This window comes from Hevea brasiliensis, chromosome 3 (assembly GCF_030052815.1).
Source record: "Hevea brasiliensis isolate MT/VB/25A 57/8 chromosome 3, ASM3005281v1, whole genome shotgun sequence".
Classification (NCBI taxonomy): Eukaryota; Viridiplantae; Streptophyta; class Magnoliopsida; order Malpighiales; family Euphorbiaceae; genus Hevea; species Hevea brasiliensis.
Genome location: NC_079495.1, coordinates 1310324 through 1381226, shown reverse-complemented (window position 1 = coordinate 1381226; position 70903 = coordinate 1310324). Strand labels below are relative to the sequence as shown.

Sequence of the window (70903 nt, the reverse complement as noted above, 5' to 3'; positions counted from 1 at the left end):
TAGAATGATGTACTCTTATGATCCATGGCCTGAACACAGAAGGCATCTTGTCCTACATTTTTAGTTCATAGTATTATTTGTTGTTACTGAACCTTTATTTTACTGGGCATGTTGTACACATTTTGGCTGTTCTCGCTAAGTGGGTTGAAGGTGAGATGACAAATGCTCATTATAGGTGATGTGGAAAAAAAGGAACAAGGGTAAAGAAAAGGAGCAAATCCTTCGGGAAAAAGAACTAATTCTCAAATTGTATTGTTCTTGATTAATCATAGTCCAAAGCTACTGAATAATAGAAAAATTAGCTCTATTTATAGATCTTACAACTCTAATTAAATTAGGATTAGGAAGCCCTAATTTATATCTAATTAAGAATACTAAACCAATTAAACTCCCTAAATAAAATAATCCTTAAATATAATAATAATATTAATAGACTTCCTAAATAAGTGAAATACTAATTTCCTTATTTTACATTAAGATCTTCATCTTCCCATATTGCATAAATAGGGCATTAGCAAGTGGATAGTTGTTTGTCTATTTACAGTTTCAGCATATTTAGCTTCTGGACTTCAAATGAAGTATGTGGTGTGACCTTGACATATTTTAGTTGATGAGCAAGTTCTTATTTCCTTGCTACTTTTCTAGAGAGACCTTCTTTAGCTTCTCCTCCTTCATTTCTTACCATCAAGCCCCTTATTGAAAGCTAGCTTAACACCCCGATGTGCTATTGCTAGTTGTTCTTTTGTCATTTCGAGTTTCCACTTATATTTATGTTTTCTTGGGATTTTTATATACATATATATTGTAGAATCGTGCTTTCTCTAATAGTGCAATGATCATTAGTCCAAATATTGGGTGGTGTATTTTCATGCAGTTTCTTGGTTCCTTGATGACAAATAGCAGAATTAATTAGTTTTATCTTCCAATAAGAGAAGTATAAAATTCTCTTAATTGAGTGTTCTCTCTCTCTCTCTCTCTCTCTCTCTCTCTCTCTCTTTTTAAATCACCATTGTGTTAGCCATGGCCCAGGGCTAGTCCAGCAATTAGTAAATGGATGGCATATTTGCTTGTTTAGATTAGGATGTGTAAAATGGCTGGAAGAAGTGCACATGTTTATCATAGGTATTTTTTTGGTCTTACTTGCATAAAGTGTGAAGTAGACCCCATTAGTGCAGCTGTCATAATACAGGATATCAAAGATTCAAATAAACTCAACCAATAAAGGGAAAGCAATTGAAGTGAAGATTCTTGAACCTTCACATGCAATGGCACCACTGTCCATCACTATTTCCAGAATTTTGATACCATCTACTTGTTATGTATTTCTTATTTTGTAAAAAAAAAAAATTAAACATTCTGCAAGTCAATCAAAATGGGTAAGGTTAAAAATATTTATGGAGTGAGGAAGGGAAGTGTTAGAATGATGAGATTCATTATGGGAAAGTTGCAAACTGGTCTCTTACCATCTTTTAGTGGATGAGAGAAGGTCACTTTGTGGTGGTTGCAACAGAAGGTTGGGAACCAAAAAGGTGTCATAGTTGAATTGGATTTTCTTAATAATCCTGAGTTCTTGAGGTAAAGCAAGCTGAGGAAGAATTTGGATTCCCATAAAGATGCTCTTGCAATTCCTTGTCAACTGGATGAGTCGCAGAGCGTCCTCGGATTAAGAAGCTTTGGTGGTTTCTAGGTATCTTTGATGTTCTTTTCATTTTATTCCAAGTTTCTCCTGCTGCTTCTTTTCTTATGGTTTATGAACGTTTTGGTAGTTTCAATTCTATGAATTTGGTTTTATTTGTACATAATTTATTAGCTTTAGTAAGATAATATGCAATATCATTAGCTTTAGACTTAATTATAACTTCAGTAGCTTAAACTCAGTAATCATTACTATGTAGAAATTTCTTCCAAGCAAATTAAGATGTGGCTTGCTAGTTCATTCTCATTGAAAGAAGCCAATGAATTTGAAGTAGCTATGTAGGGTGAGTGTATTTTGCTTATAGCGGTGTTTCTTAATTTTCATATTAATTACCAGGTTGAGAAACAAGTAGCTAAGACTTTGTGCTCTTGGATTGGCTTGCAAATCCCCTCAAGACTGGGCTCCATCTTTTGCCTTCTGAGGTCTCTTTGCATGAATGTGAAGATCTGTTAAACTTGAGATCAATCACACCAGCTTTTTTATTATATAAAGAAATAACAGGAATAAGTAATAAACTTTAATAAACTTTGATTCAGTCTATAATAATTATTTAAATAATATATAAAAATAATTATTTAAATAGTTATGTCACTGAAGTAATTTAATGTCTAGCTAGTGTTGCTAACAATGATGTGGTTAGCAGTTAAATTTTTATGATTAAATATTTAATGTATGTCTCATATTATAAAAAATAAAATTATAAAAATATTTCTCTTTTCTTTAAAAAATAAAAATATAATGATATTCTGAATATTAAAACAATTTATTTAGAGTTTAGAAAGGATAGTCTACAACTTAATGAAACAATAATTAACTATATTCCTCTTTTTTTTTTTTAAAGTTTAGCTATTTAATTTTTTTTGAATATATAACTAATAATAGGAAAAAAGTTTTTGCACATTTTTCTTCTTTTATAAAATTTAATCAATTAATGGTTTGTTTTTTTACAAATATATTATAAATATGTATTTCTATTTAAAAAACGTGGCTGCTAATTTTCTGTGTTTATTTTGATTTTATCGCCTAGAATGTGCAGAGAGTCTTAGAATTCTGCCTCACTTTGCCATTGATGTTAAGGTTAATAAGCAGACAAACAAGAATGTACTCTTATTCATTTTCCAAGCTTCTGTATTATTATTATTATTATTATTATTATTAAAATAACGCATAGAAAACTAATTTATAAAAAAATAAATAAAGTGATCTTTTAATATTTTCAGTCCTTTCTTTCCTCCCATACTTTCATTTCTAAAATAAAAATTCAACAAATTTGAAACTTCTGCTATGATCAACAAATTTGTTCCATTTCTCTTCTTTCTTATTGACCTTGTCTTAAACTGCTCTCTCTTACAATCTCGTTTTCCTAAACGTCGCTCTCCTTTGTCCTCTATGAACACTCCTCCTCAAGCCAATACTGACCCACCTCAGTCTACCTCCTCAACAAAAACGGTATGTGGCTCTTGAGTGCTATGAATTTAACGGAAAAGGTTTTGATTGTCTTAGTTAGTTGATTAAAGATGTTATTTTTTGTTCAATCAATTTCTTTGTTATATTACTTTGATGATTTTGGAGTAATGGGTTCTTGGTTTTTGATGTGTAGGTGAGGGCCGTGATCAAGGGGAGGGTGCAAAGAGTGTTCTATAGGAACTGGACAGTGGAGAATGCCACCCAGTTGGGGTTGAAAGGTTGGGTTAGGAATAGGAGGGATGGTTCTGTGGAAGCACTCTTCGCTGGGGATTCTGATAAGGTGCAAGAGATGGAGAAGAGGTGCCGCCGTGGTCCACCTGCTGCTAAGGTTACTGCCTTCCAAGTGTTTCCTTGCGATGATGACCCTGGAACTGTGTTCCAGCGCAAACCAACCGTTTGATGTGTGAGGGATTGTTGAGTGTTTCTAGAGTACATGCTCTTTCAGTCAAAAAAAAAAAAAAAAAAAAGAAACTATGAATTTCATACCCCTATGAAAAGTTGAATATTTGTGTCTGAAGAAACACTTTTTTTAGTACTTTTATAAACAAGAAAAAGTTAAATATTTATATTTAAAAGGATACTATTTTTTAATATTTAATTTTCACACCAATATCAGTGTGTGTTGTTTGAGCTTTTTTTGTTAGACATTTCAACGACTAGAGAATAATGTTCTTGTCTGAGCCAGTACTTCAACTCAAATTAATCCTGGATATCTTAATGAAATCCGTCGCCAAATGCTGGTGGACAATTATTTAGGAGAAAGGAGATGCTTGTCACATTTGGACTTCCAGTCAACTTTTGAATGTCTGGTGTTGCTCATGCATTAGGATACTATTCACATTCCAAAATAGCATACTTTGTGCATCATAGTTGCTAGCCCCAAAAGTTAGAACATCTAGATTTCTCAAGATCATCATGGTATGTGTTTTTCCATGGAAAGGAAGAGATAGAAGGCCAAAGGCACATGGTAGTTAAAGCTTGTTTAGTTTAACCATTGAATATAATTGAAATTGATGGTTGTTGTTGTTAGCTTGTAGTTGATCATAGCTAACATGTTAAGTGTTTGACAAAACAAGGTAATGGTATTGTACTGAGGGGAGCAAAGTTTATCATTCCCATCATCCCTACCTCGCTAACAAATTGGATTGGGGTTGGTTATATCATTTTATTTTTTTATAATTTTGTAAATTATTTCTATATGATTATACACTGTAAACTATGAACTATCCAACTAAATAAGAAATATTGAGAATTTTGTTATTTCAAGCAACAGTTTTTCTCTTCTCTAGTTTTTTTCCTCGCTGTACCTCTTTGAATCATTGAGCCAAGTAGCTTCTTGAAAGCTTCCCCTACCTTTCGAGGTAGGGGAAGGAGATGGTCTTCTTCCTCATCTAGTTAAGGTCCACTCTACTTCATATGAATGGGAGTAAATAATGGTTTATGTGGTTGGTTTTGCAAGTTTTTGGGTAAAAGGGAGAGGATCCCTGCTTTAGATCTGCATTGTGGCCATGGTGTTTGGCTTGTTTGCTCTGCTTCTCATCTTTTGTGGTTGTGGAGCTTCATTTAGGTCTCAGGTATACTCTTTGAGATTAAGGATCTCTCTTGCACTTGGCTGTTAGCATCTCTAGGATATGCCTCTACACTACGGCTAGAAAGGTCATCTTGGAGGGTCAGTGACGGTCAATGACCTCTACAGCAGCATCTTTGGCTATGGTAGAGCCGACTTGCTCCATTTATGGAGATTATTGGGTTCGCAATTGTTGGTTGGAAAGTTAGGCTACGATTGGTATATTCCCTTTGCGTGACTGGCAATGAATCTGGCTTCGGTCTTGGTGCAGCTAAACTTTACATGGTGCACATTATTTTAATCATTTATGTTGTCATATGGTTTTACTCATCATATGGTTTTACTCATCATAATAATATTTTATTTTAAAAAAATATGAATTATAATTAAATATAAATTTTGTGAAATTCATAAATTGTTACATATAATTAATTTTGTGAAATTTATGGATGAAGAAATTTTTATTAAGGGATCGGGCCAATCATAATATATCAATAAAATTATTCACATGCTATATAATGTATAAAATATATAGTAAATGAAATAAGGCACAATATCAAACTATAAGAATTACTTATTGATTCAAAAATTATAACAAAATCTTTATAATAAATATAAATATTACAAAATTATAGTTTTGATTATTTTATGACTTTATAATAAAAATGATATTATTTTAAAAAATAAAATTCAGCCGGTATCAAAATATTGCATTAAATCTTTATATAAAATTCATTAATTCAAAGCAAAATATAAATATATGGCTATATTCTACTCATATAAAATTACAAAAATAATAATCATTAAGATTAAACAAACATAAAATTAAAGATTAATAAAATAATAAATTTAATACGTCATTAAAAAAAAAAAAAAAATATATATATATATATATATATATATATATATATAAGTTGATCAATTTGAAATTTGCATGAGATTTGATATAAAAATTTTTATCTACTTATACATATGTAAATAAATAATTTTTTAATTTAAATGATATAAGGAGAGAAAGCAAAATGAGAGAAAAAATAAAGAAAAAAAAATTATATCTACCCAATGAAGGGAAAAATAATTTTAATTTGTAAATATAAAAGTTTAAATAATTAATTTTAATTAGACTTTTGTACTTATTTATTTAATGATAATTAAATAATTTTAATATTTATATTTAAATCAAAATAGATAAATTATTAAAGATCAATAAGAAATTTAAGGGCCAATTAAAAAAAATACTACATTTATTTAATTTTTTATAAATATTGAAAGAAATTAATGAAAATTTTAAAAAATAATTAACAAAATATTAAATTTATACTATTAAAATATTTTCAAAAATGTTTGGGCATGGCCACCCTAGCACCCTTAGCTCTTGTTATATATTTTTTGTCCCAAACAAGTGATAATTTTTAAACAATCAATGTGGAAATGTAATTTTTTATGTTAAAAAATTGAATTTTTTAATAAATCTGAATATTATAAGAAAATATTATATCAATTTTAATAAATAATAATTATAAAAAATTAAAATATTTAAAAATATTTTAATAAATTTTATAATAAAAAAGATATCGTCAATTTTTGAAATAAATCGCCTATACATAGAAATGCCCACTTTTATAATTATCCTATTCTATTTTGAATAAAGCATTTCATAATTAAAAAAAAAATGCTTTATTTCATAATTTTAATGTAAATAACATTTAATTTTTTTTTATAAAATAATTATGTTAATAAAATGTATTAAATTAATAAAAAATAATGACATAAATATGAACAAATACTATATTAAATTAATAAACATAAATTAAATTATTTACTTTTAATAAAAATATAATATTATTGTTAATTTAAAATGATATTTATTATATTATTTATGAAAAATATTATGCAAAGCGTCACTATTTTTTATTAGTTTAATAATTTTTATTAAATAATTATTGTGTAAAGTATATAAAATAATATTAAAAAACCAAATTGGAGTTCTGACCCTTAACATTGAACCTTATTCATGCATACATCTTCTCCATTTGGCCTACAACATGCTGTTCTATTCAAAGCTGCAGAGTTAGAATTGAAAATATAACTCTAGTTTGGAGATGACTTTGATATTACTAAATTAAAGATCATTAGTTCGGTAGCAATCATTGAAAAATGTACATTAATCGAACGTTACTCACAAGATGTAAAATTGATTTTAAACAAAGTTGAATGACGAAAAATAATTTATATAATTGACTCCTGTTAATTTGAGATTAACGCTCATGCGGCTGCTACTTGCTAGCTTCTGCTATGTCTGGAAATGCATGAGCTGTTTTCTTGGATGAGAACTTAATGAATGGATTTAGGTTTGGGAAGAGAGAAAGATGGATAGGAAAGAGTTGAAGTAAAGAGGAGTAATTTTATCCCATTGTACGGAATCAAAGTGGTACTGAGGGAAGTGGGGATAGGGTTCTTACAAGTTGAGTGGGTGAAAATAAATGTCAAGGAAGCAACTAAATCAGTATCCCCACCTCCCATAACCATTCTATGATTTGTTCATCATGTGATCCCACAGTGATCTGACTGTTGAATGACATTTCTTCATTAAACAAACATTAATTCCCAATGTTCTCTCTAATATTGAGTTCCATGTCTCTAGTAGTATTGAAACTGTTGCTCTGCATCCCATTACATACAAAAAAAAAAAAAAAATGTTACCTGTATATTCAAATTAATTTTTTTTTTATAAAAAAATTTCAAATCATTAGATTTGCCCAAATTGAAATCAAAACTGAAATTGAATTGATATTAGAACCAGAGAAATTCAAATACATAGGATCACACTGCCCAGAAGAGACAACGAAGAGTGAGGGGCTCAGAGCAAGTGTGCAAGGCTGTCAAGACGAGTAATCTTATCTTTTTGTACGGAATCAAAGAGGTACCTAAGAGGACATGTTCTTACAAGATGAGAGGTGAAACGTCTGGGAAACAACGAAATGTTTACATAAACCACGCCACAGAGTCCCACCCCAATATCTTCATTCTATATGGGATCCCAATCCCAGTCCCACACCTTTAGACGAAACAACAAATAAATGAAAAAAGAACATTCATCCATAGATTGAGATGAAATGACATTATTGGAAAAGATATTTGTTACCCTTTATGTAATTATCTTTACCTAAATTAGCTGCTGTATAAATATAGTAATAAGCTTTATATTAGCCTATAATAAGGGAGTAGTTAGTGCTGTAAATGTATTGATTAGTGCAGTCTCTGTGTATAAATTATGTACATCACGTTTGAAGAATATATACAATTTTCTTTCCTATCATTTCTATCTTATTTGACATGGTATCAGAGCGCCGATCTTGGTACTCTGTATAAAATTGTTCACCTTCTTCCACTCGTTTTTCAATGTCAAAAGAAGTTTCAGACCAATCCAAATCAGACATTATGGATCCATCACATCCATATTACATCCACCATTCTGATCAACCAGGACACTTGTTGGTTCCAACTAAGTTAAACGGAACAAATTATCAATCCTGGTATAAAAGTATGACGCATGCTCTCATTGCCAAGAAAAAATTGGGTTTCATTGATGGATCTATCAAAATGCCATCATCCACTAATACCAACCGAATTTGAAAAATGGAACCAATGTAACAAAGATGATACTCTCATGGATATCTCATTCACCAAACTCGATATAGCATCCAGCCTCATGAATGCCGAGACAGCCAAACAAGTGTGGGATGATCTTCGGGATCAATTTTCTCAGAAGAATGCTGCTGCTATATTCCAAATCCAAAAAGCAATAGCACCAATCACTCAGGGTACAATGTCCGTGGCGACCTACTACATCAAAATCAAAGCTTTGTGGGATGAATTAGAGATTCATCGTACACCAGTGACTTGCAATCGCACCAATGATCACCAGACCGAAAGAGAGGAGGATAAATTGATGCAATTTCTCATGGGGCTCAATGATCCTTACAAGATTGTGAGATCCAACATATTGCTGATGAAACCATTACCCAACGTTCGTCAAGCATACTCCATGATCATTCAAGAAGAAACCCAGCAACAGATTGGTCCAAGCATCACTGAGAATTTCTCTGTAGCAGCTGCCGTTCAGAGTCGGTCAGTCACACAAAAAGGTGCTAAAGAAAAATTTTGTGAACACTGCAACAGGTCAGGCCATAATATTGATGAGTGTCGCAAGTTAAAATATCATTGCAAATTTTGTGACAATAGTGGGCACACAGAAGATCGTTGTCGACTCAAAAAGGCTAACCAAAATGCTAGATCCATACAATCTAGCAACAATCGAACTGGGGGACGTTCAGCCAATGCTGTTGAAACAACAATTGGGAGACAACGATGCGGAAAGCTCGGATTTCGATTAATTTTACCAATGAACAAATGCAAAAATTAGCACAGGCTTTGACGAAGATAAATCAAAATAAAAATTCGCAATGGAGATATATTCGCTAATGCAGTATAATCTCTCCATTTAATGCTTTTTCAAATTCGGTTGTTAAGCCTTGGATTACGACGGGCTATTGATCATATCACCTCGATCCTTCTCTTCTCACACAAATTCACTTCCTTCATTCCTCTTGTTAATTTGCCGACTGGTGCCACTGCCAACATTACACATACTGGCACAATGTCTTTTAATTCTCAACTAGTTTTAAAAAATGTGTTGTGTGTTCCCTCATTCAAATTGAATCTAATGTCTACCAGTAAAATTATTGTGTTATTCTTTTTCCAAATTTCTGTGTTTTACAGGACCTGGCTACGGGGAAGATGATTGGCTCGGGTAGACAGAATGGCGGACTCTACTACATACATCCTTCAACCCCTTCACCAGCTGCATATCACACATCTCAGTCTTCTTATCTATGGCATTTGCGAATGGGTCATCCATCCTCATCACGACTTGCACCCATTCTATCTTTTTTAAAACTTTCCAGCAATATTGATAATAAATGTAACACTTGTCCTTTAGCAAAGCAGACTCGTCTGCCCTTTCCTACAAGTTCTATATCTACAAAAAGTTCTTTTGAAATCTTACATTGTGATGTTTGGGGACCACATAAAGTCCCTACACATTCAGGGGCGAGATTTTTCCTTAGCATTGTCGATGACTACACTCGTTGTTCTTGGGTCTTTTTAATGCACAATAAATCTGAAACAACATCTTTGTTACAACGATTTGTGGTTTTTGTTCAAAATCAATTTCATAAATCAATTAAAATACTGCATGGACAATGGTACTGAGTTTCTTCCCATACTTACTTGACTACAAAAAAATGGTATGGAGTTTCAAACTAAATGTGTCGATACTCCGCATGTGAGCGGAGTCGTTGAACAAAACATCGTCACATCTTAAATGTTGCTCGCTCCTTACTTTTTCAATCAAATGTGCCACTTCATTTTTGGGGAGAATGTGTTTTAACAGCCGTATATTTAATCAATCGGCTTCCTTCACCCTTACTCTCTAATCAGTCCCCTTATGAAAAATTATACCAAAAGCCACCTCCTCTTCAACATCTCCGTGTGTTTGGGTGTGAGTGCTATGCCACTATTGTCCAACCTAAGCAAAAATTTTCTCCCCGAGCTACATTTGTGTTTTTATTGGCTACCCACATCATCAAAAGGGATATAAATTACTTGATCTTGTCTCTAATCAAATTATTATCAGTCGAGATGTTACCTTTAATGAGAATATCTTCCCATTCATGACTTCTGAATTACATTCCTCTTCTAGAACTGATTCACCATTATCCTCACCTCCACCATTATTGCCAAATCTTGCCATAGATCCTGCCACCTTACCAAAAATAAATTCTGATCCTTCCTCAACAAATTTAGATGATACCTTCCATAATAATATCGATTCCTCCATTCACAGTCCATCACCAAATCCTTCTGCACCTATCGAAGCCCAGCCACTCATTGATCAACCCAATATATCACCACCTGATCCTCCACGCCGTTCCACTCGAGATAAACATCCTCCTGCATGGCATGATTCTTACATTACATCTACTCAAACCAATGATCCCTCTGTAAAAAGGGTTTCACAAACAGTACAAGGTATCCACTCTCATCTTTCCTTTCTTTTAATCGTTTCTCTTCTTCTCATAAACATTTTCCGCAAGCATTTCTACTCTTACGTAACCACGCATATATGATCGGCCACGGTCATCCCCAATGGGAGAAGGCTATGACTGCTGAACTTGAAGCATTAGAACGGAATCACACTTGGTCATTGGTTCCTTTACCTCATGGTATTAAGCCTATTGGATGTCGTTGGGTTTATAAAATTAAATATAATTCTGATGGAACTATTGAACGCTATAAAGCTTGATTAGTCGCTAAGGGCTATACACAGGTTGAAGGGATCGACATAAGGAAACCTTTTCCCAACCGCTAAGCTCACCACTTTGAGATGTCTTTTGGTATTCTTCGCTGTAAACCGGTTTACCTATCAATTAGATGTGCATAATGCATTTTTAAATGTTAAATTAAATGAAGTGGAATATATGAAACCGCCACCGGATTGCGCTGTGGGGAGAACACAGCAGTGTCGGCTTCATAAGTCCCTCTACGGTTAAAATGTGCCTCCAGAAATTGGTTCTCTACATTATCCAATGTTCTACAAGAAGGCGGCTATACACAGCCTAAAGCTGACTATTCCTTATTCACCAAAGTTAATGCATCATCTATTACTGTTATTCTCATATATGTTGATGACATATTATTGACAGGGAATGATGAACAGGAAATTAATCGCCTCAAATCATATTTACTTCAGCACTTTCATATCAAGGATTTGGGCGACCTCAAATATTTTTTGGGGATTGAGTTTTCCGTTCCAATCAAGGCATTTTTATGTCACAGAGAAAATATGCCTTGGATGTGCTACACGACGCAGGACTCACAGGTGCTAAACCGGAGAAGTTTCCGATGGAACAAAATTGCAAATTGGATCTTGATGACAATGAAAAATTACACGATGCTACCAAATATAGAAGGTTAGTTGGCAGATTAATTTATCTAACTGTGACTAGACCGGACATTGTTTATTCAGTTCGTGTGTTGAGCCAATTTATGCATGAGCCATGTAAATCTCATTGGAATGCGGCAATTCGTGTCCTCAAATATGTAAAAGGAAATCACGTCGTGATTATTTTTGCCATCTAATAATAATTTGAAATTAAAAGAATTTTGTGACTCTGATTGGTGAGTTTGCAGAACAAATATAATATCTTTATCATTATATTGTATTTTCCTTGTTCCTTCTATCATATCTTTGAAATCAAAAATACAGACAAATGTTTCTAGATCATCTCACGAGGCGTAATACCGAGCAATGGCGAATACTTGTTTGGAGCTAACTTGGTTAAGGTATATCCTTCATGATTTAAGAGTATCACAAGTAGGTCCTTCGCCACTTTACTGTGATAATCAAGCAGCACTTCACATTGCTGCAAATCCAGTGTTTCATGAGAGGACAAAGCATATTGAGATAGACTGCCACATTGTTCGAGAAAAAATGATGTCAGGAATTATTCGTCCGGCGTATGTTTCAACTAAGATGCAATTGGCAGATATTTTTACTAAGCCCTTAGGCAAAGAAACCTTTGAATTTTTACGCAGCAAGTTGGGAGTGTTAGATCTCCACTTACCAACTTGAGGGGGAGTATTGGAAAAGATATTTGTTACCCTTTATGTAATTATCTTTACCTAAATTAGCTGCTGTATAAATATAGTAATAAGCTTTATATTAGCCTATAATAAGGGAGTAGTTAGTGCTGTAAATGTATTGATTAGTGCAGTCTCTGTGTATAAATTATGTACATCACGTTTGAAGAATATATACAATTTTCTTTCCTATCATTTCTATCTTATTTGACAGACATTTCAATGAAACAAACATTAATCCACATTCTGTCTCCTTATGTAATCATTTCCCAAGTCCATATACCCTCATGTGGTTTCAATCATACCAAAATTATTTGCAAGTTGTTGTGTGGTGTAAGAAGGTTCCATTATCTCAATCTGTGCTTAAAATGAAGAGGTGTGAGTGTAACCATTGGGCTCTTATTCATACTTGGGTTCCTATCTGACCAGTTTAAATTGAATCGCTGGTTCCTCCGACCCAGTTCAAAGTTCAAGGAGGAGAGACTAAGATTGATCCTCCCTCAAGACAATTTGGGTTCTAACCCACCCTTGAACAGTTGACCCATTTCGGGCCCAACCCAGAGAATAGCTGGGTCTACTCAAGCCTACTCCATAGAAACTCTCATCGGTCAGCATAGAAATGTTTTGTCGGTTGTTTGTCTCAACCACAACTATTCTTAAAATGAACAAATTATTTCCCTTGTTCATCAGGATAATCAAAGCTAAAAAAGCCCAGTTTAAAGATTGTCTAAGAACCCTCATATAGAGTAGAGCATGGTGCCTAGTATAAACCATACGAAATACTAGAACTCTTGAATCCCTCAGATAAACGAATATATTTATGCAAATATTTCCCTCAAACCCAAATAAATAAATAAACAGTCTAAATGATGGTAAAAACAGAAAGTAAACCGTGTTTTCAAGACCCACTATCTGCAGAAGAAGCATGGAAGATGAGCAATTAAATAGTGCATTAAATGATACATAGTTGCAACCATATGAAATGGTCCCATGTATCTTTTCAGATATTTCATGCAGTGTTTCAAATTTTTCTTGACCACCTAGTATATATATTTCATTCTAGGCTCTCCAAATTCAACATGAAAAGAAAAGAAAAAAAAAAAACACGAGAATTATAGATTATACAGTAAGTTCTGATCACATTTTATGATCTCCATGGCCATGAGAAACAGGGAAGAAAGTGTTAAAGGCTTAATGATGCTTAAGCTTTTCGTTAGAAAGATACAAAGGGGTCTCATGCATTCAGCATCTAAAGGATCTAGTCTAAATGCCAACAAGTTAAAAGAAGAGATAGAGGCTGCAAAAATGGTTCCAGAAGATGTGAAGCAAGGACATTTTGCAGTAATTGCAATGAAGGGTGCAGAACCAAAGAGGTTTGTTGTGGAGTTAGACCACCTTACTAATCCAGCATTCGTGAAATTACTGGAGCAAGCTGAAGAGGAATATGGATTCCAGCAGAAGGGAGTTCTTGCCGTCCCTTGTCAACCTGAAGAATTACAGATGATTCTAAGTTAAAGGAGAAAAAGAAGAATGAGTACTAAGTGGTAGGGTACATTAAGATCGTAATGTTACCGCAATATCGAGCTGCTTGTCCAAGACAGCAGTTCTTGCTATCCAAGAGCAGAGACATAACTCTAATCATGTATTGTTTTTTTTACTCGAGTATCCATTTGTGCCTAATATGAGAAGTAAAAAATATTTTTTTGACAAGGAAAATGATCCTACATGCAACACCCCTATATGCATAGCCTGGTATATTTCACTATTCCGGTGATCGGTGTTGGTCCGGATGATTAAGAGGATTAGAACCATGTTTAAGACACTTAAAAAAGCCTTAAATGAAAATTAAAAAGTATAAATAAGAAAAATAAAGTATAAAATGTTAAATGAGCCGGGGGTTACAACAACAGGTGACCTTACCGGGAAATGACTGCAAGGGCAATTGTAACTCTAATTTTGAACTAGATATTGTGACACCGCAGTCCAAAAAACTATTGAGAACCTAGTGGAAAAGAGAAAATCACAAAAAAGAGTTGATAAGTAGGTCAAATAATTAGGTTAGGGTTCCGAAAGAAATACCGAATTATTGGCAAATCGAAACACACTGACGAGGGGCAAATTGGTCAATTCACCCCTAGAGGTGACTTAGGACCTAACTGTCTAATAAAATTTGAGAAATGAAAATTTTGAAATATAGAATTAAATTAAAGAAGTATGGAAAAACAAAGGAAAAAGAAAAAGAAAAAGAAAAAGGAAAAGAAAAGAAAATGGACTTATGACATCACATAAATGACATCATGCAATGACCTCATAAATTAATTTTCATTTAACTAATATCGACTAAGTCAAATGGAGAATAAAAAGAACAAAAATTAAAATTGATTTTAGTCTTCTCCTTCACCATTTGGCTGGCACACTCCTCTCCCATTTTTCTCCCTACAAAAACTCTATTAAAGCTTATGTTTAAGCTTTTAAAACTCCAAAATTTCCTATAAATTTCGCAAGTTTCTTGATTAAACCTTGCTATCACAACTTGAAAAGAAGATTGAAGAAGAAATTGCGAAGGAAAGTGGAAAGATTTGAAGGATTGAAATTCAAAGAAAAAGGTTAGTGGTGAAATTCAAATTCACTCTTTAAATTCTTGTATATATATTTGAGTTAACTTAGGTATTGTGTGAAAATCAAACAAATCATGCATATCTACGCATATATGGATTTCGGCCATCAAGTAGTGAACTAGGGTTTGCGTGAGCTTGATACAATTAAAAGTTTAATTAAGTGTAATTAAGTGTGTAGACTATGTTTAGACACTTCAATTGCATTAATTGAACAAGATGCAAAAAATTAGGGTTCTTGAGCCAATGAATTTGGGGGAAAATTTAGTGAAAATTGGAATTTGATGCAATTGGACCTAATTGAGGTTAGAAATAGTCAATTGGGGCCAATTGGGGTGTGTTAAAATGGTGAGAATTGAAAGACAGTTCGGATTAGATAGGGTTCACTTTTGAGTAGTTTGACCTAGGTTTCTTTCAGGGACCAAAACTGTAATTCTGCCACCCCAATTGATATGAAGTCAATTGGGAATGAAAATAGATACATAATGACACAATTTTCATGTAGGAACAGAACCCTAAAACTGAACACAAAGTGGTGTAAAATTAGGTCAAATCTGGGTAATGCACACTGTTACTGTACAAAACTGATCATATAAACAGTACTTGTTCAAATCACCATAACTTGGTGTAAGAAGGTCCAAATGACCTGAATTTTATACTGATGGAAAGCTGAGACATAGCACTACAACTTTTATGAAGAACATAAACCCAAATTCCAACCATAACCTATCCAAAAAGTGAGCTGCAGCCAGCACACAAAAACTGGCAGAACCAAGAAAGTGCCCAGAATTTTGGGTTTGAACTAATTCGGCCAACCTTAGAAAAATAAGCATATCTTGGGCTACAAAAATCCAAATAGAGTGATTCAAAAAAGGAATTAAAGCTAAGACAATAAGAAACAACTTTGATGAAGGATACTTAGCCAAATCCCCACAGTAACCAAACCAATGGAATAGTAGAAAATAAGGGATCACAGCCTATATAAAACTGATACTAAATAACCAAGCAATGTACCAGAATTAGTGGGGATCAATTGCTATGAATGAGGGGTTAACTGATCCCTATTTTTTTGAAATTACGTTTAAGTATATGTATTATATGTTTATTTTTATAAATTGATCTTTCTTAAATTTAAGCATTAAACCCTCCTTTTTTATGAATATGTTTTTCTTTTTGTTTAATGAGAAATTAATTTATTAAAATAACTTAATATTTATATTTATTTAAATTGACTTTTAATATAGAGTGAATTAGTTTGAAAAATTTTCAAGGTATTAGACTTCATTGAGTATAATCGGAAGAATATTATTATAATATTTTAATATATATATATATAGAGAGAGAGAGAGAGAGAGAGAGAGGATCTAATTACACGTGTAAAACTAAAAGTTTTACACATTTTTTCAGCCATTGATCTGAAGCAGATCTAATGATTTATATGAAGGATTAATTTATACACTAATGTATCTTCTCTTTCCTATTTACAACATCATTAATTACACTTATCTCTAATTACAAAAAATGCCAATTCTCTCTTATAATGGCAACATGATTATAATACCCATAAGCAAATTTTCTGTTGGTTGGATCCTATTTCATTATTCCTTTCTCTTCTTTTTGGCTTTTCATATCCTTGATAAAAAGAAACTCTTACAAATCCAATTTCTTCAATGGAGGAGGAAAATAATGATGGAGTTCATTATGTGGTAAGCCAATTTCTTTTATTTAAGTTTATTTATACTTTACATTTATAATATTTAAATTGAATTGATAAAGTTATGAGTAATTTATACTATTTTTTGCCATAGTTTTACGTGGGTATAAATTTGCTTATTTGTTTTTTTTCTTTCTAATTTTTAATAACTATTATATGATTAGATAAAGAAAAAGATACTAATTTTGTTTAATTTTTATTAGGTTGACATTGAATCTTCACTTGTGGACATGAAAAATACATCTTCCCAAAGTATTCATGTTAATAATGATGATCAAGGTAGAAAGGTTAGTGAAATCATATCTCTGCCTTATGTGGGAATGGAATTTGATTCTTTGGATGCTGCTGAACTATTTTATAAATCATTTGCAAAGGAAAAAGGTTTTGGAATTCGTATTCGATCAAGTGTTATAGGCTCTTGAAGCAATGAAGTAATAAGTCGTACTTATGTATGTTGTAATTAAGGCCACTATAAAGAAGAGAGCAAAAATGAGGAAACAAATCTCAGAAAAAGATGCTCTACTTTAAGAACAGGTTGTGGAGCAATGTTTAAGGTTTCAAAGGGGAAAGAAATGAAGTCTTGGGTAGTGAAATCATTTAACAATGATCATAATCATGTGATGATAAGTCCTAGGAGTGTAACTTACCTTAGATGTCATAAAAAGATGTCTGCAGCTACAAAGAATATCGTTGAAAAATTTAATGAAGAAGGAATTCCAATAGGAAAAGTGGCAACAATGTTTAGTGGTGATGATCAACAATTTTCTAATAGAGATTGTTGGAATCACCTTAGGAATTTAAGAAAAAAGAACTTAGATGTTGGAGATGCTCAGGTTGTCTTGAGTTTTTGTATGAAAAGACAAGTTGAGAATCCTAATTTCTTTTATGCAATTCAATGTGACAATGATGCACGAATAGTAAATTTTTTTTGGGTTGATGCACGCTCACGATTAGCTTATCAATATATTGGGGATGTTATTACTTTTGATACCACTTATAAGACCAATAAATATGCCATGCCATTTGCCCCATTCACAGGATTGAACTATCATTGTCAATCTATTTTGTTTGGTTGTGCTTTATTACAAGATGAATCAGAATAATATTTTATTTGGTTATTTGAAACATGGCTTGAGGCAATGTATGGGAAAAGACCAATATCTATTATCACAGATCAAGATTTAGCTATTGGAGCAGCTGTGGAAAAAGTTTTCCCTACAACTTGTCATCGCCTATGCCTATGGCATATCAAAAAGAAGTTTCCTGAAAAACTTGCACATATATATCACAAAAATTCAGCCTCCAAGCATGAATTGAAGAAATGCATTCGTGAATCAACTACAGTGAATCAATTTGAAGAGGATTGGCGGGATTTGATTGTCAGATATGGCTTGGAGAAAAATGAATGGCTTGAAACATTGCACAGTATTCTAGAGTCATGGATTTTTGTCTACAACATGAACACTTTTTTTGCAGGAATGAATACAACCCAAAGAAGTGAGAGCATAAATGCTTTTTTTTTTTATTCTTTTATTGATGCAAAGACTTCATAGCAAGAGTTTGTGATAAAGTATGATAAAGCAGTAGATGGCCGTTATGAAAAAGAAAGAAGAGAAAATTTTGAGTCAAAAAATAAGTCACGCATTCTGAAGATTGGGTCAAAGATAGAATATCATGCAGCACCGATTTACACCAGAAACACTTTTAATTTGTTTCAAGAGCAATTGGTGAAGAGCAATCACTTCACAAAAGAGAGGATTGAGAAGAATGGTGCCTGTCTTCTATATAAAGTATCAAATTCTTTTGATTCTCGTGACACTTTTATTGTCTATTTGGATTTAAACTCAAAGATTGGCAATTGTCAATGCCAATATTTTGAGTTTATGGGTATTTTGTGCAGGCATTTATTGGCAATTTTTCAATTCAAAAACATTGTGGAAATCCCAGATTACTACATTTTACATCGTTGGACTAAGGAAGCAAACAAGAGCATGAAGATTTGTGAAGATGGATTTATTTCTAGGGGGGAGAATCATGTGACAGGAGTTTTGCAAAGTATACATGTTTGCCGCTATATGAATCAATTGTCTCATCTTGCTGAAAGATCAAGAGGAGATTTACAAAATCATTATTAATGATTTGGAGATGACACTTGTGAAAGCTTTAACGATGGAAAGTCAAATGCTCACAGGTGAAGAGAATGGTAAGATGAATGTCAAATATTCTAAAGGAGACTTGGATGAGATAACAGATATTCAGCCTACTAATACTCTCACATCGTTCAATATAGGTGATCCTCATGTATCACAAACCAAAGGTCGAAAGAAAAGAGTTTGCAAGGAGACTACTAGTGGAAGATTCAAGAGTGGAATTGAAGTGTCAATGGCTTGAGCAGTAGTTAAAAGAAGATAATGTCATACTTGCGGTGAGTATGGTCATAATATTCGCAGCTGTAAAAAAAATAAAAATTTTGCAGTTTCTTCCCAAGATGACTAAACCATAAAATCTGTCTTTGTTATCATGTGTGTTTATGATCTCAAGTTTCTCTACTCTATGGTCTCTTGAAAATGACCACAGTATACTTTGTTTTATAATATACTATCTAGTTGTTGCCTTTTGAATAAGACCACAGTATATTTTGTTTTATAATGTACTATCTAGTTGTTGCCTTTTGAATAAGCTTTATTAATGTGGGAGGAAAATTTATGTTTATCATCTACATGTACTTTTTGTTGATTTGGACCTTATGCTGTCATTGTTCTTGATATTACTTTAACACAAGTTAACTTGCAATGTGTACTACTGTCATCCTGCATATGAAATTCTAGTACTGCATATGAGATATAATGACAATAATGGTTTTACACAAAGAAAAATTCTCAAATTACTAAGGAAAATTTTGCCACAATGAAACCTATTTAATCGATAGAAGATATATAAATTTGCCCTCTTATTTCTTATATTCATGTGTTCTACATGATTTCTCAAATATTGGTTCCTTTCAGGTAGATTCCTTGGGGTTTGATTTGGATCCACCAGGTATTTTATGTCCTAAAGGTAATGCAATTAAGTGATTGAAAGTAGCTCTTCTGCATCATTGTCATTTTTTTTATTTGATTTTTTATTTTTATTTTTTTATAAAGGGATTGAGTACAATATTATAATTTATGATTCAACTTAGGCTGGTAAAATTTTTCAACCTAAGAGTTGACCCATCCAAGAGAGGAAATATCTAAATTTATTTATATAAATAAAAGTATAAAATAATGGAGAAATTAATGAATAAATCTAAAATAAATAGAGAAATTTATCTATCTAAATTTTAGATTTACGAATAAATCTAATAAAATTACAATAATTTTTGTTAATTGAAATTTTAAACATTCAAAATTTGATAAAAAAGGGAATTTCTTCAAAAAAAAAAAAAAAAAAAAGATAAAATGAACTTTCTACCGTAAGTTTAATTTATCATAGCAAATGTGCATGTGCTGGAATCTGTTGCCATTACGAGGGAGTATTAACATTTTTTGTAATTAGTGATAAGTGTAATTAATGATGTTGTAAATTGGAGAGAGAAAATGTATTAGTGTACATATTAATCCTTCATATAAACTATTAGATTTGATTCAGATCAATGACTGAAAAAATGTGTAAAACTTTTATTTTACACGTGTAATTGGATCCTATCTCATATATATATATTTGAATCTTCTACTAATGATAAGAGTGATACGCGTGTGAAAGATAAACATATATACCAGCTGACACAAAATACACTAAGAGAGTATAATTTCCACTTTGGCTTACACTTATGAGTTCAAAGATGATCTATCATATATGGTTGCCTCATATGTCCTATTTCCTATCTCTCTGTAATGTAAATAATATTAGAGTTTGTAATTCACTTTGTAACAAAGTGGCATAACACAATTCTCATTTCATAATCCCATATCCAGTTTATTATGTTAACATGCATGCACTCGTGTAGGTAGAATCGATACAAGATGCGGCTTACAAGTGTGTATGGCAATAGTAGGTTGTGTCTTATTTCAAAACTGTTTTTTTTCCCTGCCTCCCTCCCACTTAAGAGCCTGAAAATCAGTTAGACCCTGTTCTCTATTTTGACAGAGACAGTAACAGTCTTAAGACACTATAGATTGTGTTAATTTTCATTTACTTCCACAAATATCCACAGCTGTTTACCGCTTTGTGCTTGTTGTTTACATAAAATGCCATCTCAGATAAACAACCCTTGAGAGCATTATACAATAGAAAAAATTATTACATGGTATGAACAAAGGAATATTGCAAGTTAGACCCATTGTTATTTTACCTCAGAGCAGTTATTAGGGCCTACAGGTTCTCTTAGGCAACTGGATATTGCCATCACAGCAGCTTCAATAGATGCATCCTCCCCCTATATTGCAATCAATTATATCAAATTTCCTCCTATTATAAAATTAAGAGCACAACCTAGACAACTTTAAAACTATCCAGGCAACGTTGTAACTTCACCTTCTCTTTCCAATAAAACATGTTCCCATATTTCCCAGCCAAACGACTCCAGAAGCTACGTGGAACGTCTAGATCAACAGAAGCCCCAACATTGAAGTTTAATATATTTCCTGGTCACGGAAGTCCAATAGTCAATATCATCAATGTCTGATATAGTCAAGAGAAAATGATGCCTTAGAAACTTGGAATCATATTACCAAAAGTGGGGTCTGCAACAAAGATAATGGTTCTATCATCCACTTGCCAAAAATCTCTAATTGCCAACCCTGGAAAAAAAAAAAAAAAGTTAAAGAGCATTCACCTACTATAGTTCCTTCAAAAATCGGGGGCATATAGTGTTGAAAAGCACTTTTGACAAGCACTCGAGATAAAGAGAATACCTGGTGTTTGAGGATAATTTTGAGCTAAAACTCTTAATTTGAATCCAGTATCCTTCTCAATGTTTGTAATCTCCTGCACAAGTCTCTTCTCCTGCAAATTAACCATGTTGAACGTATATCTACTTATCCATTGTTCAAAAGTGGAATCCTTACTTTTACATTCATTTGACAGACTACAAGCTGTTACTCGCATGTAATACTTCATTAATAGCCTCGTGATGTTTCTTTTGGCAGATAGTAGGGAGTTTTCATGCTACAGATATAATGACTCGAATTAACCGACAATATCTTTACATTATAATCTGTTGAGCAAGTGCCAATAGGCTATTTGGTGTATCTGATTTATACCCAAATATGAAATCAAAAGGGGTTTGACTCTACAGGAAGGCTCATTAAGTTGCTCAGAAATTGAAGCAAAAGAAGACAGATTCTTCTTTAAGGTAGTCAACAAGGCCTAGGAGGCATCTCATCTATGGCTACAAATAATAGCTAGAAAACAGAATTTTGCCACATCCTTTTTTGGAAACAGAAAAGAAGGAATTTATTCATAATTAGAAAAATATTGTATAAACCTGTTCGATACCCATGTACCAAAGAACTTGAAACTTGAAAGACCTGGAATATGTACTTGCAGAAGCTAAAATGCTTTAAAATCCTAAATTTAATGTTATAGAAAAACTCAATTATTAATATCCACAAAAATGACTTTCAACAACAATCTTGATTGAAAACAAAACAAATAACGTTATAAGCTTGGCTTTTTTGTGCATGGTGAACTTGATAAAATTTAAGATTTGAGCACAAACAAAAGAAATGATCAATTAGGAGAGAGCAAATGCAAGTGTGAACATTCTGCCACTTAACAGATGAAGCAGGAGGAGAAAAAGAGGAGAGGACCATTGGCTTGAGATTTGAATATCCTATACCCAACTGAACAGAACTCAGTTAAACAGAACCATATGCTGATTAAACAACAAAAGTTCAGAATTGACAATGCCTGATATAACAACTAGTAGTCATATTTCCATCTCAGATTTCTAGAATTAAATGACAGAAAAAAAAAAAAAACCGCAACTGAACTCCCACCCAAAAATATCTACAATTAAAATGGCAACAGCCCCCACCCCGCCCTCTAATAAATAAATAAATAAAATTAACAGAACCTGGCCATCAGAGAGAAACCCAGCCACATCTATAACAGTAGTAAACTCTTTAGGAAGCAATTCCGGCTTGTTAACCCCAACTTTTGCCTCCGCAAATTCAACTCCTACAAAATTACCCGTCTTAAGTTTGTTGCCTCACCCAAAAGCAGGAAAAAGAAGAAGAATATTAATTCTTTAGCAATGCTGAAGACTCAAAAGAAAGAGGTGATTAATAATAATCGATTAATCATTATGAAAAATATAACAGCTATTGAATTTTTTTTTTCTCTTTTCTCTTTTATTACCAATAGCCATCACCTAAGAAAAGGTAAAGCAGTGTTACCTGCAAATAGAAAATATAAGAATCTAACCAGTTATAAATATTCATGTTCATCTAAATATCTAATCCACAACAGCAAAAATAGATGTCAATGGTAGGGTAGAAGTAGAACCCACGTTTATAAGTTGAAAGAAATATCAAGAAAATTCAATCATAGAGATTCGAATCAGCTACAAAACCAAAATAGCATTATCTTAACACTGACGCATAAAGAAGTCAGCGAAGCATTAACCAAAACCGCACTTGCCTGAGAGAGAGAAACCAAGTGCAAGAGCACCAGAAAGCAGCAAATTCAAAGATTTGGATCGAACATTGACAACCCAGTTGCTGATTTTGGTTAAATTTTGGGTTGGAGAGTTTGGCCGGAAGTGAAGAGACGAGGCTTTAATGGGCAGTGTGAATCCAGGACGCGTGGTGGTTCTAAGTGCAAGAGAAGAAGGGAGATGGAGAAACGCCATGCTTTCCTTTTCTGGAACCGTACAACCGAAATTGAATTCCTTCTTCCTGGACCGGATTATTAATGCACTATCAACATACAGCTCCAGGCAATTTAGAGGCGCGTGTTCAACACTTGCATTAATGGCCATGAGGGTACATAGTAATGAACGATGATGAATACAAGAGCTCGGCTAAAACGAAGTGTTCATTGAATTTTTATAAGGAATTATGGAATCAGAGAGCAAATGAAAGAGAGTCAAAAAGCGAATCGCCTGTTCATTTTTCATTACTGGAAAATAGAAAGAATAGAGAGTAACAAAGCTCTGAACTTGGAAATCCGAAGTGTTTGGAAATCCGAAGAACTCTCTTCTCAGTGGAAATCTCGTGTAAGAATGCTGGGACAACCTGGAAAGTGGTAATCCATTTTTGGCCTTTTGGATGGATGATTCTCATTCTGCTATTTTTCATTTTCTCATTCAAAAACACTGCACCAGACTACTTTGATTCAAATAACGCTCAGACTAACCTCCCACCTTTGTAAACCATTTCGCTTCATTTAAACCACACACACACACACAGACATATATATCATTCATTGGTTATTACAGAACTTCCACTTAACATCCATTGTTAACACAAGGAACTTTAGCAAGAAAATTTCAGCTAATAATTAAGGTGTTTGAACCACCAGTGCAAAGCAGAACTAACAAAGATGGCAAGGAAGGCATAAGCTTGTATTTTCCGCAGGTCCCATTTGTTCACAAAAATTCATCAAGATTGTGAAATATTGAGTTATGGGAAACAGGGAAGTAGTAACGCCAGTCGAAATAGTATGAATCTCAAGTGTCTTTGTCCATCTCACTCCACTGCAACAAAGAAAGATTTCACATAAGCATTAACATTGGTAACATTAAACGCAACATAAACTAGACAAACTATCGGCAGTTATATAATATATTAAATAAATAATTAATTCACCTTAAATTTATACGGCTGGTTCTTCTTCATTGCTTTCTTCCAATGGTAATGCTCAAATAAAAATGCCCAGTCATGTCAACAGCACCCATGTTGATGATCATCAAGTAACATTGAAACTGAATAATGGTAGTTGCAATACTATACAATCAAGTACTAATTATGGTGAAGTAACACTAAGAACAATAAGGCTAATAATGATCTTAATAGCAATGTTAAAAGCAGTAACTGTTATTCCACTGCCATTCATTCTAACAAAAACTTATCTCCAACGGCAACGCAAAAGTCATCATCCAGTTCTTTCGTCATGGGAAAGACAGCTTCTCTTTTAACATAGTAAGGCAGTGATAATTATCAAAAGAAAAATGAGAAGATGAAGAAGGTAGTAAGGTAGCTGAAATGAATTAAATGCATGCCATACATAAATAGCATCAGGGCAATTAGTATTAAAGCAATTGCTTCAACTTGAAATTCTGCGAAACAATTTGGAGGTAGAAGCCACATAGAGTACAGTACACTGATTATCTTTGCATGCTAATGAGAATACAGTTGATACGATGCTAAAGCAGGAGTTAACCCATCAAAGAAAAGTCACTTAAAATCTCTCACAATCCCAATTCCAATCAAACCAATCAAAGGGGAAAGGGAATAGCCGCCAATGAGGCCGTAGTCTAAAGCTAGCTAAGGTTGAGGCCCTGGAGCCAAGAGGTCTCAAGTTCAAATAACACTAGTGTTAGGTTATTGTATTTGCATATTATTTGATTGTTTATTTGTGTATGTTTAATTTGCTAGCAAATGTACTTTGACTTAGGTCAGTTGCAGTCATATCTAATACCATTACAATATAATATGTATTCTATCTCCTGGCAAAAAAGGGTGACTCAGTGCACAAAACATTTGTGTAGAGTTGATCTAAGCAGCCTTGCCCTGCTTTGAAGAAAGGCTGTTTCCATATTCTATCTCCTGGCACAAGAAAAAAAAAATGCAAACACTCACAAACACAGAGGGAATAGCTAATCAGCTAAAATTCAAGCAAAGACTCCATCATGTCTCAAACAAATTCCACAGCTTTAGCTTTATCGGATTTGTGAAATTCATTTCTTACTTGGTAGCTCCCTTGAAATGGAAATTAAAATGAGAAGTCAAAATAGTTCAAAGACCACAGGCAGAAACCCAAAGCTACCCTGGTTGAATTAATAAAATAATTAGTGTGTTAACAGTCAAAATTAAGAATCTCACCATTGAAAGTCCTCCTCACATAACAATTCAAATCCTACAATAAAGCAACGAACAAATGTAAAACACTAGAGAAACCCTAGAATTAGAAATGGGAATAGGGATAAGAAAGAGAGTACTTGAACTGATTACAGAGATGACACATGCAGGGATTGAAAAAGGTAAGGACAGAGAGAGCGGCGGACCCGATCCATATGTTGATAAAGCGGTCTGGGTCCGCATGCCCACTCCTGGCTCTCCTCCGTATGCATTTCAAAAGTACTTCTCCATTATCGCCTTCTCTGCTACACGGCCCAAGCTTCAATTGTTTCCTGTACCGTAAGCTTATCCGCTTATCATTGTTTCCCTTTCTTCTACTACTGTTCTTGTGCGGAACAAGAATTGCTTATACGGGAACGGGATAAAATAATAACTGGGCAGGCTGCGCTCCAATTCCGAGTTGGGGCCTATTTAGTTCTAGAAGTGAGAAATAGGTGGTTGGTTTGAATTATTCGGTCTTCATTTTAAAATTTTGATTATTAATTTAAAAAAAAAATGAATTAATATAATAAAATAATTTTTCACTTATATAAAATAATAATTTCCTCAAAAGTACTTTTTGGCCCAAACGGGGCTTTAGAAGCCACTAGACTTTTCACTCTGATGGTCAACAATCCTGGCCCATCGAATTTGAAATTAGCTAGCGAGTAGCGTTTGTTTTTTATTTTTATATACTCGAGCGAGTGAGCGTGTGGAAAATTTGCCATATTCGTTAAACCAGTTTACTATATTCTATAAATAAACCCCACCGTAGCAGATCCATTCACCTCTCGATCTCTCCTCTCTGGACTCGATCTTCCACTCAGTTCACAACCCAACCCAAGGATTTTTCAATCTTCCTCCATTTTCCCTCCAAATATTTTCCGCGACTTCACTCTACATCTACTCTAATCTTTAAACCCTGAAAATTTCATCTTCATTTAGGGTTTATCATAAACCCTATGTGGTTATTCAACCACACCAATTTCTATTTCTGCCTCTCCAAGAATCTAATTGATCTGGGTTTTCTTGAATTCTGTTTAGTAATTTTAATTTTTGAATGCCACTCTAGTGTTTGCTAGAACTTGCGTGCCTTTTTTTTTTTGTTGGTTTGTTTTCCGCGGAAAATCTTGCTATTGGATGGTTCTTGGGTTTCTTGTTTTTCAATTGGTTGCTGATTAATGGATTATTATTGACATGAGGGTTCAAATATGAGCAATGGGGGTGCACAGACTACACAGGGAAGACCCAAAGCTGATGACTTTGGTCGCGCGGTTTCCAGAATGGCTGTGTCACAAATGTGCGAGACCGTGGGGTTTCACGGGTTCAAAGAGTCGGCTTTGGATGCTCTCACCGATGTTGCAATTCGTTACCTCCTTGACCTTGGCAAGACTGCAAACTCTCACGCTAATTTATCAGGTAGAACTCAATGTAATTTATTTGACATAGTTCGAGGATTTGAAGACATGGGTGCACCACGAGGGTTTTCGGGTGCATCAAATTCTGGCAATTGTGTTGTTAGTTCGGGTACCATTAAGGAGATAATTGAATTTGTGGGTTCTACTGACGAGATCCCTTTTGCTCAACCAGTGCCACCTTTTCCAGTTGTTAGAGATAGGAGATTAATTCCTAGTTTTTTAAACATGAGTGAAACACCGCCTGGAAAGCATATCCCGGCTTGGTTGCCTGCTTTTCCTGATGCTCACACCTATGTCCACACTCCTATGTGGAATGAGAGGGTCGTGGATCCTCGTGCAGAAAAAATTGAGCAAGCAAGGCAGAGGAGAAAGGCGGAGAGGGCCTTGTTGAGTTTGCAGCAGAGGTTGGTGAGCAATGGCTCAGCAGGAGCTTCTTCATCAGAGGCCAGCAATAACAATGTTAAGGAATTAGGAGTAGTTGAGTCTAACCCATTTCTTTCCACACCGTTGAAACCTTGGGAGAAGGATGTTTCTGCTGTTGTGTTACCTGAAAAGTTAAAAAACAATATTTGTTTGATGGAGGCATTTGCACCTGCTATTGAAGCTGCAAAGGAAGGTGGCCTTGTTGACACTGATAGTGGAGATAGTGAGAGGAGGTTGCTCCCTGATAAGAGGCCTGCTGTGAATTTTAAATTTAAAACTGGGAAGAAGTTATTAGGTGAACCTTTGGATTTGAGTCTTTCAAGAAAGGGTGGAGGGAGTGCCAGGAATTGGTTAGGGCGAGAGGAGGAGAGGGATGATAAGAAGAGGAGAGCAGAGTATATACTTAGGCAGTCTATGGAAAATCCACAGGAACTCAACCAGTTGTAAAGTAATTCATTGACTGACCAACTTATTCAGGAATGGCTGTAGCAGTGGGTTACGGGGGCTTGTTGTATGGATATTATAAAATTCTATTGTTTGTCCCTGCAAATCCCACTGACAATTTTTGGAGGTATTTGAGCACTCTTTTTTTTTTTTTTATGTTTCTTTGGATTTAGTCTCAACTGATTCTTTTACAGTGAAGTTTTAGCCTCTTTGTTCCATCAGTTAATGCTATAATTTTGTGCCCTTTTATATTGTGAGATGAATGCAATCTGCTAATTGGTTGTGGCTGTTGGTGGTGCCTATGTTCTGTATTTGACATGTAATAAAGTTGATATATATGCAGGACATTATGCAATTCTGCTTGAGCAACTTAATAGCATTACAATTGTTTCATGCAGCAAACAATTTGACACATAATTTATCTCAAGGGGAAAAAGCAAATACCTCCCGGTATAAGAGAAATGATCACCAATAGAAGTTAAGAAGAATTATCAAAGATCCAGTTTAAGTGATGGCCTTATATGTATTTTTGCTATTTAGAATTTCTTTTATAAATTGCAAAAATTTAACATTCTAATTTCTCATATACTCGGTGGAACACCTGGTAGAATAGTGACTAGGTATTAATAGTGCTATGACCTGTTTCTAGTGTGAAAATAAGCATTTAATTTCCTCCATTTCAATGTGGATTTTGCCTTCTCTTTTTGCTGATGAAAAAGGAAAATTGGTATTGCATGCATGGATATTTTTAATTTGTTGTCATCTTAATACGTAGTAACAGGAAGTTTGTTAATACTGATTGCAAACCATTTTATTTTGGGACGCATAAAACATGTTGATTATATCATTATAACACCTTTTTGGAAATGATGTTTGCTAGTCACACCTCCCTGGATGTACCCCTTCAGGTTTCTGTACTGCCTGTGCATTTTATTATAAGATTCTTTGGAGCTTTGTTGTATCATATGGGATGTATAGGACAGTCATTTTGTAGAGTCCAAATTATTCTTCCATTGCATCTAATAGCTTGAGAAATGGATGATATGCAAAATAGCTTAATGCCTGCAACTCAGAACTTTTTAGGCTTGGTATTACTGTTTTAGATAGCTGAATCCTTATTTATTTATTTTTTCTTGTTTGTAATATAAATTTGATTCTGGATTTAACTAAAAAAAGTTAGGGGCACATACCATTTAATGTGTTGCTTGTGGTTTCCTTTCCCTCAGTATTCTCTCCACACCTCCCTCAACACACCACTCCCCCTCTCCCTCTCTATCTCTCTCTCTCTCTCTCTTCCTTGTAGACTCGCCCACTTGATCCTCTGTAGAAAGTGTGATAGAGATGCATTTTTGTGAGGATTCCAATTTCATTGTACTAGTTCTTTTATGTTTTTTAGCTATGGTTGATAAACTGTTTGTAAAGTTGCATTGATTGACCATTATGAGAAATACTACTTTCTCCTTATACATATGCGTATTCTTCCTTCCATTTATTCATTTGTTCACCGGCAATTTTTTCTCTAGATAATATCTTCCATTGTTATGTATTGGAAACAGAAGCTTGTGTTTTCCTATCTTATGCATTGGTGGCCCTCACTGGTGGATACCACATAGGGAAGTGGGGCAACACAAGCTCTCATCCTATGCATTCACTCCTAGTTTAGGCTTTAGAGGGTCTATTTTGCAATTCTGCTATAAAATTGTCTGGATTCTGGATGGTACGTGTCCAGAAAAAGGACAATGGATTGAGAACATATAATTTTGGATTATGGAGGATTTTTCATTTTAATTTTAAGTAAATGGGGATGCTATGTTTAAAAAAAAATGTCACAACTTGGAGATGGTAGGATTGCATCTTCCGTATAATGCAGCTCCTAGTTTGTAGTTTCACCATTTACCTTGTTTCAAAGTTTATCTTTCAGGCTTAAAGCAGATTCGGTGTGCAGGCCTAGATCCACATTAAAATCCCATTGTGATTATCACAAAACATGTGATAGCATTCCTAAATCTTCACATTACAAGACCAACTGATGGAAATTATGAAAAAATATAAGATACACGGTACAAAATTAAGTGTTGTCTTAAGATACTAGGAATTAGCACCACTGAGTTGCCAAATCCTCCAATTTTTGCTCTTTCCAAGCTCAAATTTGACAGAGAGATGATTGCTTGTCTTAAATAGCACTCCAAAAGATGATCCTATCATTGAGAAGACTTCAATGTTTCAGTCTCATGTCCGTTCCTGGAGAAAATACTTTACCTCGATGGTTGAAGATCAAGAAGTCCATATTGGCCGGTAAAGAAACTATCCTGAACTCAAGAGTAGGCAAATTTTTGTGTCAATAAAGGCGTTATTATTATAAAATAGCAGCAATATCAGGCTTGGCTACAATTATTGGTCAAAATTTTCCTACTCTGGATACATCATCATTTCATAAACACGCAGGCTTTGCTAAAAATTGTCTTGGTCCAAAGCCATTATTATTGACAAAAAAAATCTCAAATTGAATAGGTTTTGTAGGATTAAGTAGATTTAGTTCCTTTTACTTCCTAGTATGATAAAATTTTCATTTAGTATCTATGTAATTATGACATTCTATAGAACAAGAGGCACGACTCGACAAATGATGCAGAAAAACAGATAATGTGCAGTTTAATTTTCCTACATATCTTAATTATTGATCAAAATCAATTTATTCCTTAGTTTGCAAATTAACTTTACATCAATACACGTCACTTGCAAATAATCAATCATGTTAGCTTACATGTGAATTCCAAATGTTGTTCAACCTATCAAATGGGATGGATAAACTTTAACAGCCTTTTTTTTTTCAGTTTTTGCTAAATGATGTAAAGTAATTGAAACCATTTCATGGTTTATTGAAAACTTGACCTGGCACAAGTTCAAAAGCATCTGATGATAACAAATACATAATATTTCCCTTTCAATTACTAGGACCTTGTAACCTTTGCAGTGATAATATGAACAGACAGATAAATTCTGTCTATTTATAATTAAAGTTTGTGTTTTCATCAAAGAGCCAAAAACAAGAACACACCAAAGAGCTTGGCATTCAGGATTCATAATTTCAACTATAGAAAAAAGCTGCACTAGTTCTTAAAACATGTTACAGGCGTAACATATGTATTGGAATAACTCATATAAAATTTGGGTATGATCGCTCAAATTTTTGAGATAAAGACTTAGTTTAGTTTAGTTAAGAAACAAGTGTCACAAGCACAATTAGAGTACAAGGCAACAACATAGTTTATGGGACTAGAAAGCACAAGTTTATGGGATTAGAAAGCACAATTAATGAGCCTTACAATGAACAATCTCAACAAAAGGCGATATCATGGATTTGTTTCACCCTTGAATTACAAACTGCTTTTTAAATAGGTGTTAGCTGTAAAGCCTAATCAAAACATGCCATGTATCAAACAACTCAAGCAACATCCATAGACCTTTAATATTGTTTCAAGCATATACAGTATCAAATTTTATAAGGAATGATCTAATTCTAATTGCAATTATTGAAAAAAGCAACTTGAGTTGTTGTTTACTTGCGCCTTTTATATGCAAATCAGCTATCCAGCATATCCCATTTTGATTTAACCAAGGTTGTCCTTTTGCCTTTTCAATGTGCAGAGTTCATTGATTGAATAATATTGTATGTGGGGCTAAATTTCTCAACAAAAAAATTAAATTTCAAATTATTCAGCTAATCTAAGCTCATCATTTTTGGGGTTAATATAGAAATCATTACTTAAGAATCTCAAAAAGGCCTATTCGACAATCAACATGAATTAGGAGTTAATGAAAACTTTCACAAGAATCTTTTGACAATGTTATCAACTAATGTTATCAACTAATCAGAATTTAGCTATTATGCCATGGACAGCAAGTAATAAACCCCTCCCAAATGAATTGCATAGAATCCTCCAGTCTAAAATACACTGACAAGAAATCCCATTTAACAAATGAAAGCAGATAAAAATATACAATACCTATTCTCTTCAGAATGATGATGTACGGAAAGGAACTTTCCCGCTGCAGTTAAAGCAGCCCACATACAGAACGATAACGCTAGAAGCAGCTCTACTATCACCTGCATTGCAACCAAATAAGGGAAAAAAGTACAAAAACCCACAAACCCATTAACTCCAGAAAATGAAAAATAATCATCAAACATATACATGACATGGAAAAACGAAAAAAAAAAAAAAAAGAAAACAAAAACTCACATTCACTGGAGGTCCTGAAAACTCCTCCTCCAAAATCTTCAACAAACCTCTATCTGTATCAAGGCCAAGCAAAATTAAAAGATAAAACAGCACCAAAACCACCAAAAATCTAATAATAGATTGAATTGTATATTTCTAGGATATTGGACATGCGATTACACTGAATGGTTGAAAAAGCTGCATGAGCGAGAATCAGGACTCCAAATGCGCCAATTAAAAAGCCTAAACCCATTTTATTAACTTCACTGAATCTCCGATCACCGGCCAACCTGAGTTCCGGGATCGGGCACTATCTATAGCTGTTAGGGGCTGAAGTCTCAAGAAGTATGGAGTTTCAGATTTCTGCGTCAAATCAAATCTGCCTCACCTCGTTCAAGTTCCGATTCCTTCGTCAAGAAACTGAACTAAGTACCAAACGAGGTCGTTTTTGTAAGGATAAATTACAATTTTTGGCCAAAGATTAGGTCAAAATCATTGGATAACACTTAATCACTTACTATTTTAAAATCAAATGAATAATTTCATACTTCACTCTTAGGGATTAATCCGACGGAACAAAATTGATCCTAATTTATTAAATTGATAATACTTATATAATATTAAAAAAAATATAATTTTACATTTTTATTTGTTTAAAATTTTTTTATTAAAAAAATTAGCATTATCTCTTTTAAATTAAATTACTTGTCATAATTTGTATTGCCACTCATTTTTATTTTTTAGTTTTAGTTTTGTATCTTGAAAAATATAAACAACTTATAAATCTATCATAAAATGTCACGACCCAACCTATGGGCCAGACCGGCACTAGGACCTGGGCCAGCCTAAAGCCCCCGAGGCCCGTAGTAAGCCTAACTGTTCATTTACCCAATGCTGAGGCCCATTTGGGCCCAATTTCAAGAAAACAAACGGACAGAGTCCGGCCATAAAATGGACTTACCAACGGGGAGTTTTTTACTCACCCGACCTGTAAACACAATAAACAATCCATTGGGGAGCTCAGCTCACCCTCCACATACTCATCAACATAATAATAAATGGGAGCTCAGCTCGCTCATCCAATCCATCAAACAGACTTAAAATATTAAGTTTACAGGTCCAACATGATAATAATATTACAGACCAAATTCAAATAATTACTGCTAACACATGCGGAAATTCTAGGAGTAATTAAAATTACACAAATATTGATAAACAACCTGCGAAGTAGAAAAGCAGGTTAACCCAGAACAAAATATCCTCCTGTGGCCTGTAAAAATTTTTGAACAGGAGTGAGCGTTCGACTCAGAGAGTAAAATATAAATTTTAACCATAATCTCTATAACTATCTAGTACTAATGCAACCTGTGGAGTGAAATGCAACAGCAACAACATTTTCACATCATAACATCAAAAAGGTAATTTGGAGCACTCACGCACCCTGTAGCATCAATCATAACATATTGGGAGCTGATCCCCTATACAGCTCTCTTAAATCCAACCTGGTGCCAGCGAAGAACTCAGCGGGACTTTCGCTTAATAAACCAAATCGAGGGTCCCAAATGAAGAACTCAAGCCGTGACTACCCCTCGAAGGAACGGGTCCCAGCGAAGAACTCAAGCCGTGACTACCCCGTCCTATCCATAGTCCACACCACATCACACGCACGCCAACGCACGCACACTGCTCCAAATTACCACAACAACACTCATGGCACGTTAACAGTTATGAATGCAACATAAATCGTGCCTAGAGTTTAACTACATAAATATATGCATATAAGTGATGCATGGGCATGCTGAACATATAATAATATCGAAATTACAATTAAAATTAATATTTTACTCACAGACTTGACGACAATCACTGTGGCGGCTGGGCGGAGGAAGAAGGCTGTCCCGGCTCACCTGACAATTATATTACAATTATTTAATACAGTCTGACTCAATACAAACAAAGAAAAAAGACCAATACGTCCTAAGTCGTGCCGAAAATCCGGCAGAGTCTCCCCTATACCTAGGACCTACCCAACCTGCAAAAGGGCTAAAAACGCACTTCTATATTCACAATCCATATATCAACAGTTCAATCATATCACACAGCCCCTCCTGGGCCCATCAAATCAGTCATCCATCAATACATAAAAAAATTTCAATTTAGTCCTTATAATTGACCATTTTGCAAAAACTACCCAAATAAGCTCTAAAAATTATAAAACTTTGCCCCGCGGTCCTTAGCAATATTACTAAGCTATTGCAAAAAGAATCGTAATTTTCTAAGCTACCACGAATATTTTATTGATTTTTAATCCTATTTAAGCACTAGAAAATTACGAAAAAGCAAGGTTCGGGTTTACCTTTGCCGATTCCGACTTCGGGGATGCACTCGGGACGTCTGACAATGGGGGGGTAGCCAAAACCTCGGTCCAATTTGGAGACTTTTCCAGTAACGGGTCTGTCTGGCCGAAAATTCACAGACCCGGACAACTATTGAATTTCCGCGAATTGAGGATACCTACACGAAGCCCAATAATAATATATAAAAAATCAGGGGTGTTACATTCTTCCCCCCTTACAGAAAATTCGTCCTCGAATTTTACACAAGGCAGAATAAAGCACATGATTATACATTGAACAGATAAGGGTACTTGCTACGCATGTCCCGTTCTAACTCCCAGGTGCACTCTTCCACTGACTGACTCCTCCACAAAACCTTAACCATAGGGATCTGTTTTGATCTCAGCTGTCTCACTTGGTAGTCCACTATGGCTACAGGCTGCTCCTCAAATGTCAAGTTCTCTTTTAGCTCTATCACATCCGACTGCAGTACATGAGAAGGATCTGGAATGTATTTCCTGAGCATGGAGATGTGAAACACAGGATGAACGTGAGAAAGGTTGGGTGGTAGCTCCAACCGGTAGGCAACTGCTCCAACCGGTAGGCAACTGCTCCAACTCTATCAGTAACCTCAAAAGGTCCAATATACCGAGGTGCCAACTTGCCCTTCTTTCCAAATCTCATGACTCCCTTCATTGGAAAAACCTTCAGGAATACATAGTCGCCCATAGCAAACTCCACATCCCTCCGTCTGGGGTCTGCATAACTCTTCTGCCTACTGAAAGCTGTTTTCAGTCGTTCCCTGATTAAAGGAACTACTTCTGAAGTGTACTGCACTAGGTCTACATCATGCACCTTCGCTTCCCCCATTTCTGTCCAACACAGAGGAGACCTACACATTCTTCCATATAAAGCCTCATAGGGTGCCATACCTATGCTGGAGTAATAACTGTTGTTGTAGGAAAACTCCACCAAAGCTAGCTGCTCATCCCATTGACCTCCAAAATCCAAGACACTCATGCGAAGCATGTCTTCCAGTGTTTGGATTGTCCTTTCTGATCGCTCGTCTGCGAGGGTGGAAAGCGATCGAAGTTCAATCAGGTGCCAAGTGCCTCCTGCAACTTTCTCCAAAACCGAAGTGAATCAGGGCCCTCTGTCAGATATTATGGAAGCCGGAACTCCATGCAATCTGACTATTTCTCGAATGTAGAGCCGGGCATACTGTGCCACAGAATATGTAGTCTTCACAGGTAAGAAGTGAGCTGATTTAGTCAAGCGGTCTACAATTACCCATATCGAATCATATCCTCGCGTGGTACGAGGCAACCCAGTCACAAAATCCATGGTAATCATTTCCCACTTCCATTCTGGGATAGGGAGCTCTTGCAACTTCCCTGACGGTCTCTGATGTTCAAACTTCACCTTCTGACAAGTCAAGCACTTGGACACAAAGTCTGCTATGTCTCTCTTCATGCCATTCCACCAATAGCTATCTTTCACATCATGGTACATCTTGGTGGAACCTGGATGGACACTGTACAGTGTATAGTGTGCCTCTCGCATGATTTCATTCCTGAGGTTGTCCACATCGGGCACACATATCCTAGAACCTTGCACTAGGGCGCCATCATCGGCAAATCCAAACTCACCACCTTCACCTTGCTGTACTCTTTCTATGATTTTCATCAATTGTTGGTCTCTGTGCTGGGAAACTCTAACTCTATCCCTCAAGTCTGGCCTCACTGAAAAGTGAGCCAACAATACCCCCTCATCTGAAAGATCTAGGATTAAACCCTAATCCATCAACTCATGTACCTCCTGAATCAATGGTCTCTTCTCTACTGAAATGTGCGCCAAACTGCCAGAAGATTTTCTGCTTAAGGCATCTGCTACTACATTGGCCTTCCCAGGGTGATACTGGATGGTGCAATCATAGTCTTTCAGAAGCTCCATCCATCTCCTCTGTCTCAAGTTTAAGTCCCTCTGTTGGAAGATGTACTTCAAACTCTTATGGTCGGTGTATATCTCGCACACTTCACCATACAGGTAGTGTCTCCAGATTTTAAGTGCAAAGATTACAGCCGCCATTTCCAAATCATGGGTGGGGTAGTTCTGCTCATGCCTCTTTAGCTGCCTTGAAGCATAAGCCACTACTTTTCCATTCTGCATCAAAACACACCCTAGGCCAACTCTGGAGGCGTCACAATACACGGTGTATCCTTGACCACTCACAGGTAGTGTCAACACAGGGGCAGTGGTTAGACACTCCTTGAGCTTCTGGAAACTCACCTCACAGTCATCTGTCCAAATGAATGGAACATTCTTCCTGGTCAACTTAGTTAGGGGAGCCGCTATCCTGGAGAAATCTTGTACAAAACGCCTGTAGTAGCCAGCTAAACCCAGAAAACTTCGCACCTCGGTGTTGTGTAGGCCTAAGCCAATCGATTCTGACTTCAATTTTCTTGGGATCTACTTGAATGCCGTCACTAGAAACCACGTGTCCCAAGAATGAGATGCTTTCTAGCCAAAATTCACATTTCGAAAATTTGGCGTATAGCTGGTGCTCCCTCAAAGTCTGCAACACCATCCTCAAGTGCCACACGTGTTCTTCCTCGGTCCGAGAGTATACCAGAATGTCATCTATGAATACGATGACAAAACGGTCTAAAAATGACTTGAACACCCTGTTCATCAAGTCCATGAAGGCTGCTGGTGCATTAGTGAGTCCAAAAGACATCACCAAGAACTCATAATGACCATATCTTGTCCTGAAAGCCGTTTTGGACACGTCCTCATCCCTGATTCTCAACTGATGGTAGCCTGATCGCAGGTCTATCTTGGAAAAGAATCTAGCCCCTTGGAGCTGATCAAACAGGTCATCGATCCGAGGAAGTGGATACTTGTTCTTCACAGTCACCTTGTTCAGCTGTCTATAGTCAATACACAACCTCAATGACCCATCCTTCTTTCTCACGAATAGAACAGGAGCACCCCAGGGTGAAGTGCTCGGACGTATAAAACCCTTGTCCAAAAGCTCCTGTAGCTGCTCCTTTAGCTCTTTCAATTCTGCTGGTGCCATCCTGTAAGGCGGCATTGATATGGGGTTTGTACCCGGAACAATATCAATGCAGAACTCTATTTCCCTTCCAGGTGGCAACCCTGGAAGCTCCTCTGGGAAGACATCCATAAATTCTCTGACAACAGGAACATTTTCCATGCTGACACCTTCTACAGATGTATTTCTCACCAATGCCAAATACCCTTGGCATCCACGCCTCAACATTTTTCTAGCGCTAATCGCTGACACCAAATTATATGGAGCCACGCTCCTGTCACCATCAAAGCTAAACTCTTCCACACCAGGTATGTGGAAATACACCTTTTTGTTCCTGCAGTCTAAGGTGGCATAATGAGTTGCCAACCAATCCATCCCGTGATTACATCAAATCCATTCTCGGTAGAGGAACCAAGTCTGCTGGGAGGATCTTTCCATCCACTACCACTGGGCTACCCGGAAAAACCATATCTACATCTATGTTGTCACTAAGTGGGGTAGCTACTGACAAAGGGCATTCTAAAGTTATAGGGTTTCTACCCAACCTCATGGCAAACACAGGGGAGACAAATGAGTGCATAGCACCCGGATCTATCAAAACACGAGCCTCATAAGAACAGACCAGAAGAATACCTGCCACAACTGCATTGGAAGCCTGAGCATCCTGGTGGGTCAGGGTGAAAACCCGTGCTTGACCCCTACCTTGAGTGGCAGAACCTTGATACTGACTTCTACCTCCTGATCTGCCTCCAAATCCACGTCCCCCTTGTCCTTGGCCCCTGGCCATCGAATCGATCGCTGCCATGTTGGAAGCACCGGATACAATCGGGCGAGGAACATTTGCAATGAACCACGTGACCCCATCGTGGCTCATCAAAACGGGCATTCTCTAGCAAAGTGACCCGGTTGGCCACACACAAGCATACTCTGATCCCATCAAACAAGGTCGTGAATGTCCTCTTCAACAATGTGCACAAGGTGCCAAGGAGGATCTGAACTGACCTAAGCTGCGTACTCGAATCGTGACCACCGCTTGGATCCGCACTCGTGCGAATCCTCGAGGTTTGTGTCTAAAACCACTCTTTTTGTTCCTACTCTTTCCTCTGTAATTACTCTGGCCACCACTGTCCGGAGTTCCCATGGAAGGGACACCTGAGGAACCCTCTGCTCTGTTTTTCTTTGCTCTCCCGCTGTCATCCGCAGCATAGCTAATCTCAATCTGTCTGGCTCAATCAACCACCACATCAAAAGACTGATTAGACATCATGGCCAGGTTCGCATACCTCCTGTCAAGCCCCTTTAGGAATCTCTTCACCTTCATAGTTTCTGTAGCTACTGCTGCAGGGGCATATCTGCTCAATTCGTAAATTGCAGAGCATATTCATCTACAGACCTGCCATTCTGTCTTAAGGCCTCAAAGGCCCACTGCTTCTGATCTCTAAAGCTTTCTGGCACAAACCGATTGATAAAAAGCTCCACAAATTGAGCCCATGTCAAACCCTCCATCCGAGGTAACACGTAGTCATTCATCCATTGTCTAGGCATAGGCCCCATGACATGCTGCATACACTCTATCAGTCTTCCATCACCAATCAGACTGCTCCTCGCTGTCTGCAGGAATCCAAAAACCGATATGCATCGTATGACACATCATAAGTACCAGGCACCAACTTCTTAAAATTGATGATCTGTTTGTAAGGTTCTCCTCTTGGTGCGGTGGACTGCTGCTGCTGTGGAGGGTGTACCATATATTGCGCCATCATATCGATGGTTCTCTGTAGACCAGCTAGAGTAGCTGCCATGGGGTCCATGGGACCCTGTGCCATAAAGGACTGATCCTGTACTGGTGGTAGCTGCTCTTCTACTTGAGCAGCTCTAGGCCTCCTACCCCGCCTCCTCGGGGCAGGCGCCTCATCCTGTGCCGACACCTCGTCAGGCACATCTGGTTCTGGTGCAGTGGCAGCTCTCCTGCTTCTACGCATTTTCCTGAAATTCAGCAGCATTAGCCCACAAAATTCAAAACTGCACATTACACAGCTCTATAGACTCATATTTATACATAATGTATGGGGCAGAAACTAGAAGCAAAGATGACAATGCAATACGAATGTGAACCCTATTTTCCGCATGTGACTCCTAGTAGACTCTTCCCAACATTTTAGACAGACATTCCCTAAGAATCTGGAGCCTAAGCTCTGATACCACATTTGTCACTACCCAACCTATGGGCTGGACCGGCACTAGGACCTGGGCCAGCCTAAAGCCCCCGAGGCCCGTAGTAAGCCTAACTGTTCATTTACCCAATGCTGAGGCCCATTTGGGCCCAATTTCAAGAAAACAAACGGACAGAGTCCGGCCATAAAATGGACTTACCAACGGGGAGTTTTTTACTCACCCGACCTGTAAACACAATAAGCAATCCATTGGGGAGCTCAGCTCATCCTCCACATACTCATCAACATAATAATAAATGGGAGCTCAGCTCCCTCATCCAATCCATCAAACAGACTTAAAATATTAAGTTTACAGGTCCAACATGATAATAATATTACAGACCAAATTCAAATAATTACTGCTAACACATGCGAAAATTCTAGAAGTAATTAAAATTACACAAATATTGATAAACAACCTGCGAAGTAGAAAAGCAGGTTAACCCAGAACAAAATATCCTCCTGTGGCCTGTAAAAATTTTTGAACAGGAGTGAGCGTTCGACTCAGAGAGTAAAATATCAATTTTAACCATAATCTCTATAACTATCTAGTACTAATGCAACCTGTGGAGTGAAATGCAACAGCAACAACATTTTCACATCATAACATCAAAAAGGTAATTTGGAGCACTCACGCACCCTGTAGCATCAATCATAACATATTGGGAGCTGATCCCCTATACAGCTCTCTTAAATCCAACCTGGTGCCAGCGAAGAACTCAAGCCGGACTTTCGCTTAATAAACCAAATCGAGGGTCCCAGCGAAGAACTCAAGCCGTGACTACCCCTCGAAGGAACGTCCCGGCGAAGAACTCAAGCCGTGACTACCCGTCCTATCCATAGTCCACACCACATCACACGCACGCCAACGCACGCACGCTGCTCCAAATTACCACAACAACACTCATGGCACGTTAACAGTTATGAATGCAACATAAATCGTGCCTAGAGTTTAACTACATAAATATATGCATATAAGTGATGCATGGGCATGCTGAACATATAATAATATCGAAATTACAATTAAAATTAATATTTTACTCACAGACTTGACGACAATCACTGTGGCGGCTGGGCGGAGGAAGAAGGTCATCGCTCACCTGACAATTATATTACAATTATTTAATACAGTCTGACTCAATACAAACAAAGAAAAAAGACCAATACGTCCTAAGTCGTGCCGAAAATCCGGCAGAGTCTCCCCTATACCTAGGACCTACCCAACCTGCAAAAGGGCTAAAAACGCACTTCTATATTCACAATCCATATATCAACAGTTCAATCATATCACACAGCCCCTCCTGGGCCCATCAAATCAGTCATCCATCAATACATAAAAAAATTTCAATTTAGTCCTTATAATTGACCATTTTGCAAAAACTACCCAAATAAGCTCTAAAAATTATAAAACTTTGCCCCGCGGTCCTTAGCAATATTACTAAGCTATTGCAAAAAGAATCGTAATTTTCTAAGCTACCACGAATATTTTATTGATTTTTAATCCTATTTAAGCACTAGAAAATTACGAAAAAGCAAGGTTCGGGTTTACCTTTGCCGATTCCGACTTCGGGGACGCACTCGGGACGTCTGACAATGGGGGGGTAGCCAAAACCTCGGTCCAATTTGGAGACTTTTCCGGTAACGGGTCTGTCTGGCCGGAAATTCACAGACCCGGACAACTGTTGAATTTCCGCGAATTGAGGATACCTACACGAAGCCCAATAATAATATATAAAAAATCAGGGGTGTTACATAAAAAATTATAAATTATTTTATAAATTTATATTTCAAATTAAAGAAAATTTGTATATTTTAATTACTTTTAATCTTTTTTTTAATTGCAATTTAAAATAATTAAAAAGATAAAATCAATATAATTAGAATAAATATAAAAATTATTATAATTAAAAAATAAATTAATTAACACAAGTCCATGAAATTAATATAATTAGAAAAATAAATTAACATAAATATAAAAAATAATATAATTGGAAAAAAAATTAAATAATGTAACTAATTTTTTTAGTATTTTGTGTACTTCTTTTTTATTTCAAATTTAAAAACACAACATATTTAATTTTTAAATTTTAATAAATACATAATAATTTTTTTTTTTTATAAAAAATACGGATCGAAATTAAAACGAATCAAACCTACATAACTAATTTAATTGATATGAAACCGAAATAAAATTATTAGAAATAAGAAATAAGAACCGTTTAAAACTGAGATTCTACTGTTCGGGTTAAATCTTTTTTTGACCGAAATCGCTTGTTTTGACCCGAACCCGAACGCAGCCGATACGTGGTCGGCCCTGTGGCAGAGTATACGTTGGCTCTTCTTCCATTGGAGCTCCGTAAGGTGCTTAAACGGTAACTTCTTGTTGAAAGGCAAAACGAGAAGATGGGTCGACCTCTGAACCCAATTGAAGGAACGGTATGGTTAAAGAAACTAAGGTTGTATGGTTCTCCTAAGATTATAGCCAAACTACTTCCACCGAAGTTCTGTTCATATATTGAAAATACTTTACCCTTCAGTTCGATCATCATCAAAAGGTTACTAACTCCCTCTAAAAACCCATTAAAAGCTGTACATTGTCATTTTTTTTGTGGTGGATATCTAATTTTTGTATTCTCAGCAGATGGTTTGCAGGCTGCATATCAAAGCAAGCTGTCACCTGAATATAAGGTACTGATAAATCTTGCTTCTTTACTAATAGTTTTGGTATTGATAGGAGCTAAAATGAACATCAGACTAGGTTTAATTATTATTTTGTTTCACACCCTTTTCCTTTCTGTATAAGTGGTAGTTTATGCTATTGAATGATTCTTTTTTGTTTTAGTTACTGCTAATATAGTTGTATTCTATACTGAGCAGTTCTGCATTGATTGTTTTGGATTTATTATGCTTAAGCTAGCAGCACATTATTAACTATATATGGGATAAAGATAACAGAAAGAAGCCTCTTTTTTTTTTTTTTTTAGGGTAATTAAGTAGACGATTATGGCTGGGTACGCCATCCTGATGTGCTTTTTGGAGTACAAGATTAAAATCCTGATAATCCATTGCAAAGAAAGTATGCTTGTATTAACATTCTTTTAATGGAAATAGAAAGCCAAGTACCTGAGGTTTATGTATGAGTTTTTGAGTTTACATAAAACTATTTTTAATCTATGCTCAATTGGACTTTACATAGCTTGTTTGAACTTTAAGTACAGAGGAATTTTGATGCCTTTGATGGGCATAAAAGTTAAGTCATTATGATACTATCCAGTGTGAACTAGAACTAATGCTTCATTAGCTTAATTGGCTTAATATGACAAAGGATGGAGCTTTGTAAACACAATTATTGTCACTATATTGGCTGTGAATTATTGTAATTGTTGCTTTAAATTGGGGTGTACCTTTAGGCTGACTATTGTAATGAGGGAGAATCAGAGGCACTTCCATATATTCAAACTCTTAGAGAAATTCCTATGGAGGAACTTGTAGCAAAAGTTGTCATGGTCAGATTTGATAGTGCAATTTTTGTTAAAGGAAGAACTGGACCAGAGCTCACAATCAACTTCTAAAGCAATTTTCACCATCAAGTATACATGTGTAGGTGGAGCCGAAGTAATACTTGTGAGCAACTGGAGGAGGAAATTTAACTCATAACTTCTTGATGCTGAGATTGCTGCCGGTATGATAACTGAAGCAATTCATACTTCTAATTTAGTGTTTTCAATAGTTGTTCCAAATAACAATTTTGAACATATTTTTTTATTTGTATTGAACAATAGGAGCATCAATTTAGTGTCAATGAGAAAGATAAAGTACTATGCATCAACTACTTTGTAATTTATTCACAAGAGTTATCCCTTTTTCAGATATCCTAAATCACTTCTACAACACAAAGTTGTTGTCCTACAATGTATTTCTAGTGATGTGGCATTGAAGATGGAAGTCCTCAACAAATCATATCCTTCTTGGGAATCTTTCTGAGTTTATAGAGGAAGTTGCCAACTATTCAAACTTTGCTGAAGTACTATCATCAAGAGTTGATATTTTTATTAATGACTTCTTTTCTTTGTCTCATAAAATCTTTGCATTGATGGTTGCCATTGCTCTTTTTGCTCTGCTCATGTAGCAGGTTTTCATTTTGAGGAGAGTCTCCATCAATTGAAGAAGACCACAGATCCCAACAAAAAATCCTACATTGCAATTGTAGTCTCTACAACTATGTACATGCTTATATTAGTATCTTTTCTTCTATCCTGTGAAGTTGCTCCTCTTTTCTTAACAAATTCTGTCCTTTTTTACCTATTATGTTCTTCTGCACCGCTTTTATTACCTGAATTTTCCTATTTGATGCAGGTTGGAGGGGGCAATTGTTACATATTATAGGAAGAAGTTTAGGAATAAAAAGGAGGGAAAGGCTGTTGTAACTGAAGGAGACTAGCTGATGACAGTTATAGAAGTCAATAAACAGCTAGAATTGATTAGTAAACAGCTGGAATTGATTAGATAAGCAGTTACAACTGCTAAAGTGTATAAAATTGGGGAGTTACCTTGTAATAGCATAACTGAAATCTCAGAAATAATATTCTTTTCCCTTCTCTCTAATTTTCTTCCTAATTCTTCTTTCTTCCGATCCTCTTTCTTACTTCTTCTCTCTTAGTTACTTATTCTTTCTTCTATTCTCCTAATTTCTCTTGTTAGGGATCCAAAACCTTAACATTTGGTATCATAGCTGGTACGTGGTGGAATTGATTCAATTGTTGGTTCTTGTGAGTTGGAAATATGACTAGATCTGTAGTGGTGAGTTCTAAGATGATCAAGATTGCTGAGCTACAGGAGAAAATGAGAGATCTCCAAGAGGAGACTCGAGGAATGAAGGAGGAGGCAAAGAAAACTTCTCTGGAACTTAATTATTTTAGGGAGGAATTTCGGGCTTTCATGAGCATTATGATGGAGGAAAAAAGCAAAGAAAAAGAAAGGGAATTTGTAGCAGTGATGAGGACAGATCTGGAATTCATGAAAACAGGTGGTTGTTACCCATTCCTTCTCAAGGTAGTTCTGGAAACTCTAATAATTCTTTTAGTAGTGAGGGATCAAACCCTTATCTACCTAAGATTGAATTGTTGACTTTTGATGGAAATGATCCTAGGGTTTGGATTGGGAAATGTATTAAATATTTTGATGTGTATGGAGTGCCGAAGGATAAAAGGATTGGGATTGCTAGTCTGTTTTTAATTGATAAGGTAGATGCATGATTTCATAACTGGAATACGGAAAAGAGTCATTAACTCAACTCAACTCAACTAAGCCTTTATCCCAAAAATTTAGGGTCGACTATATGGAGGAATTTGAGCAGAGTATTTGTGAGAGATTTGGAGGATCAAGGGTTACAAGATATTGTTGAGGAATTTATGAAGTTAAGGCAGGAGGGGATTGTGGATGAATATCAAGATACTTTTGAGAATCTAAGGATTAGAATGGAGAGGGTTATGCCAAATTTGGGTGAATCCTATTTTCTTTCGGGATTTATTGGGGGTTTGAAGGATGAGGTGAGACTTATGGTAAGAATGATGAAACTAACCACTCTTTCTCAAGCTATGGAGGTTGCCAGACTGCAAGAGCAGCTTTTGAATGATACCAGAAGGTACAAAGGTCCTGCTAAGAATTCTTATACCACTGCAAGTTTTAGATCTATTTCTTATAGCAATCCTAACAATAGCAATTTTGGTAATAACTTCAGTTCTATAAATGCTAGCCAACCCAATCAAAATTCTAGACCTAATCAACTATACTCTTACCCTCCAAGACCACCTCTTGTTAATTCTCTTCCTAAGCCAAATTTTCCTCTGAATAAAATGATTACTAGTAGTATTACCCCTGTTGTACCAGCCAATTCTTCAGTCAACAAACCTTCCAATCAACCTAATTCAACTACTAAAACCAACCCAAGACCTTGTTACAAGTGTGGGGAGAAGTTTGTATCTGGGCACCTATGTAAACCTAAGACTGCAATGGCTATGCAGATTGAGGAATTAGAAGGGGAAAATGAGGAAGAAGGTTTGAATATGTTAGAGGAATCTCAAGAGTTGGAAAATATGGGAAAACCTATGCTATCAGTATATGCTGTGGAAGGAAAGCAATGGAATGAAACTATTAAAGTCCTGGGGAAGCATAGGAGTAGCTGGTGATTCTTTTTGACACAGGGAGTACTAATAGCTTCTTGGATAGGAAGGTTGCTGAGGAATTGAAGCTGCCAATGGTAGAAATACTAGCTGCCAATATTTCTGTTGCTGATGGGAGAAAAATTACTTGTGAACACAAATGTCAACACTTTTCTTGGCAGATGCGGTCTCATAATTTCAATTTTGACTTGAGGATTCTGCAGTTGGAAAGTTTTGATATGATTTTAGGGGTTGATTAGCTTAAAAGTTTTAATCCAATTTTGTTTGATTTTAAAGCTTCAAGGGTTATATTGAGTAGTGATGGGAAACCAATTGTTTTACAAGGCTTGAATGTTACTCTTTTGGAGCTGCTCTAAAATCATGTGATACTATTTCTGAATTACTGCAGAAAGGAGGGGCTAATCTAGCAACACCTATTTTCTGTGTTTCAATTTCAAAAAGTGAGCAAAAGGATTCTGTTGTTAATGCAGTAGCAGTGGATGTGGATGAGGGTTTACGGCAGCTGTTGCAAAACTATCATAGTATCTTTGAGGAACCTCAAGGCCTTCCACCATTTAGAAGCCACAATCATGCCATTCCATTGAATTCAACTTCTCAGGCCATTAATGTTAGGCCATACAGGTATCCCCATTTTCAGAAAGCTGAAATTGAAAAGTTAGTTTCTGATATGCTGCAATCTCAAATCATTAAGCCTAGTACTAGCCCATATTCTTCTCCAGCTCTTTTGGTGAAGAAAAAAGATGGGACATGAAGATTTTGTATTGATTATAGGAAATTGAATGATCAAACAATCAAGGATAAGTTTTCTATTCCTATTATTGATGATCTATCAAATGAATTGCATGGAACTTGTGTTTTTTCCAAGATAGACCTTAGAGCAAGGTATCATCAAATAAGAATGCATATTCCAGACATACCCAAAACTGCATTCAAAACTCACCAAGCCCATTATGAGTTTACTGTGATGCCTTTTGGGCTTACCAATGCTCCAGCAACTTTCCAGGCATTGATGAACCACATATTTCAGCCTTATTCGAGAAAGTTCATTCCGTTTTTTTTTATGATATTTTAATCTACAGCCCTAATATGGAAACACATTTGCAATACCTGGAACTGGTGTTTAAGGTTCTTCAAGAGCAGCAATTATATGCAAAAATGTCTAAATGTTGTTTTGGGAATACTGAAGTGGAGTATTTGGGTCATATAATTTTAGGAGAAGGGGTAGCAACAGATCCAAAGAAAGTGCAGGCAATAATTACTTAGTCAACCCCTATTTCTGTTAAGGAATTGAGGAGTTCTTTGGGGCTCACTGGCTACTATCGAAAGTTTATAAGGAACTATGGTATCATCTATAAACCCTTGACAGATTTATTGAATAATGCTTTCCAATGGGGTCCAGCCAAGAAGCCTTTAATAGGCTCAGGTAGGCTATAACTGAAGCTCCTATTCTTGCTTTACCGGATTTCACAAAAAATTTTGTTATTGAAACTGATGCTAGCAACTGGGGAATGGGTGCAGTATTGTAACAGGAGAATCATCCTATTGCTTTTATTTCTAAAGCTTTTGGAGCTAGATCACAGACCCTATCTGTGTATGACAAGGAACTTTTGGCCATTACCTTTGCTGCCTCTAAATGGAGACATTACTTGGAGCAATGTCAATTCTTCATAAAGACTGACCATGAGAGTATCAAGCATCTTTTAGAGCAAAGGTTAGATATTGGATTACAACTAAGGGGAATTTCAAAATTATTGGGCCTTGATTATAAAATTCTCTATAGAAAAGGAGTTGAAAATAAAGTGGCTGATACCTTATCTAGAAGGCCTGATAGAATAGTTTAGCAAGTCAATGTATTGCAGCTATCCAATTCTTCTGTTACACCAACTTGGATGTCCAATTTGGTTCATAGTTATGAGGGTGATGAGAAAGCATTAGAGTTGCAAAGAACTCTTTCATTGGATCCTAATGCATATCATGGTTATAAGCTGAAAAATGGACTGATCCATTATAAGACAAGAATGTATGTAGGGGCTGTTACAGTTTTGAGGCAGAATTTATTGGCACTTTATCACAACACTGCAGTTGGGGGACATTCAGGGGTGCATGCTACTCACATGAGATTGAAAAGACATTTTTTTTTGGCCTAGTATGTTGGCTGATGTTATGTAGTATATCAAAACTTGTGATACTTGTGCTAGGTGCAAGTCTGAGCATTGTGCTTCCCCTGGTTCATTGCAACCATTGGAGATTCCTACTCAACCTTGGCAATAAATTTCTATGGATTTCATAGAGCATTTGCCAAAATCAAATGGGAAAGATACTATTCTAATAGTTATTTGCATATTGACAAAATATGCCCATTTCCTTCCCTTAACACATCCATTTATAGCTTATTCAGTAGCCAAAATCTTAATGGATTATGTGTTTAAACTTCATGGCTTCTGTGTTTAAACTTCATGGCATTCCTCAATCCATTATTTTGGATAGAGACAAGATTTTCACTAGTCTCTTTTGGAAGGATCTCTTTAAATGTGTAGAAAACAGAGAATTTGAAAAATTTTCTTTTATATTTCTTCATACTAAAATGATTTATAAGCATTCTAATTTATATACAAAGGCTAGAACTAACTAGGAAACTAATAATAGCCAATAAATACAATGATTCCCAATTATATTTTAATTTACAGCTAATTTACACTGATTAAGGGATTTACACTAATTGAGAGATTCTAACACTCCCCCTCAAGTTGGTTCATGTATGTTGCACATGTCCAACTTGCAAACTAGGGTATGAAACCCCTTACAACTTAATCCCTTAGTGAACACATCAGCTAACTGGTCTTTCGACCCTACTTAAGAGATACTTAAGGAACTATTGACAACTTTTTCTTTTATGAAGTGTCTGTCAATCTCTATATGCTTGGTCCGATCATGTTGAATTGGATTGTGAACTATACTAATAGCAGCTTTGTTATCACAGAACAGGGACAAACCATTAGTTTCCAGCAATTTTAATTCCTCTATCAACTTTCGTAACCACAATAGTTTACAAATACCTTGAGCCATTGCTCTAAACTCAGCCCCTGCACTGGATCTAGCTGTCACATTTTGCTTCTTACTTCTCCAAGTGACTAAATTACCACCAACAAAAGTACAGTAACCAGATGTCGATCTCCTATCATCAAGAGATCCACCCCAATCTGCATCTGTAAAGGTCTTGATCTGAAAATGGCCATGCTTTGAGAAAAGAAGTCCTTTCCCAGGTGCAGATTTTAAGTATCGTAAGATGTAGAAAATAGCCTTCAAATGAGGTTCATAAGGATCATGCATATACTGACTCACTAGACCCACTGCATATGTTATATCTGGTCTGGTATGCGAAAGGTAAATCAGTCTGCCAACCAACCTCTGATGTCTCCCAATATCCACGGATTCCTAACTCCAGCTTGCAATTTGTGATTTGCTTCAATGGGAGACTTTGCTGGTTTACAACCTAGCATTCCTGTTTCCTCCAACAGATTTAGTATATACTTCATTTGAGAAATAAAGATTCCTTTATCTGATCTGGCAACCTCTATTTCAAGAAAGTACTTTAGCCTTTCCAAATCTTTGATTTCAAACTCCTGTGCTAGTTGTTTTTCAAATGAATCATTTCTTCCCTATTGTCACTAGTTACCACAATATCATCCACATAGACAATAAGAAGAGTGATTTTACTCGTATAGTGTTTTATAAACAAGGTGTGATCAGCATTGGCAATATCTAAAAGAAATCATAACCTTACTAAACCTGTCAAACCATGCCCTAGGTGACTGTTTAAAACCATACAGTGCTTTCTTCAATCTGTAAAAATTTCCTTTGGTCTTCCCATTCTCAAACCCTGGAGGGATTTCTATATATACTTCTTCTTCCAAATCACCATGTAGAAATGCATTTTTTACATCAAACTGCTGCAAATCTCACTCAAGATTTAATGCACATGATAGTAAAATTCTGATGGTATTCATTACTGGAGCAAACGTTTCCTTGTAATCTACCCCATACGTCTGTGTGAAGCCTTTTACTACTAGCCTAGCCTTATACGTTTTAATTGAACCATCTGCTCTATGTTTCACAGTGAACACCCACTTGCATCGAACTAGTTTTTCCCCATTGGAAGAGTAACAGGTTCCTATGTCTCATTCTTTGCTAGAGCTTTCATCTCCTCCACCATGGCTACCTTCCATTTTGGATCAAGACATGCTTTTTTCCAATCCTGTGGGATAGAAACAAAGGAAATAGAAAATAGAAAGGCTCTATAGGATGGAGACAAATAATCATAGGAAATGAAGTTAGAGCTGGGATGTTTAGTACAGGTTCTAACACCTTTTCTGATAGCAATAGGAATATCAAGATCATTAGTAGAAGAAGGAAGAGTAGATTGAGAGTTAAAATTAGATTCTTCAGAAACCGAAGGAGACTCATCACATACCTCAGAATGTTCAGGAATTGAATCCAGAGATTTTGGTTGATCAGTAATCTCCTGCTCGATGGCTATATCTGTCTTGTTCCACCGAGTATAGATTTTCTAATCTGTTCCATTTAGTCTCCCTCGAGATTTAGGTGACTCCCCCTGAGTATTATTATTAGGTATAGGCTTTAGATCCAGATTTTCCCTTTGAAGTTGAAAGTTGGGAGAGCACAAAAAAGAAGGGAAAGACACATCTTCTTCCTTCCTATGCTCCCCCTGAAGAGGTAGATGGAAATAAGATTCAGATTCTCTCAAGGTAACATCCATGCTCACAAAATATTTCCGTGTAAGAGGGTGGTAACACCTATACCCCTTCTGAGTACTGGAATAACCAACAAAGACACGCTTGAGAGGTCGAGGTTCTAACTTCCTCCTATTAGACTGATGAACAAAGCAAACACAACCAAAGACGTTTGGAGGAATAGTATATGAATTTTTACCATGCAAAACCTCTAAAGGACTCTTAAACTCCAAAGTTCGGAGTGGCATTCTGTTAATAAGATATGCAGCAGAAAGAATTGCATCTCCCCAGTAAGGTTTGAAAATATTCATTGTAAACATGAGAGACCTAGCAACCTCAAGTAAATGTTTATTTTTTTTCTCAGACACTCCATTTTGAGCACTAGTGTTAACACAACTTGTTTGATATAAAATTTCGTGTAACTTCAAATATTCCTGAAAAACTCCATTCATATACTCTATGCCATTATCAGTTTTTAGTATTTTAACATGAGTATCAAACTGGGTGCTAATCATTTTGTGAAACTGCTGAAAATATAAAAATACTTCATTTTTCCCTTTCATCAGATATACCCAAGTTAACCTACTGCAACAATCAATAAAGGTCACAAACCATCTATAATCTGATAGACAGAGTTTGAGTAGGCCCCCACACATCAGAATGGATAGTCATAAAAGAAACTGAAGCCTTATTATGTACTGCAGGATAAGATTGTCTAGTATGTTTGGCAAACTCATAAGCATCACATATTAACAATTCAGTTTTGCATTGCTTAAACAAAAGAGGATAAAGTTTCTCTAAAACAGTAAATGAAGGATGTCCAAGTCTCCTATGCCACTGAATAATTTCTTCCTCAGCACCCATAGACTGTCCTAATATGGCCTGATCAACACAATCATTCAATAGATACGGCCTATCTTGTAGTCTACCACTGCTAATCGTTCTCCCTATTGTCAACTCCTGAAATACACAGTGAGTTGGAAAAAATTCAATTTTGTAGTTGAGAGTTTTTGTGATAGAACTGACAGACAAAAGGTTAATAGGAAAGCTAAGCACATGTAACACAGAACTAAGACTTATAGTAAGAGTGCATTTAATAGAACCTGTTCTAGAAACATTAGATAAGGATCCATCCCCAATGCAAACTTTTTCTTTGCCTGAACATGGAGAACAGGATATGAATTTATTCGAAGAGCCTGTCATATGTTTGTTTGCTCCAGAATCTATAACCCAAAATGAATTATTATGATTGGCAAGAGAAGCATTACCTGAGTTGACGAAGTTAGAAGAGGCAATTGTTGTGATTCAAGCTATGATAGGAATCATCTCAGAGTCTGTACCTCTTCATTGGAAAACATCCCAGTGATAGCAGTATCTTCAGAAACACTCACAGCCTTAGATATATTTGCTTGTGATCTAGCAGAGCCCATCCTTTTTCTTCCACGCCCTTTAGTTGTGTGGCCGTGCAGCTTCCAACATTGTTCTTTGGTGTGCCGAGATTTCCCACAGTAGTCACAATGCAAGAGATCCTTATCTGATGGACCATATGACTGTTCTCGTAAGGAGTTAGCAGCCAGTCCATCCTTATCAATAGCTGTAGAATTGATCATGACACTCCTTCTACTCTCCTCTTGCTGAACATAAGAGTATGTCTGCCTTAAGGTGGGCAAATGATCCTTATCAAGCACTTGGACCCGAATCTGATCATACTCCACATTTAGTCCAGCAAGAAAATCATATATGCACTCCTTCTCAATCAATTTTGGAACTTAACTGTGTCAGCCGGACATGAAGCCTGAAAGTCCTGATAGAAATCCAACTCTTGCCATAGACTACTTAGTTTCGCATAATACTGAGCAATAGTCAACACACCTTGTTTCATTCCATGAACCTTGTTCCTAAGCTCATAAACTTGTGCATCATTCCCAACTTGAGAATAAGTATGAGAAACAGCACTCCAAATAGTAGCGGCACTGTCTAACAGTAAACACCCACGAGCTATATGAGGTTGCATAGAATTAATGAGCAATGATATAACAACAGAGTTCTCCGACTCCCACTGGCTGTAGGTAGAACTAGTACTTTCTGGCTTTTTTCTATCTCCAGTGATATACCCCTGCAGTCCTTTAGCGTGAATAAATAGTAAACAAGATCTAAACCATGCCAAACAATTAGTTTCATCCAACTTTACAGGACTAATTTGTAAAGAGGGATTATCACCAACAAATCCAGCCTTTGTTTTAGAGGCTTTCTTCTCTTCATTAGTCATTTTTCAATTAAAGAAATAGGTACTGAGATAGAAAGCAAGAAACTGAGCAACGAAAGGTACCAAAAAAAAAAATAAATGTGCAAACCAGGTGTGAAAACACGTTGGTCAGAGGCGAGCCGGACAGGGAAGGTCATCGGCAAGAGGCGCGGTCGGAGAAATCACCGAAAAAAAGGGTGCACGCGCCGACGCTAGACTTCTGGAGGCATGTGAGCTAACGAGCTTCACTGGACGGCGGCGGGACTCTGGGCGTAGGCCGATCGGCTGGTGTCCTTCCTCCTCAAGTGGGTAGTGACAGTCACCTCCTTCCTTGAACGATGTAGAAACTTGACCCAAAAAAAAAATTATCCAGAACTATACTGTTCACGCCAATAAATTTTGACACAGCTCTGATACCATGTAGAAAACAGAGGATTTGAAAATTTTTCTTTTATATTTCTTCATACTAAAATGATTTACAAGCATTCTAATTTATATACAAAGATTAGGACTAACTAGGAAACTAATAATAGCCAATAAATACAATGATTCCTAATTATATTCTAATTTATAACTAATTTATATTGATTAAGGGATTTACACTAATTGAGGGATTCTAACAAAATGTTTGGGGGTTATACTTGCTTTTAGCACAGCATATCACCCTCAAACTGATGGGTAGTCTGAAAGATTAAATCAGTGCTTGGAGGCCTATTTGAGGTGCACGTGTCACTTGCAACCTTCTTCTTGGAGTACATGGCTTTCTTAAGCAGAATGGTGGTACAACTCTTCTCATCACAGTGCAATTAAGATGTCCCCTTTTGAAGCTCTTTATGGGTATTCTTCTCCATTTCTGCTAATAATTCCATCAGAGTTGCCTATTGTTAGGGCTGTAGCTGAATATTTGGAACAGCGGCAACATATGAATTTTGTTCTTAAGGAAAATTTGTCATTGGCACAACAGAGAATGAAGTATCAAGCCGATAAAAAGAGAAGTGAAAGGGAGTTTGCTGTGGGAGATTGGGTCTATTTCACACTTAAGCCTTACGGGCAATCTTCTATTGCCCTTAGGACTTCATTGAAGCTTGCTTCCAAGTATTATGGTCCATATTTGGTGTTGGAAAGGGTTGGCTCAATGGCCTATAGATTGCAGTTGCCACCTAGTTCCTCTATACACCCTGTTTTTCATGTTTCTCTTTTAAAGAGGAAACTAGGAGATAAAGTAACTCCTCTGACGGAATTATCAACAATGATAGAGGAAAGAGTTATTGTTGCTCTTGAGAAGGTTTTACAGACAAGAGTTATTATAAGAGACCAGCAGCATGTGCTTCAAGGCCTCATTAAATGGGCTAATCTACCTGCTGAAGATGCTACTTGGGAAGATCAAGCTTCTCTTTTAGCTCAATTCCCTGAATTTTTACATTCTTGGGGACAAGAATGTGGTGATGGGAGAGGTATTGCTACATATTATAGGAAGAAGTTTAGGAATAAAAAGGAGGGAAAGGTTGTTGTAACTGAAGGAGAGTAGCTGATGGCAGTTATAGAAGTCAATAAACAGCTCGAATTGATTAGTAAATGGCTGGAATTGATTAGATAAGCAGTTACAGCTGCTGAAGTGTATAAAACTGGGGGGTTACCTTGTAATAGCATAACTGAAATCTTAGAAATAATATTCTTTTTCCTTCTCTCTAATTTTCTTCCTAATTCTTCTATCTTCCAATCCTCTTTCTTACTTCTTCTCTCTTAGTTACTTCTTCTTTCTTCTATTCTCCTAATTTCTCTTGTTAGGGATCCAAAACCCTAACAGCAATCTCTATGATAAAGCAGCTGCCTCGCATAGTTGCATTTTCTAGCCTCCCAACGTGATGGATTGATCTTTATTGGAATGATATCATTTCAAATAATGCATGCCTTAGGATATTTTGTTCCCTCAAGTGATAGAGCCTGAGACACTTAAAGCTGTTGTAGACATACTAGACATACTTCACTTTGCCCATGACAGAAATATTCCAATTTTGTGTCCTACGTAGTTTGGTGTGTGAATGATCTCCGACCAAATCAAATGGAAGTGGTTCCTGCTCATGGTATTTTGTTTGGTAAGGTTCTGTCTCATTATCTCTTCCTTCGTTGAATGATTTAATATCCAAGAAAAACTTGTGCCTTTTAAAAGTTATTTGTAGTCAGATAATTTGGTAACTTACCCTATGAAGCTTCAAATTGTGCCTCAAACTGGTAATTGAAGAAAATATGCGTTATTAGCTCCCCAGTTGGAAAATAACAATCTACAAACCTTGCATCAATTTTACAATTGTTACAGTTAATATTGTTGTTTAGGAGGTAGAACCAATAGTTCTGAACTACCTATCATCTTAAATGTTCTTGTGTTGTTTTATTATCTGTTGGTTTTATTATGGCCAGGTATTACATTAAAAGGAATGCTGAGAAAATAGTAAATAGTAATCTCTTTATTCTGAAGAGAAGTAGAGAAAATGGTGACTGGAGGAGGTTGAAAAGAAGGTAATTTTACCCTAATTAGTTTCCTGAACATGACAATGAAGCTCAGAAATCGTGGTCGATGAGTGGGCTTGTAGTTTCATTCCTTATTCTGTCTTAGCTGCTAAGTTTCTTTGATGTACTTATAACATAACATGACCTTTATTATCCCATTCAGTGCCCAAATTCAGATTTTGACAACCCAGAACACAGATGGAGAATGCTGCAATGGTCATTGATCGAAGCTGTGACAGATCTGCTTGCACAAGATGGGAAAGTAAATACAAAATTGTCATGGCTTTGCTTCTGTACAGGTTAACTCATCGTTAACCATGAGCTCAGATCATTATGAATGCAAAACTGCTTGTTCAGGTTATTTACAGATTATTTCTATATTACTCTGGGTTTTTCTGCAATCTGATGTAGAAGCAGTTGCAGTTAGAATGAAAAAATTATCCCTGAAATATGGCAAGGGTAGGCTCACTCTTTTGGATGACTGATACAATACAAAAATTGATAAAGAAGCATGGCTCGAGGAGAATCCTTTTGGAGTGAGATCAGACTGGGAAGATGTCGTAGATCGTGGGGCCCTAATGTACAGATTAATGCTTTCCAAATCAACTAATGTTGAGTAATATTAAGAGTGGCTGGTGTGTCAAAGCTGGCTACATAACATGATTTCCTATTTAGAGGATATCATTATACTTCTAGATCTTTTACACAGCATGTCACTGTTAGTGGGACCTGAGCCTTCCCTTTCTTGGAGGCAGGTATTTCTTCTGGACATGTTACCTTGCATTGGTTATCCATCACGGAAATGCAGCACTACTTTGTAATATGAATTCTCTTTGAGAAGATGATATTTCAGGAAGTTAATTTTATGAAATTGCAGTGTTGGACAGCCCCAAGAGAGAGGGTTTTACACCAGGTGTTATCAATAACCTTCATGGCAAAAGAGAAGACAGGTGACATATGTACAATGAATGCACTCATACTATCGATTATGATGAATCCACGTGGAATCCACCTTAATCAATGGTCAAAGTAAAATTGTTGTACATACAATTATTGTATTGAATAATCTTCTGCAGAGAAGATTATATCATGGGAGCAATCACCAAATGCTACCAGTAGTTATCAAGATTCTGTCTACTAAACAAGTTAAACAGCTGCTGAGAAAGGCTTCAGCTTATCCCTTTTTTTTTCGTTCTTTGATATAAGTTGAACAGGAAGCAGAGAACTAATCCTTTTTCATCTGTTGTTGGCTTCGGAGATGTAACTTTCTGGAGTTGTTTTGTATCCATTAGTCCTTTTCATGTTATATCCTAATCTACTTTTTATGTGGCTATCAAACATTCACAAAAGGAAAGAAGGGTAAGGAATCCATCCTCTGCTTGTAAGGTAGCAGGCAACAATATTTCAATCCATCAAACAATAGACCTGATAGACAAAATACAGAAGAAACCTGGCCATGCTCATTAAGACCCTCAACTTATCATCCCTCTTAAGCTTGGATAATTATTCAATGCAATGTTAAATATAACAATTAAATCATTGATTATAATGAGTTTATTGAGAATTTCACTATAATTAATAATTAAAAATATTCGATTTACATTTTTTTTTTAAATTGTGATTAGGATGATATATTATGTGAACTAAGATCCATCACTTTTAATTATTTTTAAATGAATAATATATCAACTTTTTTTTTTGTTGAGAATAAGTTTTAATGTTTTATTTTATTGCTTAATGAAAAGTAAAACTCACATCACATGCAATGTGTTCAATTAAAAATATGCCACGTGTAGTTAAAAAGTTATTTTTTATCTTTGAAATTAGCTATATATTATTGTAATAATAATATAATAACTTTGCCTTTTTTTTTATTATTTTCTTTTATCCAAAGTAAAAATGAGAAAAAATAAAAAAAATAAAAAAGAAAATTCCTTCTGTTCCCTTTCTCGCCAACTGTGAACTGGAGATTCTTTCCGGTTTCGATTGCTTTGTGTTCAAATTTCTCCACGCTTGTACGTACGGTTCTAGGGTTTGCTCGATTCTTCCAGTTTTCTATTTTTTCTTTCAGGTACTTCAATTTCTCAGATTGAATTCCTTGATCGTGCTTTTTGAAGTCAAAATTGATCAATTCTAGTCCAAAACCCTAGTTATTATCTGGCTGCTTGAAATTTAGGGGAAAACTGAAGGAAGGAAAATTTCTCCATTTTTATGAGCTCTGTTGTGTCTTTGTTTAGTAATTGAATGATTTAACTATCATATTTTTTGGATTTGGTGCAATTGGCATGGGGTTTGATATTGGGATTTATACTATTGAAAAAGTCGAGATTCTAAATTCCATTGTGTTTTAATTTCCTGCATTTTCATTTGGTATCGGTTTAAGAAGTTCGTAAAATTTATTGTCCTTTAGTATTACCTATCAAATCATTTGTTCTGCGTAGCTTTTGGAGGTAGGATTTGTATCCATTAGGGCCATTAGGGTTTTATAATAAAATATGGAGGTGGGATAGTGATGATGCGATTTTGAAGAAATTGCAGCTTGCTAAAACGTGAGGATTGATTATGTAGTGAAATACAAAATTTTCTTTTGTAAGTTCTTTGTTCTAGAATATGGATTGATACTCATGTGCACCTTGGGTTTTTTTTTTTTGGGGGTGATGGTTGAGATTAAAATAGTGGAACAACAAATAGATAATTGATGGCCAATGCCTTTACCAACATGTTGAAACTATTTGGCTATTCTGATTACGTAGTGGGCAGCCTGGGAATATGTACATTTTTTCATTTTTGACTATTGTCTCGATGGGAATATAGAGGAAATTGGTGAGGCTTTTCTGGCGATGACCTTTTAGTCATGATAATGCAAAAAACAAGGTTACACAGGAGTAGTTGATTGTCTCAGCCAGACAGCTGTGATTTCTTTTAGCACACAAGAGTTATAAATTAGATTGTGATCTTTCATTAATGTATCTTGGTCATTATGGTTATCCCTTTTTTTTCTCATTTTTATTTAGCTTATCCCACTCAAATAGAGTCGCTCTTGTGAATTTTGCACCAAGTTGGAGGTCTAAGGGAATATTGTGGTGATCTTTTGAAGTTGCAGTGCAGGAGTATCTAGTATTCTAGTGATGCCTTAGCATGGAGATGGAGTCACAGATCTCCTTGGACTCTAAGGTAAATTCTCGCATTGAGAATACTTCTATTCAGCATGGGGATACTGGTGTAACATCATTGATCCCAGATCATGTTGAGCCACAGCTGCCAGGTACATTATTTTTTTTCTTTTGTTGGATTTGTTTTCATGTGTTGTAGGTGCTTTAGCGGAGATACGGGTATATGTTTTGTTTATTGTGAAAATGTCTAATGCAGCAAAAAAACCAACGCGGCAATGGGCTGCTTGGACACGTGAAGAGGAAGAAAGTTTCTTCACTGCATTACGACAAGTTGGCAAGGTATGTTATTACTGGCATGTACTTTCACTTTAAAGTTTTTCAATCTGTAACACTGTTGTGCTCTGATCGCAGAACTTTGAAAAGATAACCCGTCGTGTCCAAAGCAAAAACAAGGATCAGGTAAATTGCTATGAGATATACCTCCATTTGTTTTCTTCTGGTTTTTTTTATTTTTTATTTTTTATTCTTTTGTGTTTGCTCTTCAACCTTTCTATTATTTTTTTTATATTTGCAGGTCAGGCATTATTACTATCGTCTTGTGAGGCGAATGAACAAATTGCTGGGTCCAGGATTATGTCTAGATGCCAAAAACTCCAAAGATACTAATGCTGCAATGCTTCGATGGTAATATTAACTGTAGACTACTTGATTGCATTGTTTAATACATACATTATAAATTGAGGAAATCTATCAAAAACTAAATAGCTAATGGAAGATTTTGAATATATCAAGAATTTTATGTTATATTTTTCTAATCGGTGATGATTGATTTAGGCCAATCTAGAAGCATTTTAGAACTTTGTACATGTAATGAAAGGGTTCCTTAACTTGAAGAGGCCCCCCATAGGTCAAGGGACTGAGATTTCCTTGCTGCTGTGTGTTTCTGGTCCATATTTGAGCCCTAAAGTGCATCTAATCAAGGGTCTTTTTATAGTCTCGTTTCATTTCAGTGATGATGATCAGAATTATGAGTTGTTAAAGTTGATTCGTTTCTCATGTATTACTTTAGCTTGCATGATCTCAACTGGATTTGTTTTCCTTTGTCAAAATTTATTTTCTGCAGGTGGTCTTTATTGGAAAAGTACAGCTGCAAAGCCTCAAAGCTTCACTTGAAGCCACGAAGATTTAAGATATTTATAGAGGCACTGGTCAGTTAATACTGTCTAAATCTGCAAAAATTTATGCTTTTCTGATTATGGAACTTGATTTACCTGCTGTATTTGCACAACTGATCAATACATCTTTGCAATGAAGGAGACCCAACTCTTAAAAGACCGAAAGAAGAATGTAAGGAAACGGCCTTCACAGGTGGAAAATGGTCCTGCTACAGTTACAAATACTGTTACAAGTCAGAATAGAGCATCAGCACATGAAACTAGAACTGTTAAATTGGTTCTTGTGGACAGTCAAAACTTACAAAGGTTAGGAGCTGGAAAAGGATCATTAAAGCGCAATGTTAACATAGGTGTTATTCGCAGCAATAGAGGAGACTCGAGTGCAATGAAACCTGCAAGGCAAAGGCGGAAACAAGGTGATTTTCTGTTTGTACTCTTCTGTAATTCTCTACTTCTCTAATTCTTGGGACACTTTTTCTTCTTAATAGAGAAGTTTGACTTGGAATTCTTAAATCCATATATTACTTAAGTTTCCCAATTCATCATACATCTTTTCACATATGATTTGCAGACTTTGTTTCAATATTTGTACTGATGTTCATGCTAGCTATGGTTAACTGCTTGAAGTTTGATATACAAATGGAAGTTTGGTAAAAAGTTTTTGCACTAAAGTAGACAACTTCTAATAAATTTTGAGTCCATATTGTACTTAATATTCTTCCCCCAAAGCAATGTTTCTCTAATTTATTGATTGCCTCTGTTTGCCTGACTTTCAAATGATAATATGCAAATTATTTTTCCTTATTTCCTGCTGTGGCAAATCTTGAATTGTTTCTATCCAACATCTAGTTACTGATTTTTAATAGGTATTGTCATGTCAGCTGCATATAAAAAATGGGAAAAAGCTGCAATTGCTGGGGTTTCCTTGGTTGCTGATGCTGCTGAGCATTTGGAGCGGACAGCTACTGATAAAGAGATTGAACATGACCACAGTATGGCAGGTGAAGTTGATCACCAATTTATGTTTCTCAATGAATTTGAAACGAATACTATTTGAAGTTCCATAAGCTTAACTTTACATTTTCAATTTCCAGAGCATAAGAGTCCTGACCCTATTGAAAAGGATCTGCCCCCTTTACCGGCCTTTGCACAAAATCATTATGTTGAGAGCAATACTCAGACTAATATGAAACTTAAGCTCCAGTTGTTCCCAATTGATGATGGCACTCGAAGAGCCTTAGAAATGGTAAGCATGAAGAGAAACTTTGTTGATAACTTCAATGTGGAGGAAATTTTACCTGCTGAGCAGTATTTAGAATCATAAAAGAATGATTGCATCTTCATATGTTCACAGGATAAACATAATCCACACTTGGAGCTAACTCTTAGTGCTCGGAAAAAGATATCATCGGTATTGGAACACCTTAATCGGAAATGGGGCAATTCAAGCATAGCATCTGGAGAGTTGATGCTTTTCCCTTACAGTGCTCATAGAGAAAATTTTGTTGGTTATCAGAGATGGACTCAAGACACCATTGTCAGTGCAGCAGATGTACACACTTCAATTGGAAGCCCTCCAGTGTTCCGCTTGAGGTTTAGTCTGATTTTATTTTTGAACTTGATGCATTCCATATATTAGATTCAAATATTTGTTAACTGACATAAACATCCTCAATGAAGGTATGGTTGGTTTTCTAACATTGAATTGGCGTCTGGGACACTGCAAGCACCTTCAGCATCCAGTTACATTCCAGGTGGAAATACTGTTGATGCGGAAAACGAAAAGATAAAGATTGTGGACTCTGTATCCACATCCGGACTCTCAGCCAATGATAAATCTGAGAAAAATATAGGTCTCTGTGAGGATCACCTATCCACAGGAAACAAGAGTCATGCTTCTGTACCACTGGCTACAAATGTGCCCAATGATCCAAGTGGGCACATTGCAACAGGACCCAGAAATAACGTTGTTGGGTCCTCTGACTTAGCAAGGGTATCATGGCATGAAAAGGAGACTGGTGATAGGACAATTATGAAACAATTAGATGATGCAGTAAGTGTACTTGGCCTGTCTCACACTTCTAAATCTATTAGTTGCTACCAGGCTAACGCATAGTAGAGGTTCTCAACACTGAGGATTTTGAAACTTTGCATTTGTACTTATCATCTTAATTCATGTGTCAGACCTTTTTTCTCTGTCCTATGTGTTAAGACTTGCAGTACAGCATTCATGTTTTTATCAATAGTTTTATGCTTGGTAGCATGGGTACTGCTCTCATGCGTCATTTCTTACCCACTTGGGATTCTACTACTCCAATAAACTAGGCATCACCAACTTTATGTGACATTGACCGTTTTGTTGCTGACAAATTGAACTTCTGTTTTTAGAATATATATATATATATAGGTTAGTAACTTCTTCCTTTCAATGTATCAAGGCAGTTAATGCAAGATAAGCGACTGGAAAAAGCATTTAGATGATATATGTGTCTCTCTTCATATGTTTGGGATTAAGTCTTAGTCGAGTTGTTTGCTTCCCTTTTACGTTGTGCATAAAAGTGAAGAATTTTTCCCCCTAATTTCCTTATAATACTTTCTTCCAATCTGTTTGAACCCCAAATTCAAGGGGAGTATTATCACTAAATACTGTCATGCAAGTAAAATCAAAGTTTATACCTGAATGAGAAATCATTGCTTAGTTTATAATTTACCGTTGCTCATACCTTCTTCTATAAGGTATAACAATGCCTATCATCAAGCTTTTGAAGTGTTCATTCATGATAATGTGCAGATCTGTTGATGCCATTTTCTTAACTTGTATTGTGATCTGTATATGCATAGGATGACATGAGACTGAGCAGTGGCACTGCATTATCCGCTGGGGAGTGGGCTGATAGCCTTACCAACATTAGTGTTGGGGATCTACTTTCAGAAGTGCCTCATGATGTAGATCCTAACTGCATTGAACCTCCTGTTGCTCAAAGTGGCCAATGTCTGCAACAAATACCATTTAGCTGTGATTCGTTTGATGCTGCTATTGCTGCTCATATATCAAGACATGAAAATAAGATGATATTTCCTTCCACTGTGGCATCCCTCAGTTCTTCAATCTGGGATGCTGAAGAAACATGTGATGCTTTCTCATTTCAAAAGAATCATGCCCTGTACCAGGAAGTTCCTACTTCAATTGATGTTGTCTCTCCTGGCGCTGACAAACGGACAAACTCAATGTTTTATGGTGCCTTTCTTGAGGTATTATTTGGTACTCAACTTTTTTGAGCTATGTTGTTGTAAGCAGCTTGATCACATGTAATTTATGCTACTCGTTGTAGGGGTTGGCTAATGGTGAGGGGCATGTGGATTATCCTACTGAAACTGACCCTATGGATGAATGTTCACCTGATCCACATGTTGTGGACAACTCGGTTAAAGATTTCACTGGGCTAACAGATATCTACTGGGTACGTGCTTTTCCTTTTTCCTTTGTAGTCATCAGCATCTTCTTCTTTTTTTGCCTATATCCCCTTTAAACAGTCTAGGATAACATTTTGACAGCTATCTGGTCGGTTCATTTTTCCAAGATAGCTTGTTTTGTAACTAAGTTGGTTAGCTACGAGGGAAATTTAGCTGGATTTTCTAATAATTGACCTGATTGTCATGCAATAAAATGCCTGACCTTTTTTTTTTTTTTCTCCTTGTTATTTTCTTGCTTTTGATGCAGCCTGAATCTTTAGGACCATTGGATCTGGATATACCCTCATCTAAATACCATAGCGAAGAGTTTATTTTAGGTGACAGCCTAAGCGGTTTGAACCGGCTGATAGCCAGCAGCTTGGATGCATTTCAAAATTGCTCCTTTTTCGGGCTGGACAAGAAAGACTCAATGCCTGTAGTTGAAGCTCGAGAAAGTTCCTCGTTTTCAGATTTTAAAATTGGCAGCGGGGTATGAAATTTCCAAAATTTGATCTTTGAGGGATTCCATTGTATGAAAGTTCCTCGATCTTGGAGTATAATGACTAATCATATTTCAATTTCACTGACGGAAGGAGTGTGCTGAGGGGGCTCGTGCAGTCTAAGAACATTCTGGTTGTTTGTGGAAAAAGTTCCCTGGTCAGAGTCTCCAGTATTTGTACAAAAATAGACGTGGATAGTTTTATACGTTTTCTTTCATTATATTACTTTTATTTTCATTACGATCCTGTAAATGCTTCTTCAGAATTAATGTAACTGTGCATCCCTTGTGGGCAAAAAGAACCTTTTTTTCTGATCTGACATTGTTCAAGCCTTCTTTCTTTTGATTTTCTGTGAATTACCTCATTTTGATCTCAGGTTGCAGTTTTTTCAAGTTGTTAATTTTTTTTCTTAGGATAAATTATAATTTAGTCCCTAATTAAAGTTTGATAAAATTTACAACTTAATTTTTGTATTTTCAAAATCAAGCAAATTTGGTTTTTGAAATTTGACAAAATTTACAATTTAATTTTTGTTATTAGAATTTTAGTAAAGTTATTGTTAATTTTAGCAAAAAATAAAATTTACAATTTAGTTTTTGTTATTAGAATTTTAGTTAAGTTATTATTAATTTTAGTAAAAATAATCAAAATGTCCTTAATTATATTTTCAATCTAAAAATAATTTAATCTTTAAAATTTTATTTTATTGACAATTTAGTCCATAAAATTTGATTAAACTTATAAATTAGTAATTGTAGTTTTAAAATCAAGCTTAGTTCTTAACATTTTAATAAACTTATGAGTTAGTTTCTACCGTTAAAATTATGATTAATTCCCATTAAATTTTGTAAAAATACCAAAATATTTTTACTCTATTTTCAATTTAAAAATAATTTAATTTTTAAAATTTTATTTTAATAACAATTTGCAACCATATTCATATTTTTTTTCTTTCTTATATAATATAATATAAAAAAAATTATAAATTGATATATATATATATATAATTATTTATATATTATTAAAATAATAACGATATAAATAGAATTTTATAAAATTATATTAACTTATTTATAAATAGTTATAATATTAAAGATTAATTTGTAAAATATATAGATGATTTTATAATTAATCAACATTTTTAAGAACCTTAAAGTAATTAATCTATTTTTAAATAATTTAAATTTAAATTTTTTTAATTTAATAAGACCAACAATTTAAAAATATGGAGACTAAATTATTAATAAAATAGATCTACAAGGAGTTAATTATTAAAAAAATAAAACTTTAAAAATTAAATTATTTTCATATTAAAAATAAAGATAATTCTGTTTTGATATTTTTATTAAAATTAACAATGCATTAACAAAATTCTAACAATAAAAACTAAATTATAAGTATTGCAAAATCCTAATAATTAAATTGTAGTTTACCCTTTTCCATAACAGGCTTAGAAATCAAATATGAAGTGCTTAATTATAGACTTGTTACTTTTGCAAATATTGAGGTCACTCCATGCATGTTTTTCATCCATTAAGACTTAATTCTTTTTCTTCCTGTTATTTATTTTATTTCCCTTTATTTTCTCAGCAATCAAACAACAAATTATCATAGATATTGAGAGAAAAGAAAACAAGAAAAACGTCTCAAATTTTCCCTTTTTGATAATAAATAAATGAGAAAAATGAGAAAAAATTGAAGGAAAATTATATTTCTCTTTATTAATTTAAATTATTTTTCTCCAATTTGAGTAAAATATTGAGAAATAGAGAAAATTAAATAATAATATTACAATTACTTATATATTCTTAACATCATACAATAATAAAATCACAATTCATGATAATGAAGTAATTTGATTAGAAAGAAAGATTCTACTTTTTTTATTTTAATCAGTAAAATATCCAAATAGTAAAAAGAAATTTAATTTCTCTTTATCTTCTTTAATTTCTCCTTATTTCTTTTTTATAATAAGATCAAACAAAGGGCTAGAAATTAACGGCACATAATTAAGTGCTAATTAAGGGATTGCAAGTTGAAGAACATCAAATAATAGAATAAAATAAGGGAGAAGAGAAGGAGAGAATAAGAAGATTACAATGAGGGAGAAGAAATGAATCTGTCTTGGAAGAATTAATTCTAATTTTTTAATTCTAAAATCATTAAAATAATATTATAATTATTTATGAAATTCAGTAATAATAGTTAGTGAATGTAACAAAGTAATATTAAATTTTTCTTTTTTTATGAAATCTTGATGTTGAATATATTATTAAAAATAAAAATAAAAATATACTTTTTGTCATTTTCATAATCGTAAGAGGAGTGGGTAAAATATCATTCCTCCCAAATAGTGAGATATCTCTATCTCGAGGCAAATTATTAGAATGTACCATGATTTCTTAGACATTTAATACAGGCATGCTCCCCTTGATTTCTTGTCCACTCATTTTTTTTTTATCACTTTAGTCATCTCAGACGCTAAACAATAAATTACGAGTGCCATGATTATATATCAAACAATCAACTAGAAACTCTCCTCCATCCCAAATCTTAACTTTGACCAATTCCCTTTATTCATCTATTATGGTACATGATTATTATATGGAGGATAATAATCAAGATAAGCCTCATGCTATTATGGTACATTTCCCTTTCCAAGGACGCATCATCCCCTTTATTCATCTCGCAATAAAGCTATCATCAAAAGGCTTCATCAACACAAAAGAATCCACCTTCAAATCTTCTCCTGATCATGATTGCAAAACCACCCAAGATGATATCTTCACTGAAGCACGTAAATCTGGCATGGAAATACACTACGCAACCATAAACGATCGGTTTCCTTTAGGGTTTGATAGATCCCTCAACTTCGACCAATTTATGCATGTCTTCTACATGTCTTCCCAGCTTACGTTGATGATCTTGTTGGAAAGATAATGAATAAAGAATCAAGAATCAGTTTGCTTAATAGCAGTCACTTTCTTTGTGTAATTGCCAACAAGTATAATCATGGTATGTACACAACTGCTTTCCTTATATATATATATATATATATATATATATATATATATATATATATATATATATAATGTCATTGTGGTTGCTTGGTCTTGAAATGCAACTTTAGAAAACGGAATGAAGAATCATTAGAGGAACATTCCACCTCAAATGCTGATTATCTTTTCCTGTTTATGTGGAAAATTACTTATTTATCTTCCTTAAAACACCAATTAGAGAAGACGAATAAAGTATTGCAACCATTGCCATCAAATCATGCCACTGTTAGGTGTTCAGCAATTTTTACTAAACCTGATTTCAAGTTTACTCAACTAATCATCAGCATCTCCACATCAGAGACTCCAACAAGGTATCTACACCTTCACGTCTCAACTTTTAATTGGGCTAATAAAAAATTGCTAATTGCAATCACGTGAAATTGCTTGGGTCAGAAATCTAATGAGTTAACATTTAAACTTTCAGGATTAGAATTAAACTTTTTTTAAATTTAATAAATTTTATATTAGAGTTTAATTTCGAAATTCTACTCTTTTAAAACTTATCTCAGTTCACCTCCAATTGTTAGGGCTGACATACAATTGTAAGCTAATGACTAGTGTATGCTATTAGAAAGATATTTCGCTTAAGAGACTGTACGAGCCATTTCCATCGGTGCTACGAATATGCCACCTTTCTGCTTGCTTTTGCCACAATTTTTCTCTAGCTGACCAAATTAGAACTTCAGTGCAAAACTTGAGGTCCTCCACAATTTTACTGTGGCATTTCTGATTTTATTTTTGAAGCTTTGGTGTCACCTAGAAATTTTGGATGGCAGCTTACTGTGTAAAATATGTTTCATGTACAGGAAGATTCTAAATCACATTTCAAGTTAATTAGAAATATCACACTTAACCATTATCTAATTAGCTGCTTTTGTTGCTGTTGGATGTCGAGGGGAGAAGGGGATCGAGTCCATCAATGATAAAAGTTGAGCATTAAGTGAATTGCTTCAAATTAAGGGTAGAACATAATTTTTTTTTTCCTTAGTCTTTCTCTTATTTAGCTTTCCATATCATTCAGTTTCAAAAGTTATTTTATTTATATATACAAAAGTAGACAAAACTATGGTAGTGATCTCAATTCTTATTTAAATTTTGAATTGACTAATATATATATTTTATTTGATATATTTACTTTTTCTTCTACTAATCTTTAATTTTATGACTCTTAATTTTAATGGTTATTATTTTTTAATTTTATATTATTGTACCATATAATCTAATTATTTATGATTTATTATGAATTTTATGCAATACTTTCATGGCAACTTTTTATTATTTTGTTAATAATATTTAATATACAATTATTTTTTAATAATAAATTATTTTTATTTTGTCTCAATTAATAGTATAAATATATTTTTATTAATATTTTATTAATTAATAGTATAAATAAATTTATATTATTTTTTTATTAGCTCGGTTTTAATCAATAATCAATAAAATATTTTATATTTTAATTAAGTTTTGGTTTTCTCTCGGTATATAGTTTGTGGTTATTTGTGCTCTATATTTGTGATTACTTGTTGTCTTTGCCTCGTCCGTTCTTATGGGTATTTTGCTCTTGGAATCTCTTTCTTGTCTCCATTTTTTTAAAAAATATGATTTTAGTTGGATGTTTTATGCTTGCTTTTATCTGGATTAGCTTCTTTCGAGTGCAGGCTTTCTTTTTTGAGTTGGGTGGGAGCTTAAATTTGAGTCCGTCATGAGTTATATGCCTTCAGTTGCAGAATTAATTCATGCTAGTTGAGTATGAATAGATATATTCTAGTTACAAGAATTCTAAAATGATAAAATTATTTTTTTAAAATTATTTTTTTAATTGCATTTAAAATAAATTTTTTTCTTAAAAGTGTTTTTTTAACTTATAATCTCAATGCTAAACAAGATATTAATTTAGTGGTACTAAAATTATCTCAAAGGTTATAAAATCTCGAATTTAAGTATAAATTTGAGTTAATTATATAAAAAATAACTAAAATAAATATTTTACCTTTCACCAAATAATTAATAAGAGGAACATTGTAGGATATAATTTCTCTTTGATTGCGAGATATATCTCTATATTGAATTTATTAGAATGTATGATGATGTCTGAGACATTTAATACATACGTGAAGCCAATCAGAAGTGATGAAATTGCAGAGATGGCAGTGGTTGATGATTGGAAGATTGGTTGTTGTCTTTGCCTCGTCCGTCCTTATGAGTATTGTGCTCTTGGAATCTCTTTCTTGTCCCCATTTTTTTTTTTTTTAATATGATTTTAGTCGGACGTTTTATGCTTGCTCTTAATTGATTTTTTTTTTAAGCAAATGATTTTTTGAAAAATGAGAATAAGCGTTTGGACTAAAGAGTTTTCTTTGCAAAAAGAGTAGAGCTTCTAATTTTCAAAAACAATCAATCTACTAACAAAATTCTTATAATGAAAGTGCAAAGAGTGAATCTTGTGCTTTGCATAAAGGCAGAACAATAGTGATAAGATCCAAGCCATGCTTTGCTGTGAAACCCAGGCCATTTTTTTCCATTATAGTCTTAAATATCAAATATGAAGTGCATATAGACTTGTTGCTTCTGCAAATATTGAGGTCACTCCATGAATGTGTTTTCATCCATTCAGACTTCTAAATTCTTTTCCTTCCCGTTATTTCTTTTATTTTCTTCACAATCAAACAGCAAATTGTCCCTAGTTAGTGATCTAGTTCAAAAATGAAACTTTAGAGATCAATGGCATACATAAGTTCTGATTAGGGGATTGCAAGCTGAAGAACATAAGGGAGAATATCTTAAAGAAATGGAGAAGAGAAGGAGAAGTGGATGATTATAACGAGGGAGAAGATTAAATAACTAAAATTGGATTAAATAACTATTAATCGGAACCAGTTATATAAAAAAAAAAAAAACTAAAATAGATCTTTTGTCTTTCACCAAATAATTTATAAAAGGAGTGCGTAGGTTACAAGTACTCATAATGAGATATCTCTATCTTGAATTTACAAGTACTCATTTTTTATCACTATAGTCATCTCACATAAACTCATTTCTTAACGCACAGAAGCTCAGAGAGATATAGATGGAGGATAATCAAGATAAGCCTCATGCTATTATGGTACCATGCCCTTTCCAAGGACACATCATCCCCTTTATTCATCTTGCAATAAAGCTAGCATCAAAAGGCTATATCATCACCTTCATCAACACAGAAAAAATCCACCACCAAATCACCAACTCTTCTCCTGATCATGATCCCAAAACCACCCAAGACGATATCTTCACTGAAGCTCGTAAATCTGGCCTGGAAATACACTACGCAACCATAAGCGATGGGTTTCCTTTAGGGTTTGACAGATCCCTCAACGATGACCAATTCCTGCATGGTCTTGCGCATGTCTTCTCAGCTCACGTTGATGATCTTTTTGGAAAGATAGTGAACAAAGATTCAAGAATCAGTTGCTTAATCGCAGACACTTTCTTTGGGTGGCCATCGATGATTGCCAAAAAGTATAATCTTGTTAATGTTTCATTTTGGACTCAACCAGCTTTGGTTTTCACTCTCTACTATCACATGGATCTTCTCAAGATTAATGGTCATTATGATTGTCATGGTATGTACACCTCTACGCCTCTCTTTCTTTAAAACCACCCTCCTATATATATATGGAGAAATAATTAATTTATCAAATATTTTTATAATGTGATTACTAGATAATCGCGAGGATGCTATAGATTACATACCAGGAGTGGAAGGAATCAAGCCAAAGGACTTACCATCATATCTTCAAGCTTCCAATACAACAACTATTGTGCACGGAATGATACACAAATCAGTATTTGAGGATGTGAAAAAAGCTGATTTTGTTATTTGCAATGCAGTAGAAGAGCTTGAACCCAAAACCATCTCAGCCCTTCAAGAGAAGCAACCCTTTTATCCAATTGGTCCTACCTTCGCCCTTAATGGGTTCACCATGAATACTGTGGCTACTAGCCTGTGGTCCGAATCA

At 35.2% G+C, this 70903-nt stretch overlaps 7 protein-coding genes and 1 long non-coding RNA gene across 22 annotated transcripts in view; 6 read left to right on the top strand and 2 right to left on the bottom strand.

Annotated features, from left to right (window-relative positions):
• LOC110633667 (uncharacterized) overlaps positions 1-3761 on the top strand; it is an 18033-nt gene extending 14272 nt beyond the window's left edge. Inside the window, exons 1-2 of one of the 2 annotated variants that reach the window (XM_021782380.2) lie at positions 2831-3145; positions 3297-3761. In XM_021782380.2, the coding sequence (XP_021638072.1) occupies positions 2981-3145; positions 3297-3563 (432 nt within the window). In that variant the 5' untranslated portion in view covers positions 2831-2980 and the 3' untranslated portion in view covers positions 3564-3761. Of the gene's footprint in view, positions 1-2830; positions 3146-3296 lie in introns of those variants that run through there. The other variant, XM_058143573.1, reaches the window with a different exon arrangement.
• A 9819-nt stretch (positions 3762-13580) lies between these two features.
• LOC110633629 (protein SMALL AUXIN UP-REGULATED RNA 12-like) lies at positions 13581-13949 on the top strand. The gene has a single exon (XM_058143442.1). It carries the CDS (start codon positions 13581-13583, stop codon positions 13947-13949), a length of 369 nt encoding a protein of 122 aa, XP_057999425.1.
• A 6971-nt stretch (positions 13950-20920) lies between these two features.
• Positions 20921-26249, bottom strand: LOC110633671 (thylakoid lumenal 15.0 kDa protein 2, chloroplastic). 5 transcript variants are annotated; one of them, XM_021782388.2, is made up of 9 exons: positions 25975-26249; positions 25793-25826; positions 24557-24672; positions 23388-24444; positions 22822-22925; positions 21659-21749; positions 21476-21544; positions 21279-21388; positions 20921-21180 (listed from the first exon to the last, which is right to left on the bottom strand). In XM_021782388.2, exons 4-9 carry the CDS (start codon positions 23725-23727, stop codon positions 21088-21090), a joined length of 807 nt encoding a protein of 268 aa, XP_021638080.2. In that variant the 5' UTR covers positions 23728-24444; positions 24557-24672; positions 25793-25826; positions 25975-26249; the 3' UTR covers positions 20921-21087. The 5 variants fall into 5 exon arrangements, with proteins under 5 accessions (XP_021638080.2, XP_021638077.2, XP_021638085.2 ...); XM_021782385.2 differs by having other exon boundaries at positions 25909-26246; XM_021782393.2 differs by lacking the exon at positions 25793-25826.
• A 328-nt stretch (positions 26250-26577) lies between these two features.
• Positions 26578-29560, top strand: LOC110633670 (transcription initiation factor TFIID subunit 8-like). 2 transcript variants are annotated; one of them, XM_021782383.2, is made up of 2 exons: positions 26578-28219; positions 28491-29560. In XM_021782383.2, the coding sequence occupies exon 1, from the start codon at positions 27019-27021 to the stop codon at positions 28093-28095; it is 1077 nt and encodes a 358-aa protein (XP_021638075.2). In that variant the 5' UTR covers positions 26578-27018; the 3' UTR covers positions 28096-28219; positions 28491-29560. The 2 variants fall into 2 exon arrangements, with proteins under 2 accessions (XP_021638075.2, XP_021638074.2); XM_021782382.2 differs by having other exon boundaries at positions 28436-29560.
• A 484-nt stretch (positions 29561-30044) lies between these two features.
• LOC110633673 (membrane magnesium transporter) lies at positions 30045-32740 on the bottom strand. The gene is made up of 4 exons (XM_021782394.2): positions 32496-32740; positions 32337-32389; positions 32100-32200; positions 30045-30401 (listed from the first exon to the last, which is right to left on the bottom strand). The coding sequence occupies exons 1-4, from the start codon at positions 32566-32568 to the stop codon at positions 30308-30310; spliced, it is 321 nt and encodes a 106-aa protein (XP_021638086.2). The 5' UTR covers positions 32569-32740; the 3' UTR covers positions 30045-30307.
• A 9448-nt stretch (positions 32741-42188) lies between these two features.
• On the top strand, positions 42189-56847 carry LOC131178583 (uncharacterized). 8 transcript variants are annotated; one of them, XR_009147501.1, is made up of 7 exons: positions 42189-42474; positions 42561-42607; positions 43330-43601; positions 43789-43943; positions 44052-44125; positions 44276-46722; positions 55769-56847. It is a non-coding gene; the product is annotated as an uncharacterized LOC131178583 (long non-coding RNA). The 8 variants fall into 8 exon arrangements; XR_009147496.1 differs by having other exon boundaries at positions 44052-44142; XR_009147502.1 differs by having other exon boundaries at positions 44049-44125.
• Positions 56848-57475: 628 nt separating this feature from the next.
• LOC110633644 (TSL-kinase interacting protein 1) lies at positions 57476-64162 on the top strand. 2 transcript variants are annotated; one of them, XM_021782333.2, is made up of 14 exons: positions 57476-57676; positions 58709-58870; positions 58975-59057; positions 59130-59177; positions 59293-59402; positions 59842-59926; positions 60033-60309; positions 60760-60894; positions 60988-61139; positions 61248-61486; positions 61574-61946; positions 62735-63145; positions 63226-63354; positions 63615-64162. In XM_021782333.2, exons 2-14 carry the CDS (start codon positions 58744-58746, stop codon positions 63840-63842), a joined length of 2397 nt encoding a protein of 798 aa, XP_021638025.2. In that variant the 5' UTR covers positions 57476-57676; positions 58709-58743; the 3' UTR covers positions 63843-64162. The 2 variants fall into 2 exon arrangements, with proteins under 2 accessions (XP_021638025.2, XP_021638029.2); XM_021782337.2 differs by having other exon boundaries at positions 57477-57676; positions 60775-60894.
• A 5813-nt stretch (positions 64163-69975) lies between these two features.
• The window catches only part of LOC110633662 (UDP-glycosyltransferase 86A1-like), a 1558-nt gene continuing 630 nt past the window's right edge, over positions 69976-70903 (top strand). Inside the window, exons 1-2 of the mRNA XM_058143441.1 lie at positions 69976-70507; positions 70608-70903. The exon at positions 70608-70903 is cut by the window's right edge and continues 630 nt beyond it. Of these exons, the coding sequence (XP_057999424.1) occupies positions 69976-70507; positions 70608-70903 (828 nt within the window). The remainder of the gene's footprint in view (positions 70508-70607) is intronic.

Bases quoted from the DNA above. Each gene is read 5' to 3' on its own strand.
- LOC110633629 (XM_058143442.1), top strand. From the start codon at position 13,581: ATGATCTCCATGGCCATGAGAAACAGGGAAGAAAGTGTTAAAGGCTTA.
- LOC110633671 (XM_021782388.2), bottom strand. From the start codon at position 23,727: ATGGCCATTAATGCAAGTGTTGAACACGCGCCTCTAAATTGCCTGGAG. The intron at 21,389-21,475 runs GTAATATGATTC...TTCCGTGACCAG, and splicing joins TGTTGCAGACCCCACTTTTG to GAAATATATTAAACTTCAAT. The intron at 21,181-21,278 runs GTGAAGTTACAA...ATTGCAATATAG, and splicing joins TGTTTTATTGGAAAGAGAAG to GGGGAGGATGCATCTATTGA.
- LOC110633670 (XM_021782383.2), top strand. From the start codon at position 27,019: ATGAGCAATGGGGGTGCACAGACTACACAGGGAAGACCCAAAGCTGAT.
- LOC110633673 (XM_021782394.2), bottom strand. From the start codon at position 32,568: ATGGGTTTAGGCTTTTTAATTGGCGCATTTGGAGTCCTGATTCTCGCT. The intron at 32,201-32,336 runs GTGAGTTTTTGT...GTTGCAATGCAG, and splicing joins TTTCAGGACCTCCAGTGAAT to GTGATAGTAGAGCTGCTTCT. The intron at 30,402-32,099 runs GTATTGTATATT...TCTTGAGTTCAG, and splicing joins CATCATTCTGAAGAGAATAG to GATAGTTTCTTTACCGGCCA.
- LOC110633644 (XM_021782333.2), top strand. From the start codon at position 58,744: ATGGAGATGGAGTCACAGATCTCCTTGGACTCTAAGGTAAATTCTCGC. The intron at 59,178-59,292 runs GTAAATTGCTAT...TTATATTTGCAG, and splicing joins AAAGCAAAAACAAGGATCAG to GTCAGGCATTATTACTATCG. The intron at 59,403-59,841 runs GTAATATTAACT...TATTTTCTGCAG, and splicing joins AATGCTGCAATGCTTCGATG to GTGGTCTTTATTGGAAAAGT.